This window comes from Pholis gunnellus, assembly GCF_910591455.1.
Source record: "Pholis gunnellus genome assembly, chromosome: 15".
NCBI classification, from domain to species: Eukaryota; Metazoa; Chordata; class Actinopteri; order Perciformes; family Pholidae; genus Pholis; species Pholis gunnellus.
The window spans coordinates 9,460,378-9,527,113 of NC_136542.1; the positions used below are offsets into that span (position 1 = coordinate 9,460,378).

At 41.8% G+C, this 66,736-nt stretch overlaps 3 protein-coding genes across 5 annotated transcripts; 1 reads left to right on the forward strand and 2 right to left on the reverse strand.

Moving 5' to 3' along the window:
- Nucleotides 1-25,479: 25,479 nt before the first annotated feature.
- Nucleotides 25,480-29,126, reverse strand: ctsl.1 (cathepsin L.1). Of its 2 annotated transcripts, XM_079175346.1 has the most exons (9): nt 29,019-29,126; nt 28,607-28,707; nt 28,173-28,315; nt 27,820-28,017; nt 27,532-27,723; nt 26,400-26,565; nt 26,172-26,277; nt 25,751-25,854; nt 25,480-25,604 (listed from the first exon to the last, which is right to left on the reverse strand). In XM_079175346.1, the coding sequence occupies exons 2-8, from the start codon at nt 28,704-28,706 to the stop codon at nt 25,755-25,757; spliced, it is 1,005 nt and encodes a 334-aa protein (XP_079031472.1). In that variant the 5' UTR covers nt 28,707; nt 29,019-29,126; the 3' UTR covers nt 25,480-25,604; nt 25,751-25,754. The 2 variants fall into 2 exon arrangements, with proteins under 2 accessions (XP_079031472.1, XP_079031473.1); XM_079175347.1 differs by lacking the exon at nt 29,019-29,126 and having other exon boundaries at nt 28,607-28,860.
- Nucleotides 29,127-36,056: 6,930 nt separating this feature from the next.
- Nucleotides 36,057-41,171, reverse strand: vgll2b (vestigial-like family member 2b). 2 transcript variants are annotated; one of them, XM_079175306.1, is made up of 4 exons: nt 40,888-41,171; nt 40,126-40,468; nt 37,524-37,970; nt 36,057-36,909 (listed from the first exon to the last, which is right to left on the reverse strand). In XM_079175306.1, the coding sequence occupies exons 1-4, from the start codon at nt 40,972-40,974 to the stop codon at nt 36,866-36,868; spliced, it is 921 nt and encodes a 306-aa protein (XP_079031432.1). In that variant the 5' UTR covers nt 40,975-41,171; the 3' UTR covers nt 36,057-36,865. The 2 variants fall into 2 exon arrangements, with proteins under 2 accessions (XP_079031432.1, XP_079031433.1); XM_079175307.1 differs by having other exon boundaries at nt 40,928-40,936.
- Nucleotides 41,172-48,437: 7,266 nt separating this feature from the next.
- ythdf2 (YTH N6-methyladenosine RNA binding protein F2) lies at nt 48,438-56,227 on the forward strand. Its single transcript, XM_079174594.1, has 6 exons — nt 48,438-48,600; nt 48,827-48,851; nt 49,986-50,065; nt 51,076-52,767; nt 54,424-54,489; nt 54,783-56,227. The coding sequence occupies exons 1-6, from the start codon at nt 48,574-48,576 to the stop codon at nt 54,804-54,806; spliced, it is 1,914 nt and encodes a 637-aa protein (XP_079030720.1). The 5' UTR covers nt 48,438-48,573; the 3' UTR covers nt 54,807-56,227.
- Nucleotides 56,228-66,736: the final 10,509 nt, after the last annotated feature.

Below are 66,736 nucleotides of genomic sequence, written 5' to 3' on the forward strand. Positions count from 1 at the left end.
CTTCTGCCAAGACTGCGCAATCTTCTAAATGTGTTATTTTAAGAAACGTTTTAAATATGTGTCTGGATCAAGTAGAGACACGGGTGCCAGTTTTTTCTGTCTTCGATTTAGTGTCGTATTTTAGGCTCTATGTTGTGATGTTACAAAGTAATTTGAATTATTTTTAGATATCCAGCTACTGTAATTTGTTCCCAGGCCCTTATTCTTATTTCCATGACAATTCATTGAAATCTGTAAACTTGTTTGTTAAATGTATTACCAAATTACTTCCCTCCAGAAACATCACCTATTTTTCACTGGCTTTATTGCCTTCTTCATGGTTCCTTTCACCTTTTGCTTTATTTTCCTCTATTCATCATCTCCTACTATCATAAATAAAAACATACATATTGAGGTGTTGTGGTAAGACAGGTGCTTATAGTTGTACCCATCTGCCTTTAAAAAATAATGACTCCAAAGACAATGGAGTCATATTTTACTCCTGTAGTCAAAGAGACGGCTACTGCAGACTGTGCCAGTCTGACATTTTGGGGTTACTTTCTGCAAAGAGGTACCTGGATCTGAGCAGTAGCCACAAATGGAGGCAGAAACCCAGCAGGCACCAGAATGTCTGCTAAATGAAACACAAGCCTTTGATCTTACCACAGGTATACCCGTACCATCTATTGTTGTCACAAAATAGCTTCACTTTTATACGAAATTATTGTTTTTCACAGAATTAATGACTCATGACATTTGATCTGGAATCTCAGCAGTGAACACAAAGGAATGGGGAAAATAGGTTAAGAGCAAAATGTGTACAGTACTAAAATCAATGTGCCACAGGCATAAATACACCAGAAATATTGAATAGTCATGTCAGCGCAAATTCATGCACACATGATGCCAATAGGGAAGTGGACAATAAGAAGCAGAGGCACGTTCACAAAAACAAAATGTGTAGTGTGTGTGTGTGTGTGTGTGTGTGTGTGTGTGTGTGTGTGTGTCTAAGGTTGTGGACCATGGCCTATTCCTCTCCCCTCTGCAGCAGCTTCCATCCATATTCATTACCTCCCACAGCGATAGGGAAGGAAAGAAGGGGAGGGGAAGAAAGGAGTAGGAAAAATGAAGATTTTAGTGCGTAGAAGTTAAAAGGAAAGGAATAAGGAACACAGTATTGTGTGTGTGTGTGTGTGTGTGTGTGCATATGTGTCATTAGGATATGTTCCTATGATCCCTGACAGTCTCACGTTTGCCAACATGAATACGAGTGTAAACTATACGCCATAAACAAGACCACTAATGCCTCTGCTATTATTATCAATCATTCAAACACACCATTTGCAGCGCACACAAGTTTGACTTTGTGGATTCAGCAACAATATGCAGGATGATTTAACAAGGATAAGGAAACATTTTCCGCTTCATAACCATTAGCATCGCATTAAATTCCAATGGATGTAAAAGCTCATACAAATATGCATGGTATGCATGAAGGCAAGATACAATTAATCATCAGTGGAGGAAACACATGTTCCTCTCTTACAGAAATAAGTTATCAATAAAGTGTCAATGAAGTTATTTTTTTCAGGAGTAAGATTGTCAGGATAAAAGGAATGGAGGTCTGCGAAAGCCTACAAAAGCAGGAAAATCAGCATTACTTTTACCTGTTATAAGGTAAATGCGTATGAATTCAGTTTTTTGATAGTGAATGAGGACTGGTCATCGCTGATCTGTTTCAGGGTTAGCTCCTTGTTTTACAAAAGATAAAAATAGAATGCAAGGGCTGTTGTGTGAACTGTGTGAATGCCACAGTTATCGCTATATTTAAATGATAGCCACACACTTCCCCTCTAACACTTTAGCTTTCCGACGTGATCAGACAACGTTTTACAAGGATAAGTGTGGGGCATGTGAAACTGTGATATGAGGAGATCCCTTATTTATTTGCCCACCTTCAGATGCTTTTCACACATATGTCACACATACACATTTGGGATTTTGTCAAAATCGCTCTCTGCCTCATGATTTCCATCTCCATTTATTTCATTTCCTACCACTCCGATAATCACTCTTTACCCTTAATCAACTTTGTGTTTCATTGAAAGATTTGAGCAACATAAAAGAAAGTTTGTCATTATCTCAGTTTGATCTTGATTTTGTTTGGCATTGATTCGTCACGTGAACAAGTCTTCCGTGTTTGATTTCAACAGTTATGGGAATTATATGACTCATGGCTGTATAGCAGGCAATTAGCGCACATGGATACTCCCTGTGGACCACTTGATGGGGTGTATAATGTGTTGTCACGTTCAAAGCCTTTTACAGTAGACTTTCTTAAGGGTTTTAAAGCAGACCTGACTGTCATCCACTTGCCTCCACTCTGGGGAACTCACGATTTGAAGATGTCTCATTTAGCTCAGGATTGTTGTTTGTATTCAGACAATTTTGGTTGACAAGTAGTGACACACACACACACACACACACACACACACACACACACACACACACACACACACACACACACACACACACACACACACACACACACACACACACACACACATTTCCTAAAAGAACCCTTCAATTAAATTAAATTTTTCACATGCAATGGTCAAAATGTGTTATTTCAACTGAAACTGTGATGCACTAACATTTCCTTCTTCAGCTTGAAATGATAAATAGATTAATTGCAAAAAAACAATTGACAGTTTAAAAAGAAAATAAGATATCAGCACCCCTAATTACTATCTTATTATGATGCATATTGCTTACTATTTTATTTTTTCCTCGGCTACAGCGGTGCTTCATACTAAGTGAGCAGGAATGCATCATTATTACCTACCCATCAAACCAACATGAGGGAGAAAGTAAAACTGACACTATCTAATTAGTGTATTTATGTAGCTGACACTTCAAGTCGAATGTCCTCAATCACTTTTGGATGGAGAATCCAATTCATGTACAGTATGTTCTCTGCCCAAGCCAGCTATTAGCTACCTCCGCTTGCCTAATTACTGTCATTCATCCTTTATCAATGAGAAGTGGTGGGAAGCAGCTGCTGTGTTCTCCTATGCATGCAAATATACATGTGCACAGAAAATGTCGCTCGGGTGGAAAAAGAAGTGATCTTCTGCCAATAGTCGAAATACTTCTGTATGTGTATTTGGTATTCCTAAGCTTTCTCCTAGATTATACTAAGCCTTTTGGGGGGGGGGGGGGGGGTACGATGTACAGGGACAACGTGATGATGATGGTATATTTTTATTACCTCGTGCTCAGGAACCGGCGAGAATCTCACCTGAGAACTCGACTGTGACATTGTGGATCCTGACCTTCTTTGTTCCTTCTCATCAGTCTTCCGTTCAGCTCCTTGAAATCATCCTGCCTCCATCTCTATCGCGGCCCCTACCCTTTCCACGCCTTAATTCGTCTGTCATTCTTACTTCACCTCTCTCCTGCCTCAATCCGCCAATCCCTCGCACTGCGCGGGCCTTCTCGTTGTATCTCCAACAACCTGGGCCTGTTATCGGGGAAATGACCCCGCCGCGCTGCGCCTCTTCCCATACAAACGGGCCTCCTCTTATGACAACTGGATAATTAGGTGTCACAGTTGAAAATGAAAGGTAAACGGACGGTAGATACTGTAAAGCCATAAAGCCGTCAACTGTCTCACTTTTGGTAAGAGTGATGGAGCATTGGAAGAAAGGGAGATGAGGTAGATTAGGTGTGGAGGTCAGTAAAAGAGTGAAGAGCACTGAAAGGGTGAAGAACGGATGAAGGGATTGTGAGGAATTAAGAGGTAGGAGGATTGAAAGCCAGATAAATGCGGGGGAAAACGAGAAGATGGGAGAAGAATAGATATGCAGGAAGAAACGTGGGAGGGGAGAAGGTGAGAAAGTGATGCCGGAGGCAAAGGCCACAGCTGCCGTTCTCTGGCCACTAATAAAATGCCCCAGTCAGACCTCTTGTATGTCCACACATGCATGAGGAAACACACACAAAGAGCAGTTAGACTTCCTGATCGATTGAGCCATGCCCTGCTCTGACGTCTCTCCAGGCCTCAAGATGAATGAGCTGACCTACGAAAAGAAAGAAGAGAAAAGAGGACAAAACAAACCTTTGGCTTGTAAATCTCAGAAGTTTGTGTCTTGTTAGGATGGGCGGGTTCAGTGTGCTTATCAACACTTTCACCGGCTTCCTTTCTGTTCTCATGTGTGTGTGTGTGTGAGTGTGCTTGTGTCCTTGAAAATCTATCTTTGCGAGAACCAATTTGAGATTTATACCTTCAAAGAGAGGACCTTTTGGCCGGTCGTCACTTCTTCAAAGGACTGTTTGAGGGTTCAGACTTGGCTTTAAAGGTATAATATGCAACAATTTCCAGGCACAGAGAGAGCAGACAGGCCTTTGTGCCTTTGGCTGCATTCCTCTAAAATCCGCCACCTTCCTGCAAGTTAATGAAGAGGTGCGGATGTGTTTATTTGTGCTTTAATTACAATCAGAAATATTCAGAACACTTGTGATATTCTTGTGATTCACTCCTTTATTATCATTAATGCCAGTCCCTCTCTTCATTCCCTCTCTCGTTCTCTCTCTCTCTCGCTCGCTCGTTGAGCCGTAGAGGAGGGGCGAAATTGAAATACTGTCTTTACAACAGGCAATGTGACTACATATTATACTTTTTAAGGTTCAGGTTCCAATTAGGTGTAGATTAGGGTGTGTGTGTTTGAATGTTAGTTAGGGAGAAATTGTGGTTGGTGTACTTTTGAAAAAGTTACATCTCACTTGAAGCACAAGATTGTATGCCTTTTTTTTTAACTGATAATTATTTAAGCAAAACTTTAATCTTTTCCTAGCCTTAACCAAGTGTTTTATTCTACCTTATCTCTATATCCACCTAAATAAAAAGACATGTAGCCTGTCACATTCTCCGTTCTAAAAACAACTCATTTGTGTGTGGGGGGGGTTTATATGCCATGGTTCAAATTGATGCCATCATTTTTCCAGTAAGTATCCTCTTGTAGAAACAAAACGCACACGCATTAACTCAGAAAAGTGGAAGAGGCTCTTCAAAAAATGCAAACGGTATCAGCAGGTGAAAATATGCGGATGTATATTTTTGTAGTTGTGTGTGTGTCTGTGTGTTGTCGACAGTGTACATCTCTGTGTCTTAAACTGAGCCATAGCCAGAGACCGATTTGAGCTGCTCCTGTTCATCCCAGCACTTGAGAACCATCCATCACCTCTCAGCTGATGGTCCAATACTGGCCGGCCTGTCATTGCCCCTCAGCGCTCAAACAGCAGCCAAGAGAATGACTCTTGTGCACTGAAAAGGGCACATCAACTAATAATTGGAACTGTACCCATACTGAGCTCGAGGCTGATTAGCTGTGTATCACCAACACTGTGACCTCCGTATTGATATAGGATATTTTGCTTGCAGCTTTTCATTTTACAGCAGGTAGCTGTAAAATGCTACAACAAACTCCCCCTACCATTCACATTTCCTTTGGTACAATCATGAAACGTTAACATAGTATAATCACTCTCACAAATATTCAGCGATGATATTAATTCTTCATTAAGGCAATTAAGAAGAAGAGCATCCAATCAACCAATCTCATTAGTTTCTTTGTGAAGTAGTCCGTCTCCCTTCCCTGCATACAGTATTTATTGCCATGATGCTCATTTAGTGTCGGTGCTTATAAGTCATTGCATATCTACACAAATGCCCGCTCACAGATGGCTTTCTATTACGCTCCACACAGAACATATATATGAGAATATTATTCAAGGAGATGATGACTACACTGTTTCATGAGAATGGCTGTAATTTTCTATGCACAGTAATAATGACAGTACAAGAGAACAGCAGGTACTGTGGCTGACAGTAATTCTGTGGCTGTGACTACATCCATCAATCTCATACACACACACACACACACACACATAAACGTGCACAGAAAGCACCTGTTTGCTGTACCTGCACAAAATCCACAAAAGCCCTGAAACCATCTTTGAAGCAGGTCTGATTCAAGAAAATCACTGAGGCTGCCTCTGAAAACAGAAGGGTTCACTGCAAAGACTGCAGGAAATGGCAATGATTGTGAGGCTATATGGCTAAAAACAAGCTGTATGCTGAATGACATTCATTGACATGTGGTGCCAATCCAGCAAAACATAATACAAAAAAGGGCTTTTTCTTTAACTAATGATATGGCTGGTTTATGGCAGATACTATAAAGGGGAATTTATTTTTTCAGTAATATCAATTAGCTTAAAAAATTACATTTTTCATTTCATGTTCGTTGTAGCTTGGCGCAGGGCAAGTCGGTTACCAAAAGAGGACAAATGTGACATCCGGCAACTACGTTTTTTGTATTTGCATGTTGTGTCATCTCAGCTAGCTTCCCAACATTAGCCACCGCTGAGCTTACATTTGGGAATCTGCTGAATTTTGTTCAGATTATGTTTTACCTGGTTATAAAACTAACCGACAATCAAAACCATTATTTATTTACAGATCGTATCCCACATTTTAGCGCCTTACTTTCGTTTCTCTTTGTTTAAGCTGCTCGTAACTAATTGCCCCTTGCTGATATTAATAAAGTTGTTTTGAATTGAGAGCACATTGAGAGTGGGAGCATATACCAGGCATTCTTTCTGATGGCCAGCAGGGGGCGACTCTTCTGGTTGTAAAAATAAATCAGATTTGATAGAAGTCTGTGAGAAAACGAGCCTACTTCTCACTGGATTTATTACGTCTTTTTCAATACAGCATAATGTTCATTTAGTAAATCAATACCCCATTTAGAGTTAAATAGACGATAAAGCAGAGTATGCTTTAGAGCGTGGTTAGCCTCTGGTTGGCATGTAGCTACCGCGGCATTGTCCAGTCTGGGAGTTGTCCGTGTTTTGGTCGTTTTGGTTGTCTTGTTACGTGGTTGGTTAGCTTTACCCTATTCTGTCCTTTCTGGTTGCAAAAAGCCTAGAAGGCAACAGCCAAGAAGGCCGAACCCGAGGCTCTGAAACGGCAGTCCAAAATCCAATGTGTGACCTGACTACGTCCACTTCTTCTATTCAGTCTATGCATCACACTTCCAATTACAGTTACAGAGTTAGAATAGCACTGTGTGCCAGTTAGCAGAGATGTGGTGAAAAGTTTTACTACAAAGTCATCTCAGGGGGCCTCTATATTCGTCTGAGGGTGCTTAGCATCCTCAAGCACCCCTGGAGAACTGTGCCTGCTTCCATTTCCAGACATGCTTGGACGGCAAGAAGACAAAAAGTACCTGCGCACACTTGCTTCGTGTACAGTAGCCTCAGGGGAACATCACTCAAACTGCTGAAGAGCAACAGGAGGGGATTACTGTGATCTCGCCAGACTCTCCTTGTACTCCAGTAATGGAGCTGACCAGGGTGATGCCTGTTGAGTTGATGCTTTAAGAGCTTTAATGGACTGGCGAGCCACAGAAGAGTGCTGGGTGTCTGCTGCTCCATTTTGATGATGTACTCATATAAATATACTCTGTGATATGATGTGGGCCAATTAGATAAATATCTTAAGTGTAGTAGCCTAAAGACATGGAAGGGTTTTCATTTTTAGCCATGAAAATGAGAGAGCAGATACTTTATGGACAGCAATGTTGGTCAGTTCGAAGTACTCACATATGTGTGAGGAGCAGCTCTGCCTCTAGGGACTGCTATGAAGTCTTAAGTGTTGATTACTGCTTTAGTTACACACAAACATTGCATTTGAGAGTGTTTTAAAGGCACAATTATTATGTTTTCTGAAGCCTACAATCACATTATTGCTGGAGTTAGAGACAGTTTAAGTGTGCTGTTACAAGCGATGTCCTAAAAGAGCCACGACTGGTGATTTAGTCTCTCTTTCCTCCATCTCTATTATAGATAATGCTGCGTAGCTCTCCCAAGGGCTGCATTAGTAGCTCAGATTCCTTTGTATCTCCTTTAACTTCACAATCCACCTCCTCCGTCCATTTGACTTCTAAAAGTCTGGTCTTTTTCTTTTCCGCTCATGTCTTGCTTCCCTCCTACTTCCCCATTCCCCTCTGTGCCCCAGCCTCGTGTAACAGATTCAATATTGATGAAGTGGATCGATCAGAAGAGCGCCACCCTCCCCTTTCTGTTACTGTAGGTCTTGAATAATCCATCCCTCATCCGATATTCTGATACAAGCAATAAACGGCTGAAGGTAAAGATTCCTATACTTTCAGATCACAATCTCCCCAGCAAAGAATTCTGACTGTGGAGATGTCATATAGTGCTTGTGCTTCTATTAACTTACATCCTGGAACATGCAGTTAGATCATTAGATCAAACTGATTAGAAATAGCAACCACTGACTTACAGGTGCAGACAAGTATTCACCAATAGAAGCCATTCTTTAGGCCAATTCGTATCATGATATATATATATATATATATATATATATATATTATTCCTACAGAGATTAATAAGGCAGTCATGGTCTGACCTTTTAATTTATAACACCTCAAGTTCAGACACAGACAGTGGACAAGACAATGCAATAAAGAAGAAGATCATTATATATGTGGGTGAAGTATTTTCTAATTATAATATCAAAGGTGAGGAAAAAAAGATGGAAAGAGAATCACGGCAACCTTTTCCTTTTTGTTTTGACTCTTCTGACACTGCGGTATGTTCCTTTTATATATAGTATGCACTGACATAATTTTGTGTCACGCCTCTACTTTTGTAAATTGGAGTTTCATCTCAACTTGTGGGCCCCTAGAGATTTCGCCACAGAGGTGATCCTTGACTGTAGCATCAGTCATCATCACAGAGGATTACGTGACTGTTGGTCTGCAATATCAATATCACAGTTTGCACTACATCTGCCTCGCACGGAATTGAACTAGATACAAGAAACTCTGATGATTGCCTTTTTATTCCCTCAGAGACTGTAAACTGAGTTACGTTTTAATCTTCTGTTGAATCTAAGCACTATGATTTACAGTGTCTAAATTAAATGAAGCGGTCTGCTCCTTCAAAATTGACACAGTGAAACAGATCTGGCAGAGGAGTAATTGTGGGAAATTAAACTTGTGCTCTGTGTACCGGGTTGTTCAGTGTGTTTGCAAAAGAAATGTAATTACTCACAATGTGCCGTACAAATGGTGTAGTCGGGCCGGCTGTGGCCTGTAGGGCCACAACAGTTTGATCGCACAACAGTCAAACCTTGGTTGACAATTACCAGCAATTCCTCAGCCACAGTAGCTTTTTCATCACTGCCAAACAATTATTAAATTGACTAAAAGGCCATAATGGCAGGCTGGTTGTTTGCTCACTTGTTTATCTGACCGTTAATAGTTTGTTTGTGTTCCCATAATCCTTTGACAACAAGCCGGTGATGATTGTAATCAGCCTTAATTGTGAATTTGATGTGATTTTCAAATTAAGACCGAGAGTAAGCTCAGAAGAGCTCACAGCTCGGGCCAGATCCGAATAAGTCTGATTGTTATTGATTGGCTTGAAGCGTTGTGTGATTGTCTTGTGAGATTCTGTAACGCAGCAACACACACAAACATAATCAAACGCACACAACCACACCGGAGACAATGTTGTCAGATGAAGTGTTAATCATTCCCTTTCCCGCAGGGACTTGAAAAGTAAACAATGCGTATATAAATGTTCTCATACACTCCAATACTTGTTTGGGCTTGTAAATTAGACAACAAGAAGATCAGGCCAATTAAATGAATGCTCTTGATCCTCCTTTTGTCTTCACATAATGGTAGCCAGTCATGAAAAACTTGCAGAGGACAGAGGCAGAAAAAGACTGTCTACCCCATGCCAAATGCACACACACACACACACACACACACACATGCTGAAACACACACACTTGCACTTCTACCACAGCCTGGGTAGAGGTCTCAAAGACAGGGGGAGTGTAATGATGGATGCGTTGTGTCTACTTCCTCCAGACAGCCGGTATGCAGTGTGGACAGAGGGACAGGGAAGGCCATCGGTCAACACACACTTTAGCCCTTCTTTTAATGTGTGTGTGTGTGTGTGCGCGCGCGTGTGTGTGTGTGTGTGTGTGTGTGCGCGTGTGTGTGTGTGGCTGCTGTCCTGTCTCTTTCTCTGACCATGGTTCCTCTGGTCGAGCATTCTCCCTTCCCATCTGCCCCGGCACCGCCTTTTTTGTCCCCGGGCCTGCCATACTGACAGGCGGAGTTTCCACAGTGATGGATGACTGTGCGCTCAGTTTCAGTGTCAAAGTCCTGCACCTCTGCTACCTGCCGTGTGGGTCCCTGTCAAAGACTTCCTGTCAGGTCAGCTATACCCGGTCTCCTCCTCCACTACCCCCACCCCCTCTTTTTATCCAGCTCTTCATCTTCCAGCTCTCCCATCTCTGCTTTATTTAGCTCACTACTGGGACCTATTTCAAAAGTTGGAGCGGAGTGCAAAATTTCCCAGAAATGGGTTGTCAACCTGCTAACTTTTGAAGAGCCACAGAACAAAGAGACTGATTGAAGAGATGCGCAAATGCTCTGTCACATCATTCAAAAACAATTCCCTTTCAATCAGTTAGATTGGTCGAGTCTACTAAGAGTTTAGACACAAAGCATGTTAATGAATGCATTTTCCTTAATAGGCTGCATGATGTAAAGTCACTGCTCCTTTAACTTGGCGTGAGTGCACTTGCATTTGCCAATGTGCAATTGTGTGTTCATTATTCAGCAAGCTTCCTTAAGAGCCACCCTAGTTTTACGCTGCGCATTTAAATACTGGCCTTTCGAAATGAGGTCCATAAGCAAAGCACTCATGAGCTTTGTCTGTGAATGTAATTAGCCAATTAGGCCGTTCTTTATTAGAGACCAGCAGCAGCCATGCGTCTCTGCTACCAGGGACTAGTTAGTGTGTTCTAATGAGCCTTTAGCTTCCAACCAGAAGCCCTGTCAAGCATTATTAATAAAGAGGCTATTTGTTCAGGCCTTCCAGTTCAAACAGTGTTAATACCAGAGAGCCAGGCTTATTGAGATGTATCTACAAGATTCATGAACAAGATGGCACCGTAAAACCAGATCAAAAAGTTGAAAAATTCAACTTTTGATGTTCTATCCATGACTGTGATTTCCAGTAACTATATCCAAAATGTTCTGAACGGAGATATGTTTTATGCAACATCTACTATAAATGTCCTCAGGCTGTTTTACAATTATTTTCATACCCACATTTTCTCAAGCCTTTTGTATTACACTATTAAACTGTCAGTGTGAACAAGGAAGAGCATCGCCATGTGGAATGACTTATTATTTATGTGGAAAAGAGGATATATTTAGGATTCAATTCTTCGTGCTGGAGTATTGCACTGTAATCACAACAGACTTGATATGCTAATAACAAAAGCAATTTGTGACAGGTTAGTTTTAGAGTAATTGGTGTAGGCTTTCTCTGAGCTTTGAATTGATCAAAGAGACAGTGGATGAATGAAGACATAGAAACTGCCGTCACCACGCTTGAAGGGGAACTTTGAAAATTATTTAAAACACAAATGCCAACCACCGCCACAAACTGCAAATTGCACAGGATTGGATGTTTACGTGTGTCAGTAAGACGGCTAATATCCGCATACCTATGCATATCATATACACGTCCTACGTACCACATACTCGGGAGTTCATCCAAGTGATTATAAACACACCAGTCTAAAGAGAGAATAATTCAGCATCCCTAACACAATGACAGTAATGATGTATCCTAGCTAATTAAAAATAAGTGGCTAAGTGTTTGCAGTATATCTTCGTGATATATCTACAGGGATATATATGCGCTTTCACTAAATCTCAGTCTTTTTTTTATACAAAGAGGTATCAAAGTGTGCTGGATGGATGATATGACGATACATACCGTGAGATGATAGATAGTTCAGAGATTTTGTTATTCCGTTTTATATTGTGGTTGCTACTGTATATGTTGAATATCTCTGCTTCTGTTGGGCCTTTGTGGGCAATGTTGCAAATCAATGAGCAGGACTGCTTTATGGTAGTATAAGATTTTTATGAGTTTTGGATCAATGCGATAAAATACCTTGACTTTTCATGTATTTAATTTGCCGGCTTGGCCCAAATCAGATATGCCTGTCTGGTTATTTTATCCACAGTTTCTTAATAGATTCTCCCCAAAATGTACTATGTCATGACATATAGGGCTGCTGATGTTGAGCTAATGTTTTAAATGTTCTTTATTTGCTTTATTGTTCAGTTTTAGATATGCCATTGGAAGTGAAGCTGCCAGAGTGAACTGGTCGGATGCAGAGCTTTCAGTAGAGGCGAACCTTATACATCCATCCTATTGGATGTGAGACCACTGAAGTGGTGCCTGCATCCCAGCATGAGTATGGAAATTCTGCATTACAGCAGTGAAGACCCCAGCTTATCTCAGACACACAACTGTGTAAACCACCCGGGACTCTTTACAGTCTGAAATGTGACTGCTGTCTCTCATTCCCTCTCTCCCTCCCTCTCCCTCTCCCTCCCTCCCTCCCCCTTCCTCCCTCTCCCCACAGCCGCTTTCCACAACACAGGGATGAGTGATGCCGTCTCTGCCTCGTCTTTAACTGGCAGAATAAACACTGCCACCATAACAGGAATGCTGGGAGACAAACTACAAGCAACAACAGAGGTAGACAGACACACCACAACTGTGACAGTACACGGCATGAGAGATAAAGCTGTGACGGTGTTAGCAGAGATGGGTTTTTGAGCCCAGCAATGATAACAGAGTTAGCAGGCTTATACACAAGCATGATTGTATGAAAAGAAGATTCACATGAATATGACAGTACGGGAGGAGCTCTGGGTGGGGATACTTTGAACAGTGGGACTGAAGGCTTGACTTGCAGAATAATCTTAACTAGGGTTTGTGTTATGCTGTTCTGAGCATATTATTAGTCGGGGAAGATGGGATAGTGAAAGAAAACTTAACACAGTATGCTAATAGCACACCCAGCCACTCAGGAAACCAAAACTAGCATTAAAAGAAACCATTCCAGTCCCACCTTGCTCTTTACTGCCTGTAATTAACACAAGAAAGAGAGTTTGAGACAGAAAGGTAAAGCAGGCACAGAGGCGTGGCGGATCCGGGAGCGAAAGATGGAGATGAAACACTGGAGCCAAAGCAAGGCACAAGCAGAAGGAGATTTGCACAAGAACAGTAAAGCATGCCAAAAACGCAGCAAGGATAGAAGGACCAAAAGACACAAACAAAAACGTTGGAATAGAAAGGGAAGCGGCGAGAGTCAGCACAAACCCGAGAGAGATAAAGAAAGATTGACAGGCCAAAAGGGAGACCACAGAAATGTACATACCGCCGATATTGTCATTCTGTGCAGCAGCCCAGCTCCAATGTGCTGATTATGAGAGCATCATTTGAGACTGACAACCTTGTTCCTATAGTACAGCATGCAAAACACATTCCCAGCCCCGATCTCCCTCTCTCTGTGTTCTCCCTCTGAGCTCACACAATGGCCGTCTGATGAACACTGAATGATTGGAGGGGGGACGAAGTGAAACGTGAAAAAATAACAGAAAAACACACACTTGGAGAGGCTGGTGATGGGGAGAGTGCAAAAAAGAAAAATGGAGATAGAGGAATAGTGGAATAGAGAGGGGGTGTGGAGAACAGGGGCTCAATGCAGCTGCAATTAAGGGAGTGATTTTGTGCCAGGGAATATGCTAATTCCTGCTTTGTGTGAGCAGTTGATTGGCCATCGCACAGCGCACCAGGCGGTGAGGGAAGGGGAATTGGTGGGCTTGGACTCCTCTGTCCTGGCACGGCGTCCATCGCAGGCCTTATTTAGCTATACGCCATCACGGTTAGCAGCATCGGAAAGGAAAAAAGACACACTTTTATCAGCTGTCCTGTCCGTGTGTCGGCGTGTACGTCCAAGGGATGTAGGGAAAGAGATGCTAGCTCAATTAGCAAGCTCCAGAGATTGAGACCGGTACAAAGATACTCATTAATAGTCACGTATGACCTTTATGTGCGAGCTGAGCCTCAATCCGCCAAAGTGTGGTTGTAATTCTAGACCTGAGGGATTGTGGTAATATTGGACGAGGAAAATGAAGCTCCTGTATCATTTCCACTGCAGTTAGTTTTGGGAAGACTGAACCAAGAGACGTATAATATGTTGAGCTTTACAGATACATTTACAATTAGATTGAGTCAATTAGTAGGTATTTCTATGTCCATATTCAGGACAAATTAAACATGACATGGTTGTTGCCTGTTAAAGCAATAATCTCTATAAATAATGATTGCTTCCTTTACTGCTGTCATATTCCAATGGGCTCTCTGATTCATGGCCCATAATGTTGCTGAGACGTGTAGTCGTTCGGCATATTGCCTGCACATACAATTACACACTCTTTGGAGAGAAGTGAAGGCAAAAGCATCACAAGGTAGTGTCAGCCTGTCAGCTGAGTGTGGCTGGTGATTAGCTCCCCTTGTGTAATTTGCGCACCTGTCCCTATCATATTGCACAGCATGCACTTGAACAGTGAAATGATGGGGAAAGTGAGTTGCCATCACTAATGCTGAGCAAACAGCCCTGGCTAACACAGCTCTTTATTCTAGCACATGAATCTCTTCCAAAATGTTTTCCGCGTCTCCCCGGTCTCAGATGTAATAGCTGTTTTATTTGTTTAGTAGACATTTTGTAAAAATCAAACGGCTAGGATTGCATTTAGAATACAAAAAAGCATTTGTTTTTATCTATAATGAATCACTAACGCAGGGAACACAAGCACAAAAAGCACAGAGTTGTAATCCTGAATTTCAGATAATTGGCCAAAACCTGTTCCTGCTGCAACATGGGATGGATCAGGTCCAACAGAATTACCAGATATACATTTACTTCTATTTCTCTTCAGCATTAACTTACATGCATTATGTATTGTTATCATTCTTTTGCTTTGTCTAGAAACTTGGTTTCAATTAATTTCCCTTTTCTACATTTACTCAGGTCCACCCCAATTATATCAATGAGGTTAAACTCAATATTAGAAACACCTCTCAGATTGACTCAATACAATTCAACAGCACCACAAACTACAACCTCCAAAAATGACCATTACTTGGAAACAATACCTTCCTTAAATTGATTCGACAAAAACATAACATGATAATGGGTTAAGCAAATTCTCTGTTTTTCTGAGGTAACACTGACATCTTATAATCTTCATGTGTGACTACTTCACCATGATAAGAGCCTGCAACGGGGGACTAATCCTGGGGGACTGCCCCGACTCCCCACAAGATCGGTAAACTTTCTGTTGCAGCCGTTATATACCCAGCACCAACACGCTGTGTCTGAATGCTAGGTGCTACAGGTAACCTTTAACCCTTAACCCTTAACCACCCACCCTTCTCCCTGTCAGGTCGTCTCCTAGTGGCGGTAGGGACAAAACGGAATTTCCTTTTTTTTTGTTTTTGTTTATATGCCACTTTGAATTAAATCCAATAAACAAACAAAAAAATCACATATTTGTAAAACATTGAGAGGGAACATTTTTCTAATGAATGAGTACTTTTACTTTTTATACTTTATGTAAACTTTGCTGAAACATACATACTTATAATTAAGTGTGGTTTTTGAACGCAGGACTTTTAATTGTAGTTGAGTATTTTCACAGTGCGGTACTTAAGTAAAGGATCTGAATACTTCTTCCACCACTGCTTTTAGCAAGGTGTATCTTATACACAGGCAACTAATAATACATTATGAACTTGTTACTTTTGATACGGCCCATTTTGCAGATAATACTTGCATAGTTTAGGGAAGTAAAATTTGAATGCACAATTTCTTACCTGTAATGAGGAATGTTTACATTGTGGTATTGTTAAGTTCATTTGCTGATTTGAACAATTCCTCGACCACTGAAAATGACATGACGCAGTGTAACAAAGTTTTGGTTTTGGTCTCGTAAAGGGACTGCTGGAAAACACTACCACTTTAGTCCACAGGGACCGCCAGCATCAACACAAATGACAGTTCATTGTAGTAACTTTAAGGTCTCAGAGCTTCAACGGTGTCTGTGGGTAGACGATCCACAAGCACCTTGAAGAATGTGCCGGTTGTTCAGAGGGGATTCAAATCATTGTATAAAATCACAACACTGGGATATTCTGACAACATGAGTTTATGTATCAGAAATGCTCTTTCTGTCTCTCTCTGACTACTTCTGTCTATGAGTGATGATGTCAGAAACTGTTGGGTGGAGCGACCGGCTCCATCACCATCTGGTCCCCAGAAGAGGGAGGCACAGCAGTGCTCTCACGATGCACACCCACTCACCAGCCCACAGGACACACACAACTTAGCACATGCGTGAACATACACACACACACACACACACACACACACACACACACACACATACATGCCAGCACACATGCTGGCACCAATAGGAGCAACATGCAGGCTCTACCACCCACACTTACAAGGTGCAGTCCATCTGCTCACTGTACCTCTCTCTTCGTGGATTTAGATGGCAGTGTCCAATATGTGGTACGCCATAGCAGCTTGCTGTACATTGCAGTCCCAATACGTACAGGTGTCTGAGGTACACACCAGCAGAGCCTGACCAATACACCAGTAAGGCTAAAATGATTGGCTGATTTTAGTTTCTCTCATGTATCAGGATATCTGTAACTATGTCAGCCAATAACTTATGAGAAATTAAGTCACAGAAATCCACCGTACTATTGAAATTCATCTGCAACTATTTAGTTTTGTATTTCAAAATTGGTTCCAGATTCTCAATTGGAAGTAAGTAAGTAAGATTTATTTATAAAGCGCTTTTCACAGACATTAGTCACAAAGTGCTTAACAGGAGCAGAATTACAAACATAAAAAACACAATGTGACCACATAAGGGCCAATCATTTAGATTTAAGAATGCACAAAATTGTGAGGATTTGCTGCTTTTCTTTCTTCTTGTGGTATTAAACTGAATTTCAGACTGTTAATGGGACAAAACAAGCAATTTGAGGACATCAGCTTGAGTTTTAGTGAATTGGTACAGACATTTTTCACTACTTTACGATTTTATTGACCGAATTATAAATTTGAATATTCACAAGAATAGTCGTCAATCGATAATGAAAGTTAGTTGCAGCACTACTACCTCACCATTGTCTTTGATTATTCACAACGCAACGCTTACAGGTTTAGTCTTCCTCAGTACATATAGTATTTTGGTCACAATAATTTGATTTAACAATATAAAGGATCCTTAAAATGGAAACTTCTACTATCAAATATGAGTATCGGTCACAAACGAATACCATCATCTGTGCTCCTCAAATCACCAGAAACTGAAACAAAAACATCACGTACACTAGAAGACTGGAATATAGATATTCACCAGAAACAGACAGGCAATGCTTAAGGTCATAAAAATGTCCCGAGGCATGTTGGAGAACATACAAAGAGCCATAAATAAAATATACCGCTTCCTTTCTGAACAAGACCTGAGGCGTAGACGATAACATCTAACACAGTACACATGTGTAAACATCGCCGAGAAAATAAACAACGAATTGTTGAATGAAGGATTGTCACATGCACAAACATGCAAGGGTGTGTGCTAACAGGCAGCAAAAAGAAATTCCCTGAGCAATTTAATTCTAAAACTCAAACCAGAAGTGAAGCGGAATGCCAGTTGAGAGCAGACTACAGAGGAGATCAGCCTACAGTACGGAACTCTGAGCGCTCAGGTTGCTTTGCTGCAGCTTAAAACATCACTGATGGCTGTTTCACCCTCTGACTCACTAAATTAACTCCAAATCCATTTACCAGCGTTGCAGCTTAAGCCCTCCAGTTTGGTCTTGGTCTTCAGCGGTTTCTTCTAATTGAGTTTCTAGTAATTACCACAAGGCTAATGCATTGTAAGTGCCTTCTAAATCAGGGGTAAAGATTTTGTTTCAGACTACAAGTGCAAACAGTGATCGTACGCAACGGGATGCAAGAGAAGCTTCGGCATGTTTGTGGAAAAAACAACACGGATCTATCACAGACCTTTGTGACAAGCAGCTCACATCCCAAAGAGAGGATGATCGTCTGTCACATGGCCTTGAACCCCCTCCCCCACTTCCCCTTAATCCGTGACTTTGATTCCGAGTGCCAAGCAGAGGTAACCTGGCTGCCACGCTGCACAGCGCTCTTTGATCTGCGCTGGCAAATTTGACAACAATGAGGGGGCTGACACTGGTTGGATAAATACACTTGAAGCTGAACAAATTAGATAGTTACCTCGCGCCTGTTTCTCGGCTGACTAAAAATACAGAGATGAATCTGAAGACTTTATAAAAATGTGATGGGATTGTGCTATTTCAGTACTTTTTTTTTGTTTGTTTGTTTGTTTTTGTTGGTCAGGAGAGAGTGAGGGAGAGCTTGAGTAAACACACTGCTCCCTAACCCTCATGAAGTTGCCCGAGACCTTCCCTCTCTCTGAAGACTCCTTTAATTAGGCTTTAATTGCCTTATTAGCTCTGGCTATCGATAGAGGAGAAGAGGCAGAGGGGGAAGAAGGTCAGGACGAGAGCTGGAGAAGAGGGAAGATAACAGAGCAAATAAACAAGGGTGGGCAAAGAACTGGAGGACACGGAGAAGCATCCACCCACACATGCCAACACACAAGCATGCATGCAGAAAACTCATACACACGGGTATGTGGGGTCGCTGCAGGTGAGAGTGAGGCTGACTCCTGTGGGAAAGAGTTGTCAGGCGATATAAAACAAAAAGATAAGACGAAGCGCAGATACATGACTACCCCTTCAAGAACATGGCTCTGTGGTGCGCCCAGGCAATTGACCCCTCACCCTGACCTCAGGACGGCAGGGGAGATGGACGAGGTAGAGAAGAGAGCTGAGAGGGAGAGTAGGGGCGACAAGAAATGATGAATGAGAGGGTTGCTGAAGAGAAGGGGATGCGCAGGTGGAGGGGGAGTGGCTAAAGCGGGACAAAACGTAAAACGGTAAAAGAAGGAGAAGGCCACTGTAAATATTCCTCAGAGGACTCTCGGCACACACTCTGGGTCTCTCAAGTACCCTTCAATGCTGGCAAACAATGGAAATGAAATGACATTATCATATGATTAATACTAGATACATGTCTGGCTTGTTCGATAATGATTCATGATGTAAACATTTAAAAACTATATATTTTGGAAACATATTTTACAGGTTTTAGATTAAGTGCTTGTGTACATACATGCAGCTAATACCTGCCTTTTTAAAATGCATAGACTGGACCTGGGTTGCTGCTAATTTCATTTTCAATTTGCATTTTGTTGACGGTGATCTTGCGAACATCAGAGCTGGCATTGTGTTATTTTCATTAGCCTGTGGCTAGTAATATCTGTTTCAACCTTCGTTCCTCTGAGACAAAGAACAAAATAACTTCAAAGATGTGAAGCTTAGTGGAGTCGAAGCCCGGCACACAACACAACACAGAAATAAAACCAACATCTGTTATACAGGCCCAACAAGAATAACGGCTGACATTTTTTATCACTGCTGTAGGCTTTACCAATCCATCTGTTGCTATATCCAACTCTAGTGAAGTGATACTATAAAAGGGTGCCAGTGGGAGTGAGGCTTTCACATAGGAGCATCTGCAGAGGCAATACAGCAAGTTACCTTTCCACTATTTCCTCTTCATCTGCCACCCACTGCACACACTCACAGACGCACACAGTACCAGCTTTATAGCCGTTACCTGAGAACTGTTTTCTCAGTGCGTGCATCTTCACTGTAAGCGCGCTCCCACGTGCACAATGTGATTGCTCACCTTTGCACTATAACCGTGCACCAGCAAGCGTGTTTGTACCTGCGTGTGTCTGTCTCCGTGAGTGCGTGGGTGATTCAATCCATCAGGGAAGCTGAGGAGTGTTTCTTCCTTTCTTGCGCGACGTTCCCCAGCCTCATTAGAACCCATTCAGTCAATCAAGCATGAATCCCTAACACAATAACATGCAAAGTGCTTTGTCTGGGTGTAATTGGCCTTGCCAGAGCTGTTTTTCTCAAACGGTTAGCTTGACTCACCTCTCTCAGACCGCAGGCAGGAGCCCTGTCCAAGAAATGCAGCTGGTTAGAAGAGGATGGAGAGATGGAAAATAAAGAACGCATGAAGATGAGAAAGGATTTAAAAGAGCAAGAAGGATGTGCGAGTATGAATTATTGTCTTGCTCTTGGGATCATTTAAAAGTAATTTATGCCGTTTTTCTGTTCTTGTTTACATGTGCAGTCTGCGCGTGTGCGTGCGTGTGTAAGCACATGCATCAGTCCTGTGTGCGGTCATCCAGAACTCCTGTCTGTCACCACCACACATGTTCCCCATTACCTTGACAAACCAGTTGACATCCCATTTCCCCCTCACACACACACACACACACACACACACACACACACACACACACACACACACACACACACACACACAAACACACCACACATGAGCAAGGAGCTGCACACACAGAGGACGGCACAATGGGAGACGGATAACGCATGAGCACAGAAACGTGGCCCCGTCTGTATCCCCGTAGGAGAGTTTGTTCGCTATGATGGGTGACACGGCTGACTGACACTTTCCTGCGTACCAACCCAACAGCCAATCTACTGAAATTCTGTGGCGACATTGTTGATTAAGCAGACGTTCAGCGTACGGTGTGTGTGCGTTGTAAGAGCGTAATGGTTTCAGTGGTGCAGGGAAATGCAGTCTGTGTGTATGTGTGCGTATATGGATGTTGGTATGTACTGTATGTGCATTTCAAGGACGTGTGACTGTGAGAAGCAAAGTAGTACGTTTGACTTTGAACCAGGGCTTTGCAGGACTTAAGCGAGGCCACAGAACCCCAAACTGCTGAGATAATCATCAGCAGTCAAGTACTGCCATCTAGTGATTAAAAAGAGCTTCTTCTGGCGAAGAAAAGAAAAGATACTTTTGCATTCACAATTCGGGTGTAGATTCAGCTAAAAGCTGAACTTGCGATAAACTTTAATTACTACGGCTGTTTTAAATTAACACAGCAGGATCACTGTTTCCTTAACAAAAAAACATATTCAATTATTTATCATCCTGCCATGCTTCCTGTATCTTTCTCACTCTTCCCTGGATCTCTCAGCCTCCCTCAGATCAATAGCTTAGTTTGTTCCAACAACACCTCCCAGTGTTTTCACTTGTCCCTCCCTGCAGGATGCGAATTGGACGTCCTGTCCCGTGCAGTGGATATGCTGTGACTCAAAAAAGCCAAATTAAATTGCCTAATTGGTTTCCTTGGGATGGGTAAAACTGATTTAAATTGATTACCAGTAATGGCCTTTTGTAGAGCCACATTGGCTTCTGCTGTTTGAGGAGGATTTAGCAAAACTAATTAATTTGCCTCACCTCATACGCGCCCTCCTTCGGTTTCCCTTTGTCTCTGTCTGGGAGCTTTTCCACTTTTGCTTTTTCCACTTGCTAATGCCGTCCTTCATACTCCCCAAAATAAAAGGGATGATGATGATAACGTCGCTGGATAACAATCATTCAGGCCTAATTGGCTGAATACTGTCACATTCCGGTGCTGATAAAATGTTTTTTTTTTCCCCAGGTCTACTGTTACGAGACTGGCCTGACAAGAGATAATTTAAATCTCTCTTTCAATTATGTTGGCTGTGCGTGTTTGCTTCCACACGGCAGCTCTCGCTGCTGCCGCTTGCCTCAGCCGAGGGAGGAAAAAGTAAGATGTCAAGGTCACATCTTGTCACACAAGCTGATTAAATCCCCTAATATGTTCTCCCCTCTCTGTATCCCTGCCGATGTGTTTCTCCCGCTCCCATCAAATATTATCACAACCAGACCGAACGCGACATTCAGAATGGGAAAATTACAATCACTTAATGTGATTTCATTAATTACATTGGGACTATTGTGAATGATTTAAACAGAAAAGGAGAACATCATTTTCTCACCGGTGACTTTTATAAGCAAAGTCAAGGATTTTTTTTTTTCATCAAATTATTAAATATTCAAAGCCAGATCGAGAAGTCAGCATCATCTGTTACTGTGTTTTTGCGACTAAGCAAAGTCAGATTGGTGTTCTGAGTTTTCTTGAGCTTCATTGCGTGCAGTTAAATTAAATGCAGTTAGGCTGAATAGCCCATGACAAATTAATAAAATAAATTGAGCGTTGTAGATTTATTTATAGCCGACTTCATGGATAACAGATGAGTGAAGCAACCTTCCGCTGCCTAAGGTTCAATAGAGATGTAAGAATAATGGCTTAAGTACTGCCGTTTAGTTGGATTACATTCAAAACCCTTAAGCATTACAAATACTGTTGAAAGAAGGATTTCATTATGGTATTACTTTACATATGATGTGATTATTACACATTTGTACTAACCAGAGTTGATTATGTTACTGTGAAAAACAATGTTCGGGCACCATCTTGACCTTGATGGGTGAAGTTAATTGGTGTCATGAAAAAGGTCACAAGGATGTTTTGCACCTGAACAGATATGCTGGAGCTGGGAAATGTGACCGTGAACAGAGCAGTGGGGGGAGAACAGAAAGCAGTTTCTGCTAAACAAAATGATATTGGCATATAATATTTTAGCTAAACAATATCAAACAGGGAGGCAAGAATAGTATGAATTTCTTTTAACAAAACTTTTAATTGAATACACAAATTAAGGACAGGGAGATGAGTTTTAGATTTCAAATAAGTTATTTACCCAAAAGATGAGGAAAAGACAAAGAATGAATTGAATATAAGCTAAAACAGGCCTAGTTCAACGTCAACGTAACAAAACTGAATACAAAACCGCAAATATAATTTAAACAATACTAGACACAGAGGGGAACATACTGTATCTATTTGTAGTCCAAAAGGCAAGAACTAAAATAACTTCAAAAATCACTTTGCTAAAAAAATAAATTGTAACCATGAATGAACTCTAAACTAACCCAACTAACAGTCTGGCGGTGTGAGCGTGGGTGCAGCCGTCCCAACACTGCCCAGGTCAAGAGAATGTGGTTGTCTTCAGTTATCTGATTCAGTTTGATGGGCATTTTGTGCTGGGGTCATTGCTTATGACTTATTCCCACACTCCAGACTCGCACGATGAATGGTAAATCATTTTAGTATTCCATCAGTGTTTGCCAAAGATGAGGATGAAAAATATATTTCTTTCATTTTATTTCTTTTCATTTCTCATAATCACAGTTTATATGGAAACCGATTATCAAGGATTGGGCGGCTTAAGTGTCACAGTGGGAAGATGTGACTGGAGGAGAGGCTGATCATAAAGGCAAAAGGATGTCTGTGAAATATATTGAAGGTAATGGAGGCCAAAACACATACAGCTGAGATAATTTTCTAAAATTCATAATGGCTTTTATTTTTGCCGCAACAGACAAAGAGATTCAACCATAAAATAACTTCTCACTCGCTTCGGCTCCGTCATTTTGTTTCACTATATGTTCACAGTTACCACCCAGATCTCCCGTCACTCTTACCTCTTCCTTTTCTGTGGCCGCGTCCCCACCTGCATATAAATCTGAGACATCCTTTTACAAACCGCCGAATGCTAAAGAAAGTAAAACTGATAATGCAAGGAAATGCTATCCAATCGAACAAAAAGTACAAAGACGAGAGACCAAAGAGGAGATGTTCCTTTACCCAAATGATTTTTCCACGTCTGAAACTCCCCACAGCTGTCATCTTTGGCCTGAGGTTTGCAAGCCAAAGGCAACAGCAGCAGTCAAAGCATCAGACTTTTTAAACAACAGGCAGAGTTCTTTTTAGTGAATAATTTAGTTCAGTCAAAACGGGTGTAAGCAATGAATATTATAGATATGCCGCAAAGCCCAACGATATGAAAATCAAATCTCTTTTCCGAGACATGTTTTCTAGAGACGCTCAACTTGTCTGCAAGCAAAGTTCTAAGCCAACTGGATATGCACTGCGCACATCTGAAAATCTATGACTAAAGCAAGTCTATTTATAGTGTTAAAAGCCCCCTTTTTCTGTCTCTTGCACCGCGTAAAATGTATTGTTAAACACATCAGCCTTGACTGAGGGCAAACTGATGGAAGACGTACAGTGCAGGGAGCTGAAGCTACGTCATGTATACTGGGAAGCTTGAGGCATTTGTAGTCCATACATTTACAGTTAGATTTGCACACATATCAGTCATTTTTAGAAATCAGTTGGATGCATAGTTTGGAAAGTCATTAAGTCAAGAGGTAAACAATTATTTCCTGTAAAAGCCTATGTTGTCTTTTGTGAAAAGCAATGAGTTACTAGCATCATGTGCAAGACTCACCCTTTGCATTTGCATGCTACTGTAGCAGCAAGCTACAGCTAGTGCAGAGTTTCTCATATTAGCATCAGGACCCACTGTGGATTGCTTGATATGCAGGTGGAGTTGCAGGAGGGTTTTTTTCACTGGTATACTACTGCTCAATATGTTTATAGCAAAATCGTACAAATAAATAAATAAAAAATGTAAACGCATCTAGATTTTGTATTTGCCTAAAGTTACAAATAATCATTCATTCATAGATCCCTACATGCCCTTGAATATAAAATAATGTCCGGTGACAAATAAGTAACTATAGTTGTTAAAACCTGAGCTAATAGATTAAAGAAGGATGTCTTGCAACAGCTGGTCAGCTCCTTGAGGCTGTACGTAGGCACAGTGGTGCTTTGAGCTAAACGCTAATCTGCATGTTAACCTGTTCATAAATGTTAACACTGATGTTTAGCGGGTAATGTTTACCAGGATCACCATCTTAGTGTAGCGTATTATCTTGCTAACATTTGCTAATTAGCCCTAAACACAAAGTAAAGCTGAGGCTGATGGAAGTGTCATTAGTTTTGCAGGCGTTTGGTCATAAACCAAAGTATTGGACAAATTAAATATCGCTCGGATGGTGATTCTAGATTTTAGGCCATTACCAAAAAGTAATTTTAAGGGGGACATGACTGTCTGCACAAAATTCGTGGCAATCCATCAAATATATGCTAAACCTGTCACAGCAGTTTAAGTTGTCCTTTGACTTTGACTTAGTTTAATTCTGTAAAAGAATTATTTCTAAGCACCAGGTGCTTATTATGCACATGCAAACTGTACCGTTTCAAGGATGTTGAGACATTTCTCGAAAAAACTAAAATGTCAATCATAATGGCAAAACAGGCTGGGGAATATCAAATGTCATGGCAATCCATCCAATAGTTGCGGAGATTTTTCAATCTGCACCAAAGTGGTGCACCAAACTTTAGATGGACTGCCTTCTCTAGAGCCACAAAATACACATCAGTGCTTCTAATATAATGGTGGACAATGAAAAGCAACAAAATCATAAACTCATACATGTTTATTTATTGTTTCATTGTAAAACGACACAATGTCTTTACATTTATTTACAATCTTAATAAAACGTAAATCATTTTAAAAGTGCAGAAAGATCCTACTAACATCCATGGAACATCAAGAGGACTTGTTTCAAAATTCAGTTTCTGTATGAAATTAAATTAAATTATATGTCACTTTTCTCCTCCTCACTGAGGAAAGTCCTGGACCTGAAAATCCAATAAAGAAGAACAACAACCAGTTAATGGACATTAAACTGCGAACACATATTATTTCAGGTACATCTGTGCAGACACCCAGACGTTTCACTTGTTTTAATAGTATTCGGTCATAAGGGAAGTACGTGTCCTCTCACCTGCTCAGACCAGAGGGTAGCTGGATGCAGTAGCAATGCCACACTGGTTGTGTTTGTTCCTGGTCATCATGATGTATCCCTTGTCTCCCCATGCAAGACCCCAGCTACAGAAACACACAAATGACCCAATATTCAGTTGCTCCATGTAGACAATCATAAGCACAAATATTAGCAACATGCAGAGACAAAATGATCTGTATTCAAATAGAGGTGAAATAATGGTAGCAATTCATCGTAATGGGGTAGTTAAAGAGGTTTACAACATCCTCAGTGAGTTTCAATTTATTTTGGCAGCTATAAATAAGACGTCTTACTGCTGCTGTCTGTGACAACAGCAGCTTTCTGTCTCCACTGTAATATGACTGAGTTTTAACAGGAATGCAGTCCATGTTTTTAAAGAGCAGCAGATTTGGTTGTTCACCTGTTCTTGACCAGCCAGTAGTCTTGTCCGTTGGCAGTCCCGTAACCCACAGCCAGAACCCCGTGGTCCAACTCTGTGCTGCTGCAATCTGGCTCATCATACACTCCTAGAAACACCAAACCACAGATTATACAGGGAAAAATATATATATATATTATATCCTATTCCTTTTTGGATTTGATGAGAATATTTTCCGGCAGAAGCAACGTAGTGTTTAAAACTGTTCACCTGATTCGTACAGCTGGAAGGACTCCTGAGAAGCATCAATGGCCACAGAGACGGGTCCGATGGTGGCCACAGCCTCCTTCAGTGCATCTTCGTCGCCTTGTGTCACGTCGACGTAGCCTGTGCATGTGGCACCAATATTGGCAGGATTGTAACGGCACTGACCATCCTAATTGAGAGAAAAATGTTATCAACAAATTAGACACTCATTTTCAAGTTCAAACTTGTATTTCGGGTATGTTTACATGCTTTAATGTAAAAACACAGAAAAACTATGTTTGTCATTCTGAATATACCTGTACCTGTAAAGCAAATTGGGTCATATTTGCTTCATGTATTTATAATTTATTTTGCTAACATTAAATATTTAAACAGCTAAGCATTACAAAAAGTAGTTAGTCCGCATCGCTAGTTTCCAAATCTCATGAGAGTGTGTTGCTATGACAAGAAAAAGTCTTGAATAAAGTTTAATAATTCCTGATTTGTCTCTCCGAAAAATTACATTTTACTGTCAGAATGTTCAGAAGATATGTGGTTTGTGCAAATTGGGTCCAGTATGTACTTTGGTGATTATGGAGTGAAAGAATCGGTCATAATCTGCGTTCACGCTCGCTAATCCCAGTGGAGTTAATGGACTCAGGACCTGTCGCTATAGTCTCTTTAAAGGGGTGAATCCCACATTACACAGCAACAGGAAACTGATTCTCAGTGCACTGTCTCCTTTCTCTACTGTCTCTGGAGATTCTGGAGGAAATAGGAAGGTGAGCCAAATCTGAATGGCTTGTTAAATCACATGTTTTCTGATCTAGGCAGCCCACAGAAAACTGGCGCACAAGCAATGAAAAAAGTTTTCAAGAGTTTTCATGCTGCGTCCCTTTTAAGAGAGAGTTTTGAGAGATGGACTTGTCAATGAAACACGGCCTTGCCTTGAAAGTTTGTTGTGGGCCACTATTCATTGTGTCCACAAGATGGCACTATTATACATCTCTTGTATGGAGGACTGTAATTTTAATCTGTCTGAATGGGTTGATTTCCATCTCCAGCTCTGCACTTTAGCATGATAATGACAAATGGCTGTCTGACACCACATTACGACAGTACACAACATTTTTCAACCAAACCGCTTTCTGTTTACCTCAGCCTCATAAGGGTATGAGTCCTCTGTGTCGATCCCTCCGTTGGCTTTGATGTACTTGAAGGCGTTGTCCATCAGGCCTCCATTGCAACCCTCGTTACCATAATCGCCGGAGCAGTCAACCAGCTGCTGCTCGCTCAGAGACACCAGCTTCTCTGTCTTCCTGAAGGTCTGACCCTCCAGCGAGCCAGTCTGAAAGAAAAGTAAGTGTGATTGAAACCAAAAGACAGTTGTGTAAAGTTTCCCGCATTACCAAAAGAGAGGACACCAACTTGATGTAGTACATACTGTACTGAAGGCCCAGCAGGAGCCACACTGTTTCTGATCCTTGACATCAGTGACGTATCCCTTCTCCCTCCAGTCAACAGAGTTGGGCAGATCAGCTCCTGCAGGCAGCCGGAGGAAAGTAGAGCCCTGGCGAGGCAGAGATGCATTGAAGGAGCCGAGGCAGCCCTGGGAAACCAGGCGTTTGTACTCTTCATTTTCCTGGAGAAGAGGGTAAAAATTCAGTGCATCACTTAATTCAGTATGTCTTCATCCACAATGGCATTCACTGCATCCTCGCACGCTGTTAGTCACAAAGGGAGAAAGTTAAAAGCGAAATGATGGCAGAAACCACATTTTAGTATTTCTGTGCATACCATGTCAGCAAAGTAGGTCATGCCGAGGCGATAGGACTTGATGCCCTGATCTGCCATGATGTTGTGCACCAGCACCAGTTTGCGGTTGACGAGCCAGATTTCCTTGCGGTGAGCGTCTTCTGCAGGAGAGTTGTAGGACCTTCCTGCCAATCAGAGAAAGGAAATAATCTGTGATAAATTACTAATCAGTTAAATCCTTTTCCAGTTTGGAGATCTCCCTTTATTAGCTGACAAACAAAATGTAGGTTGTAAAGTTTTAAACAGATTACAATTCCCTTTTCTTTAGACCATTTGTTCTTGTGTGTGTTATGTGTAAATGAGCACACACTCCAAATTTAAGCCTCGTAGGCAGTGCTGTCACAGAAACCTGAACACGATCTGCTATATGTTAGCAGACTACAATGAAAGAAAACTGTCTGATAAGACTGTCTTACCAAACTTGAGTTTCCAGGCGTGGAACTCCAGGTCTTCCAGAGAAATGCTGGCACAGCTGGCCACGGCCAGAGCGGCAGCAACAACCAGCAACAGCTTCATCCTGACCGAGACAAAAGCAGAAAAAGGTTTAAAAAGATCCCTTGTGACTAGCAGGAAACCACACAGGTTGAGACTGAACTCTTTCACTTCAGCTTTGGTTGCTTGACAAATTTGATCTGCCGTGACGTTGGACGTCACATACACGCTACCACTGTTTCAGATCTATTTGCCAGTGTCTTTGAATCTCTTGTTTCAGCCCTCCCTCAAACTCTCGGTTTCTTTCTTTGCGTCGCTGCACTTACATTACAGGAAGTGCCTGATTGTCTGTCTGTTTTAGTTGTGTGTCTTTTCGTCTCTGCTGTTGCTGCTTACCTGCTTCTATGTTGGTATGATAAGGGTTTGAAGTATGTCCACCTGTGGTTGATGCAGGACTGTGTTAGAGAGACATTCTTTTATAGCTGACTTCATGTTAGACAAGCAGTACGTCCTGTCAGGCGGCTGTCAGCCGCTCATAAAGAAAAAAGGAACAGAAAGTAAATCATTGAAATAGGGAATGGATGCGTTATGTATTAAAAGAAGTTCTGATGATGCCATTCGTTTGGGAAACGCACGTTGGGGTCATGAAATACTGATCAGTTACTCAGCAGTTTGTTGAATTACACATAAGGCCTGAAACAGCCTGTCCGTGTGTTAGCGTGATGCCTTCATGTGACAGAGCATTGTTGGGATTTTTTTTTTCACCACTACTTTCTGATTCCAGTCACATAGGGATGGGAAATAAAAAACAGAAAATAGATACAAGAACATTATGCATGTGCTAACATGTCGCCCACCGATTTTACTGGAAAGATCACCAACTGAAATATGTCACGCTGGAAAGTGTGTTAGTAGCTAATGGAGGTGTTCTTATTTCTTGGATATGTAGGTGGTGCTTTAGCTAACACCCACTATGTTTGTTTGAATGATTTACATACCTGTTCCCTCTCTATTTAGTTAGTGACTCAAACTAATTAAACAAACCTTGCCAAAGTATACACATTTTCCAGAAATATACAACTATAGCAAATATAGCTTTTACAACTTTTTGCTTTAAACTGAAATGTTTTCAGAGGTTTTGGAGATCTTTAAATACTGTCAATTCAGACAAATGTATAAATTAAACCCAGTTGTTCCAGATTTCTCCACATCCTGTTTTCATTTTAAGATTAGATTTGCAATGCAAATGTTCCCTTTTCATCATTGTCAGGAACATGAGTAGATTGTTCCAGTCAAACACACAAAAGGAGAACAGATAAAGAAGAAAAAAGCTGAAACCAGAGCTGGGAATATACTTTATTTAAATAATTTATTATTATAAAAGAGTGAATTCTAGGTCTGATAAGCTCTTTATACATATTCTATAAGCAATGCATTCATATTAATTTTAGTCATGGTAGTTCACTGCGGTTACTGCTGTCAGACTGTCTTTGCCCCGCCCTCCTGCTATCCTGTTGTCTGTCACAAGGCTTTCAGGTCATGACAATACTTAAGGCCATAAAGATGCTGTTAAGTGAGGGTGAAACTCAGAGCTAAGCTAAAAGTTTACAGATGTACAAATGCTTGAGATCTTTCATATAAAAGCGATACAAATAATTACTAACACTGGTACGAAACAAATAAGAGCAGAAAGAGAGCTGCTGCTTTTATTATATTATAGCACTTTGTTGTTGGTTTTCATGCTATTTAGCTTTATATAGCAAGAGTTGCTCATGAAAAGCCAAAACACAGACAGACTTAGAACAATTGACCAGTGGTGGAAGTACTCAAATAATTTACTTAATACCACAATGTAAAAATACTCCATTGCAAGTAAACGTCCTCCATAAAAGTCCTTCTTAACTAAAAATACAGAAGTATAATTAGCAAATTATACTTTAAGTATCAAAATTAAAAGTGCGTGTCGTGCACAAATGCGGCCCTTGCAGTATATTATTAAATACGACATATTGATTGATAATACAAATTGAGGTCATGAAATATGTAGAATTTTCTGTGAGCACATGATCAGTTACTCAGCAGTTTGTTGTTTGGGAATTACACATAAGGGAGAAACAGCCTGTCCGTGTGTTAGCGTGATGCCTTCATGTGACAGAGCATTGTTGGGATTTTTTTTTTTCACCACTACTTTCTGATTCCAGTCACATAGTGATGGGAATAAAAAACAGAAAATAAACACATAGATAGAATAACATATGCATGTGCTAACGTGTGCCGTCGCCCACCGATTTTACTGGAAAGCTCACTCACACGCTGGAAAGTGTGTTAGTAGCTAATGGAGGTGTTCTTATTTCTTGGATATGTAGGTGGTACTTTAGCTAACACCATAATTCCCCCTTTTTTTAACTCCTCCACAGTGGATTGAAGAAATGTTCCCTCTCTATTTGATTAGATACTCAAACTAATTAAACAAAACTTGTCAAAATGTACACATTTGCAGAAATATACTAAGTTTTGACAACTTTTTGCTTCAAACTGAAAGGTTTTCAGAGGTTTTGGAGATCTTTAAATACTGTTAACACAGGCTAATATTTACACACACGTTCTGATAAACTACACCCTTCTCTACATTTGGTGTTGCTTGATTTATGATTCATGATATATGTTTCCATTGACATTTCAAGAGTCTCCACATCCTGTTTTCATCTAAAGATTTGATTTGCTCTGCAAATGTTCCCTTTTCGTCATTGTCAGGAACATGAGACGTATTATTTTTCCAGTCAAACACAAAAGGAGACCAGATAAAGAAGAAAAAATAAGAAAACAGAGCTGGGAACTTGCTTTATTTATTTGTTTCACTTAACCATCCCAACCAAAAGAGTGAATTATAGGTCTGATAAACTCTTTATACATATTGTATAAGCAATGCATTCATATATATTTTGTTCATGGTAGTTCATGCGGTTACTGCTGTCTTTTCCCCGCCCGCCTGCTATCCTGTATGTTTTTCTCACTTGTCTGCTTGTCTGTCACAAGGTTTTCATGACAATACTTAAGACCATAAAACTCAGAGCTAAGCTAAAAGTTTGCAGATGTCATTGAACTCTATCAGCTTGTCTCGTGTGTTTTAGCTGTTAGTCTGCAGTTTCTCAAACATACAAGTTATGCTGTTGACTGTTGGTAGTGTTTGTACAAATGCTTGAGATTTGTAGTATAAAAGCATCACAAATAATTACTAACACTGCCACGAAATGAATAAAAGCAGGATCAGAGCTGCTGCTTTTAATATATTACAGCACTTTGTTGTTGGTACATCATATACTGTGTATTCCTATAAGCGTCGCAACTCCAGTGACATTTGCCCTCACACGGGAGAGAGACACAATAGTCGGAGAAGTAGGCTACGTGAGACAGAGAAGTTATTTCGCATGGCGTTCTCTAAGAAGAGATATGTGGACCAGAGAGACGAGTCTTTAACCAAGAATGGACAGACTCGTATATCTTCATTCTTCCTACAGGCAGTTCAAAGTAGTAGAAGCGGTAATGTGAAGCGCCACTAGGAGACAAAGCACACATCTTTTGAGCAAACGTACCCACTCAAATCCAAAATGAAGGTACAAAAAAGAAACGATCTAAGAGCCCAAAACGATCAAAATCCGAACACATTAATTCACTGTCCAACAATGATGTTAACAGAAAGGAATTGAGCTGAAACATCTGGTTTCAATAGCCACAGATGAAGTCCCTGCACACAAATTTCCCTTTTTAGAAGATGAAAATAATATGGATATCGTGGCTTTTTTGATTGACCACTTCACACCTCATCATTTAAAGCTGCAGGGCAAAGACAATTCAGTTCAATTCATTTTTCTAAAATTAAGTACTTTATTTTAAGTCACATTTTTCAAAAGCTTACTGATATGTATTTTATTTTTTTAATTCAGCCTACATTTTACTTGAAATAAGAGAACATTTATTCATTATTAGAGTCAATATTTATAATTAATCCAGTTGAATTTGAAATCTGACAATAAACATTGTTTAGATACTTTTCAATTGAACTTCATTTGATTTGACAGTCAGATGTTGACTACATACATACGTTAATACAACTGTTGGCTATACTTTAATATACATGGGACTAAATCATAGCGCAAGTTAAGACATTATTTGGTGTTCCGGACCTTTGGATGAGGAAATTCTCTCTAACTGGACCTCGCTGAACTTTAACTGAATACCCCTGCTATATAGCTTTGCAAGACTTGCTCATAAAAAGCCAAAACACAGAAAGACTTAAAGCAATTGACAAGTGCTGGAAGAAGTACTCCGATCATTTACTCAATTCCACAATGTAAAAATACTCCATTGCAAGTAAAAGTCCTGCCTAAAAGTCCCTCTAAGTTAAAATACAGAAGTATCATGAGCAAATTATACTTTAAGAATCAAAAGTAAAAGTACTTGTCACGCAGAAATGTGGCCCTTGTGACTAACATATGATTATATATGACATATTGAGTGATAATACTGATGCAACCATGTGTAAGTAGCAGAACACAAATAGTAAAGAAAACGGTTGGGAATTGTTGGCCTACAGTATAAATAGAGAGAGAAGCTAGTGGGTTTTATTATGAGGACAAGAAATCAACTTTATGCATAAAGTTTGCGATGTACCTCACGTACTATAAAGCAACAACAGTCAATAAAGGGTCAATAAAACTGATAGGAAAACTTCATAAGTTCATAGCTCAAGGTTTCTGTGCGCTGGTGTGATTGGCCTTGAGAATGAGGTCGGAGTAAAGCATGTGAGGATGTTTTTTACAAGGACTACACTCCTGGATGATGGCAGTGTGTGTAGCGGCTCATAAATTGTTGATTCAGAAAAGGCAAAACAGAAACACACTAAGTGCACAGAAAAAAAACGTTTTCTGTTTATTTCCACCACTTCCACATTTTATAAATTGTATTTACATTTGTATTATTACCACTTGTTTTGGTTGCATGTCAATGTGTTTTATTTGTCTCCTTCAGCTCGCACATTACAGTTATGAGAGCTCTGCAAATGACACATTAACTGTCTGAAATGCAGGACAGAAATCCACATTTATGCAATATTTCTGAAGTTAATGCGAGCAAATTAGATTGGATTACATTCATTTCAGTAGATGTAAGAATTTAACATTTTAAACTGAATGTGAACCTGCATCCTGTATCATGTGACTGTCATCGATGACCGGCCATATGACCCACTGTCTCTGTGGTTTAAATTGGATCATCTTAGGGTTTGTCTTACTGTAAATAGTGACTCCGTGATGGACACCACAACTCGATAAATCAGCTGTACAGGAAATACTGCTGGGCACTGATAACACTCACTTCCCTTCATTGAAGTCTACTGTTTAGTACAGTAAGTAAAGTACTTACCAGTAAGTCCTGGTTTAGTACATGTACAAAACCAGGGCTTTCCCAAAACTACTTTTGGTCAAAGTAAAATTAGGCTCACTGCACTCATGATTATAATTCTGACACAAACATTTTCAAGATCTTGGCTGGTAGAGGCAAACACAAGCTTTTTGGTTTGGTTTGCTGTTGTGTTGAGAGGAATACAATACAACACACACTGACACAGTTGTTTTGTATAAGAAGTCCAAAAACAGTGGAACATATTTTTCACTGTTTCCCAGAGCCCAAGGTGACGTCTTCAAATGTCTTGTTCTGTTCAGACCAGCAGTCCAAACCCCAAAGATATTCACTTTACAATGGTATACAACAAACAACGGCTCTACAGTAAATAATCGAAATAAAGTTTCTTTTTTTAAAGCAAATACTTAAAATGGACAAGAAAAGTAAAGGAAAACACTATGTTTGTAGATACAGTTTCTCTGAGCATTCCCACCATCCAAAGACAGGGTGCAGTATTTACATTTTCTAAGTTTAATGTGGGTTCTATAGCAATGCATTTTGGGGGGTGAAATGATCAATCAACCTAAAAGGGCATAAAATAAATGCATCACCACCTTTTTATCTGTTTTTCAGTTGCCAGACCCTTCTTTCTCACCTTCAGGGCTGACCTGATCTGAACTGCTCTGTCGAGCAGGAAGCCTCATGCAGATTCGAGTATGTCAGTCACAAGTCAGATTTTGAAATTCCTCATTCATTTTCTAGCTGGCTTTTGCAGTATTATGACCACACCAGGAGAGGGCAGCATTTCCTTAGGCTTTGCGTACACAGCATACATGTTCAGTTAGTAAACACAGCTCACTCACATTTAATAGTGGGTCAATAATAAAATGAATCTATAGTATCTATTCTTCTGAAAATTCTGAATCAGTTGATTAATATCATTAACAGTAAGCATCCATGATGACGAAAGATGCCGGGATTTTCTTATATAAACTGTTACAGTGTGATGGTTAACATGGACATTTTTAATGCTATGTAGAGTTTATCGACATCTAAGTAATATAATGTGACAATAGCTGTGGGTGCATACTAACTATGGAGTAGATCCTGGAGGATCCAGTGACAAAACTAGTGTGAGAAGGCAGTAAGATGCTTGGCATGGGAAACTGAGAGGAACGCTATCCCCGTAAACTCTTCTAATTTCATTACTCTACATGTATCCTCAGCTTAGAGCCAATCGCATAGTTGGCTGCTCTCTAGTAGGGGGGTCACACATAACAGCCGTTAAATTGTGACAGTGGCCGAGACTGGCATACCTTAGCACATAATCTGATTATCGGATCAATAACACAGCAACATTTGGTGCATTGCTGGAATGGCAGGCTTCATCTCTGGTTACACATTGCTGGCATTCACCACTTGTTCCCACTTTATAGGTGACAAACTGTGAATGCGTGCAGGAATTCAACTGGAAGGCCTTTTAAATACAGCAAGTCGCATAGCGCAACCTTGATCACATCTGGCTGTGCTACTGTCTCTCGGATTCACACAGCATTCTCTATATCAGTGTGTCAAATCAGAAACTGATCTAAAAGCCTCCATCAAGCCCTCATTGACCACCAAGTGTCTTCTACCCAGTAACACTGAGACACATTTCTTAAAGATTAAATGTTAGTATTTATAATTTAGACGTATTTATTTCTGTCTGTCCAGCTACACTTACAACGTCCTTTAAATTAGTAGTGGCTCAGATATTACTTCTTATAATGTCATGCAAGGTAGATGTGTCATTTTAACATAAAAATATTTATTGACATCACAATCTTCTCGGACACAAGAACAACCGAGAAGTGTTTAGAAAGTCCAAATTTAGAACATCTAAGAATGACACAGAGAAATAAAGAACTAAAATGCAACAACACCATCATCAAAATTGAAAGAACACGAGATTTGAGTCTGTTCAGAGCAAACAAATACTCGTTGAAATTGTGTTTTTTGAAAAATGACCTTTATTCTCCACAAAAGATTGCTTCATAGATAGATGAGAAAGTCCACCAAAAAAAACATGGTATGGTCATCTCCATCGCCTCTCCCTTTAGAAAACACAATAAACTAAATCACAATAATTTCAGATCACTGGCCTAACCAAACATTTTAGAAATGCACATAAACACCAATAAATAGAAACACTTTATTTCCGAGAGCAAAATTAAATAATAACAACCAAAAAAGGCGTCGTGATGACAGTCACAAAGCATAAACCATCATAATTGCTGCTCCTGTTTATCGCTGCATGCTGCATTTGTGAAATGCAGATAAGTGGATGATGACAACCACTGTACCAACAAAGAGCATGCGACAGAGATAACCAGGGACGTTGGAGGGAATCCCTGCTTGCCCGTATTCATCGACTGCCCCTCCATTCATCCCTCTATCTCTCTGTCCTCTGCTAAGGTCTGTTGTGATCCTGTCTTTCTCAGTCCAAACAGGTCACTGTGGCTCACACCTTGCCAAGGTCTGTGCTGCACCGGCAGCGTGGGGAAAGAGAGTGGAAGAGAGATGGGAAAGAGAGAGAGCAACCCACACAGATAATAGACAGCGACACTCTGTCTCTCTCTCCCTCTGTCTCTCTCTCCCTCTCCCTGCTTTATCTCCATGGTGCACACACGTCGACCTGGAGCAGGGCTGTATACTGGCAGGGGAGGCCAGGAGCAGAGAGACGGGGGTGGATAGATGGGGATGGAGTGTGTGGGGGGATAAAGGGACACGCTGCTTCAATAGCAGAGCAGGTCCAGGGACTAATTGGATCTGGTAATGGCTGGTCAATGTGACTGAAGGGCTCGTTAGAACCAGTACAGCTCCTTGCCTTTCTTGTGCTGCTGGAGGCCTGAGAAAAAAAAGACAAGGGAACAATGAGGAGGACAACGGTGAACAACAGAAGACAGGTTGTCATGGAGCCTACTTTTGCTTAACATCCAGTTTTAAAAAGGGGAAAGAGAGCTTCTGTGATGATTGTGTGTGTGTGTTAGCACACATGGTAGTGTCTATGGCAGGGCATACTTTATTCAACGTCACAAATGCAGTTTCATCTGTGCATGCGTTTCCTACAGAGGGTATCACGAGGGTTGAAAGTTGATACAGATGTGTGTGTGGTGCATGAGGGGGTGTGTGTGTTTGTGTGAATGGTTGTTAGAATGTGTGTTGTCTTCTGTGTTCATTAATCGGAATCAATGTTCCAATACCTGAGGTAAAACGTTGTTAGCAATTAATGGCACAAAGAAAGCCAAATCGATACACTGCAGAACTTCAAGCGCGCTCTCCTTTGCTCAAGTTGATACATGAAAAGATACATTTGTTTCTCGTAGCCATAAATAATCAGAACTTGCCATTTACATGTGTCTGCACTGATGACTGAGTGTGTTTTGATTAGAGACAAATTATAAAGGAACACTTTTTCTGGACAGTATTTGTAAAAGCCTGACACAGTGTTGTGGTGGCTACCTGCATCCATGTTGAGTGCCAGCGTCTGGCTGACGTCTCCTGGTGGAAGCAGGCCAGGCCAGGAGGCAGTGGGCTCCAGCTTGCTCACATCATAGTGGCTTGGCAAGGTTAAGGGATGAGGTGGCCTCACCGTGGGCATGAGCAGGGGCCCGTAATGTGGCTCCAAAGCTGACTGTGAATACAGTTCGTGGAGAGGCCGTGGGTGGCCGTAGGCTGGGGCCTGGGGATATCCCCAGCTCTCTGGTGGGTGAGAGTGAGGGTGAGGGTGAGGGTGGGAGTGAGGATGAATGTGTGGGTGCGGCAGGCCCGGGTGCAATGCTGATGCGTATGGGTCCATGGAATAGGAAGGCACACCCGTCTCACAGTGGGAGCGGCTCTGTGGCGAGGAGTAGTTACTGTCCCAAAAGGATGGGGGAAAGCTCCGTCGACTGCTCGGTGAAGGGGTATCTAATGGGAGAGGGAGGCAGAGAGGGGGAAAGAGGAGGGAAATTTAGGACGAGTCATGAATCTTGATTAATAGAGACACATGGAAAAGGCTGGAGCTGATCAACGGGAGCTACCTGCGCTAACATAGATGTCACTCACATGACTGCTACACCCTCTGGCCCAGATATCTTCCCCATTGGATCATACTGTCACACAGCCCTAACCCCAACAAGACACAAAAATAAACACAACCATGTTCTAGAAGACAGAGGGGGATAGAGAGGGAGAGAGAGAGAGAGAGAGAGAGAGGGATAGAGAGAGAGAGGGATAGAGAGAGAGAGAGACGTCCCTATATCCTAGGATTCTATATAAGGTAGACGCTCTGACCTGGAGGGAGGCCAAGGCTCACAGAGCCTTAAATCACTCGCTGTGGTGACATCTCTCACTCTCATGTCAGCCGAGTACTTCTGAAAGTCTCGCAACACACTCATGCACACACACACACACACACACACACACACACACACAAAACTGGCCCTGTGCTAGCGCCTGCCGCCCCTCTCTTCTGTCTCCTGCACCCCCACCTGTTGTTTTCTCTGCTCCCCCCCTCTCCTCGCCCTTGACAGAATGTCAGTGAGCCATTATATGTTTTTAGTATACTTGTGTGTATATATATATATATATGTGTGTGTGTGTGTGTGTGTGTGTGTATATATATATATATATATATATATATATATATATATATATAGATATTCCTCTGAAAAAAGACACCATGCGGCACCCTGAGAGGTAATGTTTCTCTCTGCCCCTATCACACAGACCACAGCATATATAAATCTGACCAGCAGGCAGGCAACTGACTGAGCAGCCATTGTGGGGCAAGAGCTGGAGCGATAGTCAGAATGGCAGCCGCAGAGACGTTTGAAGGGGATACGGCGACGAGGCTGTGCGCTTACGGCCATGTATAAACATAGCATCTGTTGTGAGGCAGGAAGCGTGTGTTAGTGCCGAAACGAAGACGTCCAACTGGACTAGGAAAGAGACTAACAGTGATAGCGGAGCGAGTAGAGGTTTATAGGCCCTATGCCTAAATGGATATTCAAAGAAAATCTGCAGGCTGCTGGTACAAAAGATTTGAAAATGACTATGTTTGTATTTTGGTGCAATCCACATGAAAGCAAAAAACTAAAAATGTATAAATTTGCTATTTAAAAAAAATAAATAAACATCTAATGCTTTTCAGAGTAATTTGTGAATGTTCTTTGCCTTTAAGAAAACGTACGAAAGCTTTATAACTCGCATGAATCCCATTAGTGTCTTTTGGGGCAAGGTGGCCAAAGCCCACACAACAAGACCATGTAATGCTTAAACTCAGAGCCTGCCATCCAAAAGCTGCCGATATCATTTACGGATTCCTAATTTTCCCCCAACCTAAACAATCTAACTATACACAGTATGTATGCTTTATCTTGCTCTTCTTTCATCTTTACCCTAATTAGAGCAAAAGAAGTCTCTTTGGACACTCTACAGCCCCTGACCTTCATGACCTCTGAACCTTACTACCCGATCTCTCCAGGGACCACAGTCTCAACAAGCAGCTCTCCAGTCCTGTCACCTGATCACATCACCTGTTTGGCGCTCTGCTGTGGTCTGCAGAACTGTCCACTCACCCTGTGTGGCCTCAAAAACAAGCGCAAGACACCACACAGACAACTGTGGCACCGGTGCTCACATAAATAAATGGAAATTATGAGACCGCAGGGATATAGTGGAGGGCAAAAGCCACCTAAATTCAGTTTACCCAACTTTTTTTAGATTTGCATGACTGAAATAAATGTGTTGTAACATTGCAGTGAGTCAGATTAACTGGTGCAATAACATTCAGACAAGGTCCTAATTCATTTCATGAAAACTTAATTGATTCATGGTTTTGCGAAATACAATGGTGCTGTTTTCTTCATATTCAGACACTGGGCATAGGATTTACTGGAGTTTGTGTTTTCCATGGAGAGTAGCCAAACCAACCCTGTTGTTTTGTTGGATCCATACTGTTCTGTAATTATGGACATGAAAAGTACTTTACATGTCCATTATCACTACATTACCCACATAAGTAGACAGTTGTGTGTGCCTTTATTTGACTTATACAACTAGTCTTTACACGGTGGTATACCTGTGCCCTGTTGGTCTGGTGCCCGCCGTTTGCCCTCCCCGTCCATGTAGGAGTTGAGTGCCCTGGAGAAGTGCTCGTCCACCACGCTGCTGATGTCTCCCTGGTAGTAGCTGAAGAGGACACAGCGAGAAGTCAGGTACTCTGCCTCAGGGGCCTCCTGTTTCTCCTTGGGGCCCTCCTCTGGCCTTAAAGCTGCAGGCGTGTAGGGGGAAGTGGAAGAGTTGGATGAAGATGAAGAGGAAGTTGATCCTCCAGTGCCTGGGCCCCCCGACATCCCCTCGGGACCCCTGAGAGTGTCCATAAAATCCCGGCAGAGAGAAGTGCTGCTCAGACCTGTGGGAGCCTGCCAGGGGGGGTTAGAGAAGAGGCGGGGGGAGGAGCGGGTTAAGACAGGTGTTACACAGGACAGTTCTGGAGCTGTCTATGACACGTTTTGACATAATGTTTTTCTTTGTGTGTGGCAGCGCTGGCATGTGTGTGCATGTGCGCGCACAGGCGTGCGTGTGTCAAGATGTACATTTTGTGGATGTAGAAAAAACAACACCGCTAATCTGGGTGTTCGTAAATGACTAATTTAATGAAACGGTTACTCACAACACAAACATATAAAACACTCTAAAAACGATCCATCAAGTTACTTGCTTTTACGCACTAGCTGCATACATTCCTCACCTCAAACACCCCTTAATCAATAACTCCTTCCCCGCTAACTCTGAAAATAGAAATGTTACGTGAACATGTAAATATTTGCTCACTTCCTACCTGAAAGCTATTGATTAAAGCAGGAACAGTCGGGGCGTACGGTGCGTAATGTCCATAGGCTGGGTACATAACATCCAAACAGCTCATGGTAAATGAGCGGCGTCTTCACTGCTCTGTGGAAACCGACCTTGCTGACAGAGAGAGTGACAACATTCCTGTTGTTGTTGTTTTTTGCCGAAGAGAAACGGGCTCGGTAATCGCTGATCAGTGTGAAAAAGCCGTTACCGGACTCGACATAATCACCCCAGAAGAAGCACACCTCTCTGTTCACTGTGTGCGCCACAACAGCTGCGGCAGCAAAATGTGGTGAGGTTTATGGAGCAAGCATGAGGGTGTCCAGTCCTGTACATCTCTGTGTCAACCCCTCCCACCTTTACCAGCCCACACACACACACACACACTTCAACACCACCAACACTCCCACTACCAGCAGATCATTGGTTGCACAAGTGAATGTTTCCTTTTGACACCAATAATTAATTGGCAAAAACTTGTAATCTATGCATATGAGAGGTGTCAAAAGTATAGATGTAAATCATGTCAAAGTCCGAGACTGCAACGTTTCCATCCAAGTTGGAAACAACCTGTGACTAATAATGGCTCCACAATTTCTTAATCCTGGTGTAAAATAAAGGTTAAATAGAATGTCATCCAGTTACACAAATAGAGTTGGATGAAGTCATTGAGCTTTATAGCGAGCCTCACGACAATGAGCACATGATACATGTGATTAAGTGACATTTTATTTCTTTCCATGTACTGGATACTTAAAAACGTTGCACTCAGTCCAAGCTGAAAGTGTATCCGTGGTCTTAAAACAGCCATCGGTTGCCAAGTAAACCTTCAAGTCATCGGAAGTATTTAGTGTGTTCCCAGAATGGCACATACGTGTCAACTATAGGTTGCATACACTGGCCATACTAACATAGAGGAGAAAGGGACTCTGCACAAATCTATGACAAATTATCACCTATCAGCAGTGCAAACAAAAAGATATTTTCACACACACACACAAACACACCCAATGACAATCACAACCAGACCTAGGAGCACAGAATCTATCATGCGTCCATGTGCAAAAATGACTAAAAATACATTTTGAAAACATTAACAACAGGTTGGATACATTCTCCAGAAAGTGTAGTCCCTTTCTCCTGTTTTAAGGGTTTTACAGGTGCCTGATGTTTGGGCATGCCAGTCTTTTTGACGAGCACTTCAGAATGCCTAGTAGAATAGTGTGGAAAATTTGCAGAATTCCATGGACGAGTGTCAGATGAGGTGGAATGTCTCTGATGTATGCGAGTGGACGAGCTCCTCGGGAAGTTACATCGTCCCTCTGCTGCGTTCTCTAGATGGAGAACATGACCAACATCTCGCTATGCATACATCACACATAGTATGAATAACTAGTGGTGGGTTATTGGCATGCTAATGAATTGAACATGCTCTTAAATAGCAGCGGATAAAGCAGACATGCAACACTTAAGTTCCCACTTTGACCTTGTCTTGCATCACTGTTTTGATGAAATGGTTTTACAGTTTAGCACTGCAATATAATACTGTAAAGTGGACAGTATGTTACTGCAATTAAAGTATTAGCAAAGTGTGTCTGTTTTTAAATCACATTAATAAATAGATTGGAATTTGTAAATCCACTTTTTAAACTGTTCACTCTTAACATTATTGGGGTAATAATCCTATTTCAGTCCATTCCTCGCAGCATGATGTGCAATATGACCCACTAGATCCATATACATGCAGGGTAACGCAGGACAGCATTGGAGTCAGAGAGAAAGAGAGTGATGCAATGCTGGAAAGCTCAATGTTGCACCAGCGTGATCAACAGCTGCAGCTGACAGAGGGAAAGGGAGACCACTATTATTATTAATGGCTATGACTAAATTTCTCTCTGTGTCTCTGTCTCTCTTTCTGTCTCTGCCTCTCCCTCCAACTTGTCTTCCCTAGTGATACACACACCTTTCTCTATTTAATCGCCCTGTGTTCCCCCTGGAACAGCCACCCCCTACTCGATTGAGTGTGTGTGTGTGTGTGTGTGTGTGTGTGTGCGTGTGCGTGCCACTGCCGGTCCGTGTGCACGTACAACAGTTGTCATCGAGTGACCAAACTGGGAGGAGAGCTCGAGAGACGACCAGCTTGCAGAAACATGGCAGCGATCCCAAAGTCCATAATTAAGTCAGTCGGTACATTTGTGCACGCTAAAATCTTTGCATGTAAAGAACAGTATGTGCAAGCGTCTACAGTTGCTGTTGTGTGTGTTGGTGTGTGTGTCTGCGAGTGTGCGGGAAGGTGTCAGTGTGTCTACATTTACGTGTATATGCTGAAAATAAACACAGGTTACATCACTCCTTGTGACCCTGCAGCATATCCAGCCCCGCCTCTCTTAAAAGAGGACTGATCAAGCAAAGTCTCTCATTGGCTGAAATGTTTTGCAGGGCCTGTTGAGGTAGTAATGGCAACCTGGTTTTATTTAGACGACTATTCACATTGCAACACCGCCATTAATAGTTTATACGCTATGCTACAAATACCATGACTACATTAAAGAAAAGAGTGCACAGGTGTACTTTTATTAACCCTTTACATTACTCATTACTTCGAAGGAGCTGTTTATATCTACATAATGAAGTGGGTCCTCTTCATGGAGACGGCCGCCATGTTTCTATAGTAGCCCAGAACAGACAAACCAAACACTCGCTCTAGATCGGGTCTTTCGTGTTTTTTTTTACCGAACAGCATAGTTCAGCATTATGCGCTTGGCACACGGGAGACGTTTCCATTTGTTGCAATTTGCAAACTAACCGTTAGATACCGCTAGGTCCTACACAATAGACCTAAAGAGAAATTGTCAAAGTGTAAAAAATTGTACAATCACTAATGTAGATGCAATTCAGGACAATGCAATCAGTAAGATTATGGCAGATGTCTGTAAAATGGGGCCTGTTGAGAACCTGAAACCACATAAGCTACCTCCTGAAACAACAAGGCCTTTATTAAGGTCCCAGTCTGGCTTGGTCCCAAGGGGGTCGGACCTCAGGATTCCACTGTTGTTTTATATGTCTCAGTGTGTATGTGTCTCTGTGTGTATATGTGTATATGTCCAAGACAGAGATGTACAGCTGCCCCGTTGTCCAGTTCCACACAAACTCATCTCAGCTGTTCAAAATCATCAAGTGTCATCGGAAACACAGACACTTTGGCACACACACACTCGGACACACACACACACTCACACAAAGGGCCACATATGGACAGGTCTGGCTCATTCATCCATCTACACAAATGTTGGTGATAAATCTTCTGTGATAGAATGTGCAAGTGTGCAGCTATTTTCTTCCTAAAACAACTCCCTCATTGTGTCCTCACCGACCACCAGGACACCAGAGCTCGGAGTCTTGAAGTCAGTTAAACGCGATTAAAGAATTTTAAGGATCATATTTGTTTTAGCCCATTCATTAGAAACCATGTACACTTTTACATTGGTGACAACTATTTTCCTCCGCATACCTAGGCCTACGTTTTTACATTGTTTAATGCGTTTTACTACCTCCCGAGTCATCAGTATCAGTTCATGGCAGCATCGTTTTATAACCACATGACACCTGATCACAGAACACAATAGCACCAATGTATCTCTATGTATATTTTTTGTGAAGATATCATGTGGGATTTCGGATGCTTGATGCATGAAATATTGTGATTGATGGATCTTTTCGTGGTCTTTAATGTTACATTACAGTTCAGTTAATGCAGCAATTTTTCTTTTCACAAATATTTCTTGAAATATATACAAAAAATACCTGAAATCATATTTTCTCATCATATTATATTTTTTAGGAGTAGTATGCTGATGTTTTATTATGTCACCCATCCCTAGTTTATTGCTTTATGATAACCATGTTGATTGTTTTGCCTTTAACTCAGATATTTTCTCAAGCAAGTTCATTTTCATGTCGGCCTGAAATGAACAGTCCTGTTGAGAATAGTGAAAACACTCATACATCTCAAATGCTTTGAAAAGAGGTGAGCAGTATTATATGTGGCTTTGTAATGAATCGGCTTAAACATGAAGAAACACTGCTCTGCTTCTACTGTGTTCTCTTGGTTATGATTCCTTTATGGTGGCTGCGGATGATGCAAGTTGTCTAAGAAAATGTGTAAAATACAGAGTTGCAGCACATTGACAGAACCTCAAATTTCATCAATGTAAGGAAGCAGTTTCAACCCATATATTCACACACACACACACACACACACACACACAGAGAGAGAGAGAGAGAGAGGGAGGGAGAGAGAGAGCTTGTGCGCAGGTAAATACCCTGAATGTTGACTGTCTATTAAGGGCTAACCCTCTGAAACGGACAGAATGTGAATTAACAGCATCCTCGGAGAGGCTGACAAGTGCTACATTCCTAACATCTTATTACCGAGAGTGCCCTGCTGCCATGCTGCCACTGGGTCACTGGAGTTATGCACACACAATCACATATTCACACACAGATATAAAGCCAAAGGAACACGTACAAACACATACAAAGATGCACACAGAAACACCAATCTGGGCATGTGGGACTGTCACCTTCCTGCTTGACATTCCATTGTGCCAGAGGGGGCTGGAGTTAGAAGGGCACTAGGGGTGGAAATAAAGAGGTGTGGAGGATGGACGAGAGGGCAGAATCACAAATGTGGCATGTCACATGGTCAAACAGAAAAGATTTACGACTGATCAGGTTCCACATCGGCAGCATGGTGTTGTGGCTTCAGAATGCCAGGTATGGGAGTGAGATCAGACTCCGGCTTTAGACTGTACACCCTTTCTGGCAACTGCAGCCAGTGTGACTGGCTGACGACGGCAGTGTTATTGGGGTTCGGCGTGGGGAATGTGGTCTCTCGCTGTCTGCTCTTTTACCTCTTCTTGGTTGTACAGATTAGGCGTATATAGAGAAATAGGCGGGAGCACCTGCACATGCAGAAAACTGATATAGATTTGGAGTGAAAGCAAGAAGCCAAAAAAAAAACAGTGTAATGTGAAATTAGTTGAAACATGAAACTGTTCAAAATGAAAAAAGAAATACTGCCTTGTTTTCTTTCTCTCATTTTCTTTCGCTCTCTGCAGTCAGGAGCTATGATTTACTCACCGGTGACATCATGGAGACCACAGCTATTTTTATTGGCTGGTAAATGGCCAGCTCTTCTCCATGCTATGCCACCTGTCCAATCCGCACCAGTCAACAAGCCCCTGGGAGAAAAAAGTCAAGCACCCAAAAATGATTGAGAGTTGAAAGGCGGAACATGATACTTGCATGCCATGCTACTGTCCGAGGCATGTTTCACAAGTCAAATGTCTTGTCGCTGCTACTGGTTCGCTATCCCGTACTGAGTTTCCTAATTAAACTCTCATACAAACAGTTATCCAGTGTTGGCCTAATGTATTTTGGGGTTTCCCACATACATTCTTTTGGGGTTTGCATGTGAATTTAAAATAAAATACCTCTGTTTAGGTATTTTGATCTACACCATGTTCTGTGCCCCTTGTTTTCCCCTGCAGGCTGTGTGTGTGTGTGTGTGTGTGTGTGTGTGTGTGTGTGTGTGTGTGTGTGTGTGTGTGTGTGTGTGTGTGTGTGTGTGTGTGTGTGTGTGTGTGTGTGTATGTGTGTGTGTGTGTGTGTGTGTGTGAGAGAGAGAGAGACTCCAAGGTGGGGTTATTCCTGGCCTTGTGTTGTGTGTTCTGAGGTGCAATTTAGTCACATGCCTTCTAACCAACCCTTGGCCCTGAAAAATGATAAGTACACTAGAGGGGGGCATCACATAACCAGCCCCCACTTCCCTGTATGAGCAAGTTAGGGGAGGTTTAAACTGATACTAAAGGTACATAAACACATACATGACATGACAGTGTAAGTTGGAGAACACATTGAAATATATGAAAATGGCAAGTGTTTGAAAAGAAGCTATTAGAAGACTGTTTCATACTAGATACTAGCATTATTGCCTGCTTACAGAGCCATACAAAGGTCTCAATATAAAAAATTAATGAGACTCTGAGAGTCTAATGTTTTCTATTTTGATATTTGTAAGGGTTTTAAATGAGCAGGTATAGATGTTGTGCATTTATAAAGGATGATTCACAAAGTGAGACAATATCACTCTGTAGACACTTCTAATTAGTGTGAGAATCACCTGAGCTTGTATGGACACCAACAAGAGCACTTCACAAATGAATGGTCTGTAAACCAAAATGAAACACCCATGAAAGGATGCGTGAGTGAGTCGAATACATTTCAGTGTGATTCATAGGAAGAGAAATGGAGTGAGTAGTCCTGAATGGTCATGTTTGATAATTGCACACCACACAGAAGCTTATTTTGACCTTAGTGCCTCACTTTAATCAGACATTTAAGACAGTGACTTGCAGGCCACCTTGTGGCAGGGCATGATATTGCCAGTACAGCTCTTTTTCAAGAGAGTTCCTGAAAATTAGGCATTTTCAGTGAAACAACGCTAGTAGGTGCTAAAGGTTTGAAATTAAAGGCAATGGTTAACACAGACAAAACACTGACAAAAAATGCTGTTTTGTTTTTTTAGGAATACATTCATACTGTGGTAATCGATATTGTTTTACATACCTTAAGATCTTAATTATAAAAAAATGTATTGTTAGAAAACTATTTTTTTTTTTCCCAAAAGAGTTTGTTCTTTGTGATCCCTCACTGATGTAACAAAACAATGAATTACCTTTTCTTGTTGGGAACTGTTAACAGTAATATTTCCACAATAATAATTTAACACCAGTCAATACATTCAGGCTGTGAAGCAGACTAGATTTTGGGGCAAAACCATACATACACTCTCTCGGTACCCAATTAAGAAGAAAGGTTAACAAACATTGAACTCTTTTCTAAACAGCTTTTCTGAATCAAATTTAGTAGAAATCTTTTCTCCTTTGAAAAAAACAAACAAACATAATCTGTAATCAACAAGCCCAATTTAAGTGAAATTTAAAATTGAAAGGGAATACCAGCCAATTTAAGATGCTAAATCCAACAAACTATCAGAAACCTTTGGCTATATGGTAAAGCACCTATTGGTTATTGAATATTATGCTTATTAGACCTACAGGATGAATAGTTTAAGTACGAGTTGTATGACGTATCTAATATTGTCATTACGTACATGACATCTATACTATAACATCTGAAGATGCAATGAGATGTGTAACTGTTTGTACATAATTTCTCCAATAAAATTAACATATATTATGAAATATAGTATCATAACAATGAGTTAAGTTTCACTAAGTTGTTTATTTATTTAGATCTATTTGATCAATTACCTTATTTACGCATTTATTTATTTTATATTTTATATTAAATACTTTGTTGTCTCATATTAGTGTAGTTGATAGGTCGTGGGGTTAAGGCCTTGCTCCTCCGCGCCATTGGGGGGCGCGTGTCCGCTGTAAATAAATATCATCGTGGGTTGACGAGGGCCGCCCAGCCATGTTGAGGAGTCTGTCAAGCAAACTGCAGCCCGCCATTGTGTAGAAACCAGGCTCTATAGAGAGATAGGGGCGCTTGGGTGAAACTCTTCACTAGTTAGACAAATTCCGCACCCTGCCGCTTTTATTTAGGAGTAAATATAGCAATACAGGCTCCGGGGGGGAAAGACATGTCAGCCAGCAGCCTTCTTGAACAGGTAAAGAGAGGTATTTTCTGAACATTTACGAGGGCCAAATTTCTCAGCATCGCGACGGCTAGCGAGGATAGCTTAGCTCCGAGGCAGCGGCTGTGGCTCAGTAGTGCAGTAGGCCTGACCACCTGCTAAAAGGAACTGACTGCTGAATATATATCTCTTCATCTATTTTTCCCCTTCCTCTCTTCTCATAAATCAAACCTTCATGAATCACCTGGACCCAATCCAGAGACCGAAAGGCCAAGCTAATAAAGGTAAGAACAAATATTGTCCCACATTATCGACTCGGGGTGCTGAGTGAATGCGGATCTTTTTACGTGCGGTGACAATCTTACGTTGCGCGGACGCGATAGCTTTCCGCCTAGCTACCTAGAAACGGGCCTGTCTGTTTCAACTGTAAATATTTGTTGCGTTAGATTTGCCGGTTAAATGTAACGCAGAACTACGTTGTCTATCCTAACTGTGCTTGGCCCTAAACTAGCCGTTAACATCCCCGTAGTGAGATTGTAACGTTCCCACAGTTAGCATTAGCTATGCCTCGGCTAGCTAACGTTAAATGGCAACATGATACACATCAGCATCCTTTTCCTGGTTGCACTTGCAACGCGTTTTATTGCACTGACAGGTGCGAGAGTACACTCTTAACACGCAGACTCTCTTTTACGTCGCTGTCTGCACACCGTTTTCGCAGCGTTATGCTACAGGTGCCATCCAATCGCGCTGGCTAATGTTAGCCAAGTCCGTCATGTTGAAAGGGACTCTTGGCGCTCGTTAACATGGAGACGCTGCGCACTCCATGCAGCTAACCACACATATAGCGTGCTAACTGTTAGCTGAGTTGCTAAGTTAACTCAAAAATGACATGGTATTTACAGTGTCCAAATGGGCCTCGCGCGTCCCATTTATTAACCGGTTTGTGTTTATAATTTTACTTTTCCATGCGCTGAAAAGCTCGCTCAGAGTCCCATGTCGCCCATCACCGTGACATCCACTACAACAGAAAACTTTGAAACTTGTGAAAACAAACCAGAGGACACTGGTCCACAAATAGGTTAAATCTCGTATGGTGTTTAAGTTTTAATTTGTCTAATTTAAAGAGATATTCTGATTGTTTTAAGTGATTTGTGCCTTAAAATGTAGCCTAATCGGTGCCAAAGAGCATTCACTTCTTCTTTGGAGCTGATTTATATGATGTGCAACATTATTCTGTGTAATCAGAAGCCTATTACTACAGCATGTGATGCCTTGGTGGCATTTCCTGTGTCACTTGTTAATAATGGCAAGGAGTGGTTTGATTATGTAACAAGTGGTGGTGATTCTGATGGGAAAATACCAGATAAGGCGACTCGTTTACTCTCTGTTTACATCGGTGTTGTTGTTCTTTTCAGTGCAAAACGGAGCTGTGACCCAAAAGGATACTTTGAATGACGATGAGTTTGAGCCTTACCTGAATACTCAGGCCAGACAGGTAAGCTTTTATTGACCAGTGTTTGCTAACAGGTGCAGCTTTTTCAGTTGAACCCCTTTTTTATTATCAAAAACGTGTACCCTCGAGTTATGAAGCGATTGAAAACGAATTCAGAGATAAAATCAACAGGTTGTGACTTCAACCTGAACTTCCATGGTTGGCTTTTTATTGTAAGACTGCTGATTTAAGTGTATCTAAGTAAAAATGAAGCTTAAACCATGAAATAAGTTGCAAGAATCTCAGTAATGATGGCCTTCTCCTGGGTCAATGTATAAATGCCTTGATTGATCCCAATACTGGCCTCTTAGTTTGGGTCAGAACATCCCTAATATTGACTCGTTACATGTGTTAATAAGATTATTAAACAGAAGCCTTGGAAGCTAAGAGAGAAGAGTTTTATCGGTGTGACTTTTTGGTAACAACTTCAACACATTTCTCTACCAGAAGATAAACACACACACACTTTTTATCAGTAGCCTTAAGGCCTGTTTTTTTTATGTGTGCGCACAGCCATGCTTTTTTGTATTACCGAGCAAAACGGAAAGACTCAGAGGGTGAGCAGCAGGAATCTGAGCTTTTGTTGATTATCAACTTTTCAATGGCTTTGGAATATATTTTGGTTGATTTAATTTCCCCTGTGTAGTAACAGACACTGTCTGGGAAGTGGGCTGTAGAGAAGAATGCGCCACCCTCTTGTTAAAGACACTGACTTCTTTTCTTGATACATAGTTCAGCGCTCTGTATTTACACATCGGGCCCGTGGAGGGATACTAAAAAAGCAATATTATTATTGTGTGGTGAAGCCTCGGTTTGTAACAGTAATAAAATGATAATTCAATATATTCATCAATCATCTTTTATCTTGATCTGACTTTTTGGGATCTACAAGAACGAGGTATAAACGTATCAAAAGACAACGTTAAGTTAAAAATGAATGTTAAGTTTGAGTGTGTTGGTGCAAAAAATGTAATTTTATTTTTGTCACTAAAACACATTTTTCTTCTATGTAGAGCAATGCCTATACGGCCATGTCGGACTCGTACATGCCCAGCTACTACAGCCCCTCCATAGGATTTTCCTACTCCTTGAACGAGGCAGCATGGTCCACAGGTGGGGACCCTCCTATGCCTTACCTGGCCTCCTATGGACAGTTGAGCAATGGGGAGCCCCACTACCTCCCGGACGCTATGTTTGGCCAGCCAGGCCCCCTGGGGAGCAATCCGTTCCTGGGCCAGCACGGTTTCAACTTCTTTCCCAGTGGCATCGACTTCTCCGCATGGGGCAATAATAGCTCTCAGGGACAGTCGGGGACACCGCAGAGCTCTGGCTACAGCAGCAGCTATGCCTACGCTCCCAGCTCACTTGGGGGTGCCATGATCGATGGACAGTCCCCGTTTGCACCCGCTGCCAACGAGCCCCTGAACAAGGCACCTGGTATGAACAGCCTTGACCAGGGCATGGCGGGGCTTAAGATTGGTGGTGCCGCTCCTGGTGGTAATGGGGACATGGCTCCTAAGGTGGTTGGCTCTGGCTTACCTGGTGGGGGTCCCCTTGGCCCTGTATCATCTGTAGGACCTCCAAGCATGCCTCCTGTCTCGATTGCCCCTGCCAAGCCCGCCTCCTGGGCCGATATTGCCAGCAAGCCAGCCAAGCCTCAACCCAAGCTGAAAACCAAGGGTGGCATGGCCGGTGCCAATTTGCCTCCTCCGCCCATTAAACACAACATGGACATCGGCACTTGGGACAACAAGGGCAACATGCCTAAAGCTGCCACCCCTCAGCAGGTGCCCGCTATTCCCAGCAACGGACAGCCGCCCAATCAGGCTTCCCCACAGCCCGGAGCTACTGCTGTAGGGAACCCACAAATGCCCCTCAGCAATGGACAGATGATATCCCCGGTTTCCCAGATGGGCCAGCATCAGCTTCCACCTGGTGGGCAACCAGGTATGGCTCAGATGTCCCAGCCTCCTCTCTCCCAGGGTCCTCCTCCTAACCAACAGCAGCAACCTTCTCAACCTACTCGTTGGGTCCCTCCACGGAACCGGGCTAATGGATTTGGGGACGGCAGTGGGAGTGGTACAGGCCAGTCACCTCCAACTTCGTCTGGTGTGGGTGTGGTTCCTGGAGTCCCCTCCGAGCCCCACCCGGTCTTAGAGAAGTTGCGCATGGTCAACAGTTATAACCCCAAGGACTTTGACTGGAATCCCAAGCAGGGCAGGGTGTTTATCATCAAGAGCTACTCCGAGGATGACATCCACCGCTCCATCAAGTATAACATCTGGTGCAGCACGGAGCACGGCAACAAGAGGCTTGATGCGGCTTACCGTTCGTTGGGTGGCAAAGGGCCGCTCTATCTTCTGTTCAGTGTCAACGGGAGTGGTCACTTCTGTGGCGTAGCAGAGATGCGCTCACCCGTGGACTACAACACGTCTGCTGGCGTGTGGTCACAGGACAAGTGGAAGGGTCGTTTTGATGTGCGCTGGATCTTTGTTAAGGACGTTCCCAACAGTCAGCTACGGCACATTCGACTGGAGAACAACGAAAACAAGCCGGTGACCAACTCTCGGGACACACAGGAGGTACCGCTGGACAAGGCCAGGCAGGTGCTTAAGATCATCGCTGGATATAAACACACCACGTCCATCTTCGATGACTTTTCTCACTACGAGAAGCGTCAGGAGGAGGAAGAGTGTGTGAAAAAGGTAACAAAGTTACTGTTGAATGATAAAACGGATGAATGGAAAAAAAAGAGTGCTCTGCTTCACCGTATGTCCGATTAGGTGCAGTATATGGTTTGGATGTGCGTGTGCATTTGTTTCTATCGCTCCGTGTGCATGTGCAACCTTTCCTTTTGCAGTACAAAGGAATTCAGGAACAACTCGATGATTCACAGCTGGATTAAGATCTTTGTCACAAGTCAGCGGTATTATACACATTAGGATATTTTGAGTTTTCTTTCTCTTCAGTTCTTCACTGTGGTGTTCTACCTGGTTAATCGCTCTGCTTCAAAAAGGAATAACAAACAGAAGAATGAACACCAGGAATCATTTTACCTGCTGAAGCTTGAAGCTAATGAAATGCAAATATGCAGTAGATTACATGACAACATATCTGCAAATGGAAATGAGTGTTTGTTTTGTGATTTGGTTGATTCGGTATCTGTTCCGGGCATCAACACGCACTCGGTTGTGCAGCCTCCTGGTGGTTCATGAAATGTCTATTCATGCCTTGTGTCTGAACACGCAGTTTGGTGTTGAGTGAAACCTGTTTGGCTCATTTTGTGTTGAACTGTTAATATCAACATGAGGAACAAAAAATAGAACCAAATGTGTATTGCAGCTCATTTAATGACATAATACTTGTTTGCATTTCCTGGTTCCTGGTTAATACTCGGGCTTTGGTGTGATGCACATCTGTATTACACATTCTATCATCTGTTTACCTGACAAAGGAGCAAATTAAGGGCGATGTTTGCCAAGACAACCTGTTTTACCTTCCTTAATACAACAGTCTAATAACAGAATTTAAGCTATTTTCAATTTGCTGTGGAAACGCCTGTTTATTCTGTAGATATATGAACGTTAGGAGGGTTTAGTTGCATCTTTATACTTCCTCCACTGTATCTTTGTATGCTTGAAAAACGTGATGTACAGCCTGTTTAGGCCGCACCACTGTGTTGCTTAAAGGTTGATGCTAAAAAGCATACATGAGATTTAGAATCCGTTTTTATAATATTTGAGTTCACATTGCAGATTCTGTTAGAAACACTTGACTCGCTGCTTGCTTTCACAGTTATAAGCAAGAACGACATCTGTACATAATGTAGCTGAGTTATACAGCCATTAAGTATTTTAGTTGTACAGCTCTTTGTTCTTTTCAGGTATTCATTCCAGAAATGTGTCCCAAACTGAGGCGTATGTATAATGTAAAGACATCTTAATAAGCGAGGACCAGCAGTGAATAATGTGTTTTATTATCGACATCCAGCCTTGAGAACCTCAAGTGACCATGTTGTTGAAGGCATAGTGGTGGACGCACGAGATGAGCTTTGGCAATATATGAAACTTGCAATAACTCTTCAGAGCACACATTATTTTAAGCCATGCGTGGTTGTTTTAGATTAATAACTGGTTAATGTATGATGTAAAGAGTTATGTTTTTAGATTTAGCATTTGTACCTCAATCAATGCCCGTGTGATGTCTGTAGGCGTAGTTGTAATCGATATTGTATTGAACTAGAGTTCCAGAGCATTTACAGACGTCAAGATCTTTTTATTTATTTTGTGACAAAGATGTAATTTATGTAAAGTGACTTGTCTGTTCCAGTTAAGCTCAGTTTCCACTCCTCTCTGTGACAGGTGGAGGTCCAAGGCAGCGAGCCATATCCCAGCAACCCAAGCAACAGGAGTCATTACAGGCTTCAGGTATCTTGTTCATCTGTCACTACATGCAGAAGAAGCACTTTGTGGATGCTGCTCCAAATCTTCTCGTGTTCATATCAAGTTTTTGGGAGTTCATGAATGTTAAATCAAGCATCCATATCCTATATAACTATATCTGAACTGTTCTACATAGATTCATTCATAATGAGTAAGATGGAAGCGAGGAGGGGGATGTGCGCATGTGGCTTCAAAGAATGAACCAGAAAAAAGGACGTGTTTCAACTTCAGTTTGGAACTTTTGTATTTTAACTTTTCTCTCTTTCTTTGTGTTCTAGGAGCGCCAAGGACGAGTCAAGTAACAGTTGGTGCTTTGGTCAAAAGACTGCAATGGCCCCCCCTAAAGCCCTGTCCACCCCATTACATCATTACATCCAGATCTCTAAGAAATTCTAATAGGGGTGAAGAATTAACCGAGGACAAAAAAACTAAATGAAGACTTTCTTGATTTCTTTTGACTTTAAAGACTTACTTCGAACTTGTAGTAAAAAGAAAAGGAAACGATTATTCATAGGACTACAACTAAATGCATAGCATCCTTAGGTGAAATCTTTTTTTTTTTTTTTTGCCCCACCCCATTCCACTACATATGCTTTTCCTTTGTATGCTGCTTTTTCCTTCTTTTTTTTTTAATGAAAGGATCATCTCCTGTTTTTATGGTCCAAGAGCAAGTCTGTAATTCTCAAAACAAACACGCATCCAATAGAAATTGTAGTGTTGGCTTATAATAGTGTCCCAAAGTCAAGAATGGGTCGTTTGTCTCATTTTCTTTGTAACCCCCTCCCCCCACACTCGCACCCTTGTCTTCTGAGGATGCTCACATCTTCAACCAGGACCCCCGGTGGAGTTTCCCTCCTCCAGTGGATTTTCATCGTAGACGGGTGTCGACTGCGCTCGCAACCTGTTTTGTACACGCTTGCCCCCGTCTTGTTTGAGAGGACTGCAGATTCAGAACGGCCCTCTATTTTGTTTTTCGCATGTGTTGGACGGAGTGCGTGGGGAAGGTAGGGTGTGGAGAGCAGGGGGAAGGGGGAGTCAAGAGTTTGAAAGCAGAAGAAATGTTAAGTTGAGCCTTGCTCAGTGTATAATTTTATGGTCTAAAAAAAAAAAAAAATGTGGGGCCCTCAGTCTTCAATGGACTTTGTTTAACCTCTTTTTCTTTCTCTTGGACAAGTTTATTCATCGTTGCTATGGCCTGCTTTCTTTTTTTGTTTTGTTTTTCTCTCCTGCCTCCGTTTTCTAAAGACAGTGATGCGAGTGGCTTTGTCCCACTCTTTCTATTAATCAGTTCAAAAGTAATAAATGTGGTATATTCAGCAGAACTGGTGTGCATTCCCCTTGTTTGACTGTGTAAAGCAATTTTGTCATGCAAGCGTGTCTGTGCATTCTTTTCATCTGTTCTTTTCCCTGATGGGTATATGAATGAATGTATTTTTTTGTTTTTCTGCTAACCTTCATACTCGGCCCGTCCGCCCCCACCCCCCTCCTGACTTTTCCCCCTTTGCATTTCGGCCCTCTATTTTCCTAACCCACCATGTCCTCCACACTTCCATTTCTGACTGCTCAGCCAACTTTACATACTATGATATCACAATCAGCTTCCACCATTTTCAGAATGTCATTGTTGGTGAGTTTAAAAAAAAAAAAAAAAAAACACACAAAAATAACGCAAGGTCCTCTTTCAGAACTACTGGCTTTTATTTGTGGCATAATAAAGATGCTCCACAAAGTGGTGTGTGGGTGTTTCTGTAGTCACATGGGTGGCCTGTTGTACCCGTCTACTTGTCATGTGTCCTTTTCCTTAAAGCAGGCCTTGAAGTAACACCTGTTTGGCTGTCCCGAATGAGTAAAATCTCTCTTTACCGTGCTGCACTTCATTTGTTTCGTGGCAGTAGCTACACCACCTCTGAAATTTCACTTATTTTTACAAGAGGGACTATAATATGTATTACGGTAATATCCCCGCTACGTGAACATGTGATATCCAGAGAAAATGTTTTAAATGTGTATCCAGTCATGTATACCTGCGTGTGTTGGCCGACTAATGACTTGGAGAAATGATCTGCAATCCGCCATTTTCTGTCGTCAGTGCGTTACGTTGTACTAACCGTAGCGGCCACGAGAGGGAGACGCAGCATCAGTTACTGCCGATCGTGTCCCATCCGGACCGGAGGACGCGCTCCTCAGCCGGGGGTCGACATCGAGGCCTTCTGTACATTCGGCGAGTAGTACGGCTATATGTTTTATTGTTTAGTTTATAAATACCATAAACGCTGCTTCTTAACAGTCAGTGTTTTAGTATAGACACGTTAAATGATTTTGTTTTACGTTCTTGAGGTTTCTTGGGTCTGTTTGGCCTTTAAGTGCTATTAATACACACACATTACATTTACTAAAATTCGGATTTATCTGAGCCATGCAATCATATGCCATAAATAAACTTGTAAACCAGCGGAATCATTAACCCAAATAGTTATTTGTATTTTAGTTGACAAAAAATAAACTAGGTGATGGGTTTGCAACGTTTACAATTTATAGCCTAGGCTGTAGATTTATAAATGAATACTAATCCATCCCATGTTTTTAATCGACATGTCAAAGGTTTGGGGATTAAGCTCTATCCTAACGCATCTGTGAATCTCTATTATCATAAAAGAATGACTTACATTCGCACGAAATTGTTTAAAGGTTACACAGAGCATCGCACTCCGAACATGTAGCCTATTTGTTCTTCTCTGCCTGGTGCAGCCCACCATACGACACTGATGTTGTTGTAGGCCTAGACAGTTAACCAGAGCCTGCACAACGATGACCTTCATATAATAACATGACCGTATGCAACAAGGAGAGACTTTTACAAAAATTAAAAAAGGTATTCGGGTCTATAGCCGCTCAACTTCAGCTGGTGATGCTATAGCGGGTCAGCATCACTCAGCTTTTTGAGGCTGAAGGCGTGCAGGTCTCGGGAAGAGAAGGAGTGTGTGTGTTGCGTTGCGTTGTGTGGGTGTCGAGAGGGGGGTGGACGGCACGTGTCGTGTGTACGTTGAGGCTGCGTGGCAAACACGCTGCCTCGAGGGGATCTCCTGTGACCCTTATCTGCGCGTCTCTGGGGACGCCTTTTAGCCCCTCCTGGGATGCAAATGAACGGCCATAAAAGAGAGGCAGATACAGCCACCGAGACGATGGAGGAGAAGAAAGGGAAATGGGACCATGGGGAGAAAGTGGTTGTGGGGGGGGGGGGGGGGGGGGGGGGGGGGGGGTTGAAGGCGAGGAAGAGGAGGGAGCAGGTCAGCACTCACATCTCGGAGCGCACATCAAGCTAAAGAGGAGATGGAGAAACTAAATAAGTTGCCCTGCAGTGGTGACAGGAGAAATTCCTCCCTCTGTGTATGCACGCGCGTGTGTCTGTGTGTGATAGTGAGGACTTGTTTCTTTATCGTGTGCAGTCAGTAGGCTGTAATTCTGACATAAATATAAATTATATATACATAAAAGCAACATAAAGCACTGGACATATTTTCGCCTTGACTAATTTCAGAGATATATAACTTGTTTAACATTTCTAATATTACACTCTGCGACCTTGCATTCCTGCAGTTATATAAGGAAACAAAATGAAATATTTCTCTATTGTATTTTGTCCTGTATAGGAGGTATTGTTCAGTCAGAGAGCTACACATTCGGTGCGTTGTGTCTGTGGGTTGATATCACACTGCAAGGTCATGGTTCTGCTTTATTTTACCCTCATTATCATAAGGCATCCATCTCTTTCTTCCATTAGTGACGCTTCACCATGTCGCCAACCCGACCTCTATTTACATGACCAAATTAGATTTATTCTCTCTTTTTCGACCGTTTTGTTTCGGAGAGACTGCCTCTAAAAGAAAAACAGAGGGAAGATGAAAATAACGCAGAAGTATATGACAATAGCTTATGACTGCTTTATTTAGAATAATAAAAAAATATGTCCCTTCAGCATATTTTACTTGTATTTTACATTTTACTACAAACAGCTATTACAAGTTCGCTGTATATCACAATGTTTTTTGTTGTACTTTTATGAATTTAGGACATAAATAGCCTCGCCAAATTGTAGGCATATAATTCCACAGCTGTCACCAATTTATCAGCATTATTTTTGCAACAAAAAACGAGGCTATTGAGGAATCAGAATATGGCATGATGAGTGATTTTAGCACGTAAGGGGGGGGGGGGGGGGGGGGGGGTGGTCCTGCACTGTTGACATATTGAGTGTTACCCCCTCATTTCTCCTAATGTGCCAATTCTATTGAGAGTTTTGAAAATGCATAATGTGTAGACAGGCGAAGGGGCCTGAAAAGAGTTGATGACCTCTGTCTCAACATATGTGGCACGCTTGCCCTCTGCGCACTCTCATTGTGTGAGATGACAGGCAATAAAGAAATGTCATCTGCTGGTATAACACAACATGAAGAAGCATATACGGGCCTTATAGTGATGCAGCTATAGATGCCTTTTGCGTTTATCTTAAAATCTCTCTTTGGTTTTTTTTTGCTTTCTAAATGTTGTACTTACTATGATGCTATTTTTGAATAGCCTATCACCTTAAACCCAAAATGCAGAATTAAAGTTACAACGCTAAGTTAAATACATCAAATGAAATCTGACTAAAAATCCACGATTTCTTCTTTTTTTTTGCATATTCCGCCTCCAACATCTGAAATGTAGGTCAACTCACATCTCTATCGCCTACAGCGATTTACAGCTTGAAGCATTTGATGCAGCGCTGTGATTATAGGAGTAGAAATGAAGCTCATTATTTAAATCACGTGAAGTGCTTTGGGCCTTTTTACTTTGAAAAGAGACACTAAACAGCACAAATAGAGATTTAGCCCATGAAATGACTTCTTTATTGAGACTTTTTGCAGAATAAAAACACAAACAAAGGCACAATATTGAAACCGACAAACAGAAAAACAAGAAACACAATATATTTCATAATTTAAAATAAAGTGCAAAAGCCGTATTTTCAGATTATGGACGGTCATGGAAGTATTGTAAAATAAAGTAGCAAGCATGAGAATGATAGAGGAGGTTACTGCCTTTTATGACACAAATAATTCCCCTACAATAGCCCATCATGCTATTACAGCATTCTCACCCTGTTTTTCCATCGTCCCCTCAAACAGGGCAAGTGTACTCTCATGCGTAAAGAGACCTTTGAAGTGGCCCTCTGTCGCCACATGGCAAATCCCCCTGGTGTGATCCCTCTGTCCATTTGGCCGCAGGACCGACACTGGTAGGCTGTTCTGTCATTATGGAAACCATTTTATTACTTTGATTGGTGCCCGAGTGATTCTGGTGTATTTCTCTTTATGCTTTTTGTTTTGTCTCTTCAGATTTCTCTGGCTTTGCATTAACTGATCTATTCACATGCCTTATAGGTCACGGCTCTGCAACCTCTTTGCCCCCTGCTTCTCTGTGACCGTTAATGACGCTGCTTGGTAATCTCGTAGAATCGTAGCGGACATCCATCCGTGTCGTTACCAGAGCCACTCTCCTGTCCTGTAGCGGCCGTGTGCTGGTTTCTCAGGTGAGCGAAGACTGTGGCTTCTCTCTTGGCATTCACCGCGTGCCTTAATTGTATTGAAATTAAATCAAGGTCCACTGTGAACACAAAGAGCTCAAGCCCAAACTTCCCAAAAGGTTCTCAGTTCCTCATCACATCCTGTTCTCCTCTGTCACTTACCGCGCTTTTAGCAGCACCTTCCCTCCTTTGCGTTCACGTTCTACAGCAATTTTCAACATGAACGTCTATTTGCGGAACGCCGTCACTTTCTCAATCCTAAAAGTACATCCTGACGTTGTATTTTGTCGGTCCATCCCTGTTTGACTTTCTTGTTCCTCTCGCCTCACCTGTGATCTCTCCTCCCTTTGGGCTCAAAGGCGGCTATGCGGTCCTTTCACACGTCAAAGTACATTGCATGCTAATCCCACACCAGCATGCTTTCTCCCTTAGCAAATGAAAACAGGTTTTCTATACAGACAATACAGGAGAGAAAAAAAAAGAACACATATGATACAAACCAATGACATTGTGATTCCTCAGACTGAACAGCCCAGAGTGTGTAAATGCATGCATGCGCTTGTGGATGTGCAAGAAAGGATTTCCAGCAACGAAATACAAAAAACAAAAAAAATACATCTAGTGATCATCAAAGCAGCATTCGCACCATTAAGGCATTTTCTGTATACACATAACATCATTAAAAAAAAAGCACCACAGAGAAGCACAGAGTGAGACAGCGAGAGTGCAAAGCTACCTTTGTTGCACCATAAAGAGAGCAGCAGCCCAGCTACCTGATTGCTACCATTCCTGCAGACCATCTTCCCCTCAGAGCAAAACAAAGGATGACGACTAGGTTTTTTATGAGTACACAGTGCGATGCGTCGCTATGCTTTATCCTCACCATTGCACTGCCTCCGCTGTTCCTGGTTAAGAGCGTGGTACGGTTTAATAAGACCAAGCAGTTCTTCATTACAGTTGGTAAAGCTGTGTCGTTATCTTACCCTCCCTCTCTCCCTCCCTCCCTCCTACTCTCCATCTCTTCTCTACTGTTCTCTCTCTCTCTCTCTCTCTGTCTCTCTCTCTCTCTCTATGTGCACTCTGCGCATGTAACTATGTACGGACTGGAAAACAGGATCTAAATAACAACAGTCTTCATCCTCTGATTAATAACTATATACACTATATAATAATTAAGCAAAGAGTAAATATTGATGTTTAGCAAAAAGCAAAAAAAAGGAGGAATTTAGCATCTTTTCCACTACACAAGACTCTTACATCCAGAAAAAAAACTGCATCTGTTACATTCAAAATCCCTTTCTTTTTAAACTCTTGACCACTGTGCTCAATTCCTGTCTATATTTGCCTATAGAATTAAGACTATGTAGCACAAACAGAATAGGGTTTTCTCAGATCAAATACATCCTTCCTCTCTAAAGACAAGGCAAAAAATAGCAGAGGAGCCGCAGAGTATTTCCTCCTTCAGGTCCTCGGTCCTGGTTTTGTTGTTATTGTTGCTGTAGTTGTAGCTGTGACTGCTGCGCAGCTCCATCCTGTGAAGGTCCTTGGTGGTTGGGAAGAGCAGGGGAGCAGGCACGCAGGGGTTGGTGGGATGGCGGACAAGGGGGCTGAAGGGATGGGAAGCAGGCAGGTGTCAACGCATGCAGTCAGGGGAAAGAGGAGAGAGGGTAGCAGGAAAAATAAAAACTCAGCTAAATTCTACCCAGTCACCACCATTCGAAAAATCCGTTTGGATCTGCACAAGACAAAACCAAAAAGGAAGACAAAAAAAGCCCAAGATGTAAAATATACATATATAAGCCATGAAGGTATATATGTATAAGGATCCAAGGGAGAAGGAGGAGAAGGACAGGAGATAAGGGATGGACGGACGAGGAGGAACAGGCAACTGGCTCACACACAGACACACTGCGCCGAGGCGAAGGCTCGGGCTTCAATTTATGCTTTCTGGTCGACACCACCCCCCCCCCACCTCGCACGCACATGCACATGCAGAGACACACACACACACACACACACACACGGAGCGTCCCGCCCCTATCTGCCCCTGTCCCTGTCCTGTCCCGTACTGGATGCGTGGCCCAGCTGATCAGTGCAGAGGGATTAGCCAACGGGGCCAGCTGGCAGGGATTACACAGGCAAAGTGGGGGAGGTGAGTGTGGGGGGTGGTGGGAATGGGAGGGGGGATAAGGGGTGAGGAGGGTAGGCCTAAAACTGGGGGGGGGGGGGGGGGGATGGGAGGCCCTGTCTTGTCCTGCACATACACACACACACAGATGTGCATGTAGACACACAAATTTGTTCGCATGTGTGACACATGCACATTTTATTCAGATGCACATATGTGTCATGCACCGGTTCCACCGTATGAAATGCTTACAAATATGGCTTTGCAGTGAATGCACGAGCAGCAGCGGCGCAGATTGCAGGGGTAGCCGGGCAGTAATGCATGCAGCGCATCCTCTCGCTCGGCGAGCCACGGCGACGCACAGTGTTGATAAATGTATGTAAAAGGGTAGGGGGGGGGTGGATGGAGGAGGGAGTCGAGATAGGGAGGGAGCCCCACGGGAGAGCGGGGCCAGGCTGACAATGCAAGGCTTTGACCCTTGACCCCTCTCCGCTCCATCATCCGCGGCCATCAGCTGATCCCAGGAAATGGACAGCCGCAGAAACACCCCCTCCTCTTCTCTCTCAAACACACACATGCACACACACACTCGTTCACAAACGGCGCTGAGTCCACTGGGGCCCAAAGCACCTTTTTTTTTTATTTTTTCACCAATCCTTTTCTGTCTCTCGCTCCCTCCAGCCCTCCATTGCTCTTTCCCGTCTCATGCCTCACTTCACCACTTAGCTCGTCCCTATATCCCCGCTCCTAACCTTCCTCATTATTTTGAAATGTGTCGACATCTACAACTGTCATATCTATGCAGGAAGAGATCCATTCTGTATGAGGGTATTTTTTTATATGTTCATGTTTTGACTGATACCACTGTATTCAAGATTTCTTTTGCTTATATTGCCTGTCAGTCTTAGTTTTGCCATTTGTTTCTAGAACTGTTTAGACCTACCGTACGCCACAGTGCTTCCATATTACATCTTCACTCCTCCATGTAGGAGTTGGGACAATGACATTTCGAATACATTTATGTGCTTGAAAATTAGTGCAGTGATGGTTTTATGAACATGAACACTCAAAGCATATTTTAGCAAACATACCAGCTGTTGAGGTGATTACCATTTTTTTCAGTAATGTCAAATAGACTAGTATCGCTCTGTTTTTTGCCTGTTCTGTACAGACTGATTGTGATCATTTTATTATGTCCAGTTTATCTGTAATAGTGCAGCAATGTTGGAAGTTTGAGTCGTGTGGTTCAGACGCTGCTGGTTGTATGATATCTTTTCAGTTTTTACCAAAACCATGCGGGCTTAACGGCTGCATGTCTGCCCAGCAGCAATTTGACACACGTTTACTTCACACCCTTTGATCTCCATTTTAGTAAAAGTGTAAAATATCTATTTCAATATCATGCAAAATTACATACCTTGATGGGATAAAATGTCCTAGAATTTGATATATTATTTTTGGGGGAATATACGATCTGTCTCTCGTCTGTCACCAAATCTGCCCAAAACTGCACAGGTACAGCAGGATAATTCAGAGACACTTTCACTTAGTATTAGTTGCGTCAAGTGTTATTTTGTGAAAAGCTAAATGTCAAAAGTTTTTGCAGACTGTCAACAGCAGTTTGAGCTACAGTATATAAGACAGAGATGCGGCTTATTCCAAACACACACAAACACAAAATCATGCATACACGTGCCAAGACGCCACAGATGCACACACAGAGGCAGACACAGAGTGATTTCTGTTAAATCAAAGAGACATTTTGTTCGGCCTCGCAGGCAAAAAACAGCGGCAGTGTTTCATAGTAAATATATAGAATCGGACATGGCTGATGTGTGACAAATATGACATTATTTTAGATCTGTTTACATGAAATGCACAATAACATTGCAGCAGCGCTCAGGGGTGGAACAATAAAGACAGCTTGGCCTTCCTTTTCTGAGGGATAGAGAGATGGATTTTAAGAGTGAAGGCAGTTTGAATGGAAAGACAGTTAATTCCCTTTATCCGTTTTTGAGGAATACTCTTGTCCACTATTTCGTCTTTTTTATTATTTATGGGCATAAATTACATGCCATAAATCGTAAGCATTTTATCCTGTATATGTTTATATGTCTAGGTTTAGTCATGTTTACCCTCGCACATGTTGGCATGAAAAGAAGAAGGCGAGTTGTTACTGCGTTTTGATGTCCTGCTACCCCGTTCTCCATTTTAAAAAGCTTGTACATGTGAGGATGAGAGGGGGGCGAGCGGGCATGCAACCCTCCTAGCAGACAGCTAGGACGATCACAGAGAGGCAAGCAAAGATTTTTTTCTTTTATCATACAGAGAAAAAACAAGGGAAAGACGCAAGCAGTTATACAAAGAGACAAGCCGGGAGAGACAGACAGGCAGAGAGACAGGATGAGACAAATAGACAGTGCTCGTCCCTAGTTCGGTAATCTGGTGGAGAGATTAGCAAGCAGGCAGCATTTGGGTCGGATTATCGAGTCATTAGAAAAGACTGGTGCTCCAGAGCCTCTCTCATGTGTTAATGTGGCTTTACAGATCCTCAGTGCAGTCTGCGCAGATTGTCTAGATTGTGTTGAAAGTATATACAGTGTAGTCTTTCAATATGCAAATAGGGCCACGTGAACCGAATGCCCCATGCAGCGATTTGTTTTCGTGTATACATTCATTATTTGGGTGGCTTATGAAATACACACATTTTTATGACATTTATTTTTTTTAATTATTATTTAAATTATTTTTAAAAAAAACAAGGAAAGTAATTCGTTTTTCCTTCTTTGTTTGAGGAACAGAAGTGTTTATAGCAGAATTAAAGTGTCACACACAGAGATGTCCCCTATATGTCAGTAATTCGAATCAGTCTAAATCTATTTCTTTATTTTTGCATCAGTCAAATCTCAACTTCATGTTTTTTTTCTGGGAGAGGTGCTTTTTTTTGTTCTTATAATTTGCCATTCACAACATATCATCAGATTATTTAATATGTAAAATACTACTTTTTTTTGTTGTCGTTTTTTTTTTTTACCCCAAAAATAATATTACCAGAGTTCTCAGCAATGACACACACATTCTGGCCTCGCGGTAGGTGAACCCGAAGACAAATGAAGGAGTCTCTGCATCAGCACTGTGTCTAACGGTATAGCCAGATGAAATGTAGCATTTAGCGCTGAAGGTCAGTGGAGAATACAGAGATGCGTGGCCTTCGTGCACTTGCAAATCATACAGCGGTGATGTTCAGTGATGGCGGGATTTAAACAGGATCAGGAGGAAGCCAGAGAGCTTACGAGTGTGTGGAAGTCTGTGCAGGGGAATACATGTATTTACAGTATGGTTATGTGGATGTTGGGTATTTACTCTGTAAATATCAGTGGTGATACACACAGCTCAACTGTGTGTGTCTGTGTGTGTGTGTGTGTGTGTGTGTGTCAGAGGTTGGGGCCAGCTGGGCAGTTCATTGACAGCTGATCAATGCTGCTCGCTCTCTGTGTCAGATGTGCTGATACAGTCCACAGTGACTGCAATATCAGTTTCAATTTCACTAAAGTGGGCAATGGAGCCTCTGATGAGTGTGTGTCTCTGTGTAGAGTTTGTAATATTTACTAAATACCCCAAAAATATTGGTGTAGCTTATATGATCATATGTCAGCAAAAAGACGTCGTTTTTTTTAATTCCTCACTGACCAAGCAGTTCTTGAATGAGCTTGTAACTTTACGTTCAGGTTGAATCTAAGCACCCACTCTCTCTCTCTCTCACACACACACACACACACACACACACACGCACACTATCTGATCTGCGTTCCCAAAAACCGTCCCTTTGCTGCTGCCGCTGCATACGCCATGCCCCAGTTCCCCACCCCCATCCCTTTTTGTCAAATAAATTGCTATGTGACCTACTTCCTATTTTGCACCATTTCTGTCATGTTCAGATATTATTGTTTGAACATGAGTGATTTGCTTTGGGGCATACAGTATCAAAGAAAACACAGTGTATATAATATGGGGCATACTATACTGTAAAGTGTAATGACTTAAATGTGCTTCAAAAAAATATGGGAACGTTCACATCAGAATTGACTATTTTTTTTTACCCCGAACACATGATTTGGTGTTGCAGCGTGGCAGCTTCTTTTAATCTGTGGGCAACTCATTTTTTTTAAAGCCTTTTGTTTTTTTTAATTGCCCTTGTATGATTTGTAATTAAAATACATGCTTCACGTATTTTCAGATTAACACATACAACAATACTTACAGCCCTCATAATAACAGGATATCTTTGTGATGGTCATAGGCCGGGAAACTGAGGTAAATCAATTTTGCAGCCTAGTTAAGCAGAAGGAGCAGTGGTAATTTTCAGAAACAAGCATGCCTAATTCATTGGACCACGTTGCATTTATAACCAAGTTAGGTCTGCACTAGTTGGCATCCACTATTCCGTTTGGACTTGAGGTGCATTTTTTTTTCATGATGAGGGCGATCTTATGGCGCGGCACGCTGCATCCAAAATATCACATGTGGGCAGATTATAC

Excerpts from the sequence above, each read along its gene's own strand:
- ctsl.1 (XM_079175346.1), bottom strand. The coding sequence starts at position 28,706 with ATGAAGCTGTTGCTGGTTGTTGCTGCCGCTCTGGCCGTGGCCAGCTGT. Across the intron at positions 28,018-28,172 it reads TGACCTACTTTGCTGACATG|GAAAATGAAGAGTACAAACG; the intron begins GTATGCACAGAA and ends CCTCTTCTCCAG. Across the intron at positions 25,855-26,171 it reads TACTGGCTGGTCAAGAACAG|CTGGGGTCTTGCATGGGGAG; the intron begins GTGAACAACCAA and ends GTGTTTCTGTAG.
- vgll2b (XM_079175306.1), bottom strand. The coding sequence starts at position 40,974 with ATGAGCTGTTTGGATGTTATGTACCCAGCCTATGGACATTACGCACCG. Across the intron at positions 40,469-40,887 it reads CTTTAATCAATAGCTTTCAG|GCTCCCACAGGTCTGAGCAG; the intron begins GTAGGAAGTGAG and ends CCCCCCTGGCAG. Across the intron at positions 37,971-40,125 it reads ACCAGACCAACAGGGCACAG|ATACCCCTTCACCGAGCAGT; the intron begins GTATACCACCGT and ends CTCTCCCATTAG.
- ythdf2 (XM_079174594.1), top strand. The coding sequence starts at position 48,574 with ATGTCAGCCAGCAGCCTTCTTGAACAG. Across the intron at positions 48,852-49,985 it reads GAAAGGCCAAGCTAATAAAG|TGCAAAACGGAGCTGTGACC; the intron begins GTAAGAACAAAT and ends TGTTCTTTTCAG. Across the intron at positions 54,490-54,782 it reads GGAGTCATTACAGGCTTCAG|GAGCGCCAAGGACGAGTCAA; the intron begins GTATCTTGTTCA and ends TTTGTGTTCTAG.